Source organism: Bos grunniens, chromosome 26 (genome assembly GCF_055505025.1).
Source record: "Bos grunniens cultivar Pamir isolate PY7600 chromosome 26, Bosgru_T2T1.0, whole genome shotgun sequence".
In the NCBI taxonomy this organism is placed as follows: Eukaryota; Metazoa; Chordata; class Mammalia; order Artiodactyla; family Bovidae; genus Bos; species Bos grunniens.
In genome coordinates this window covers 19,613,511-19,683,070 of record NC_141190.1, presented here as the reverse complement: position 1 = coordinate 19,683,070, position 69,560 = coordinate 19,613,511, and the positions used below count along the sequence as shown (strand labels likewise).

The 69,560-nt window shown below is 50.3% G+C and overlaps 2 protein-coding genes across 21 annotated transcripts; both read left to right on the top strand.

The window, feature by feature from the left end:
* The first annotated feature begins 11,593 nt into the window (after positions 1-11,593).
* HPS1 (HPS1 biogenesis of lysosomal organelles complex 3 subunit 1) lies at positions 11,594-37,719 on the top strand. 16 transcript variants are annotated; one of them, XR_015155345.1, is made up of 20 exons: positions 11,594-11,629; positions 13,305-13,411; positions 17,231-17,347; positions 20,877-21,014; positions 21,222-21,364; positions 23,702-23,810; positions 24,832-24,992; positions 25,473-25,575; positions 26,227-26,322; positions 26,463-26,532; positions 28,017-28,072; positions 29,367-29,534; positions 29,629-29,808; positions 30,877-30,938; positions 31,396-31,548; positions 31,630-31,695; positions 32,717-34,216; positions 35,067-35,180; positions 36,427-36,509; positions 36,978-37,719. XR_015155345.1 is itself a non-coding variant. In XM_086377694.1 (20 exons), exons 3-20 carry the CDS (start codon positions 17,231-17,233, stop codon positions 37,138-37,140), a joined length of 2,109 nt encoding a protein of 702 aa, XP_086233820.1. In that variant the 5' UTR covers positions 11,594-11,629; positions 13,305-13,411; the 3' UTR covers positions 37,141-37,719. The 16 variants fall into 16 exon arrangements, 15 of the variants coding, with proteins under 15 accessions (XP_086233820.1, XP_086233815.1, XP_086233821.1 ...); XM_086377694.1 differs by having other exon boundaries at positions 31,414-31,548; positions 32,717-32,861; XM_086377689.1 differs by having other exon boundaries at positions 32,717-32,861.
* Positions 37,720-39,610: 1,891 nt separating this feature from the next.
* On the top strand, positions 39,611-64,506 carry PYROXD2 (pyridine nucleotide-disulphide oxidoreductase domain 2). Of its 5 annotated transcripts, none has more exons than XR_015155346.1 (16): positions 39,611-39,756; positions 43,992-44,011; positions 46,710-46,803; positions 46,884-46,957; positions 51,614-51,769; positions 53,889-54,042; positions 56,249-56,310; positions 56,402-56,499; positions 57,871-58,012; positions 58,358-58,492; positions 60,001-60,073; positions 60,228-60,484; positions 60,856-61,010; positions 61,734-61,840; positions 63,367-63,487; positions 64,250-64,506. XR_015155346.1 is itself a non-coding variant. In XM_086377705.1 (16 exons), exons 1-16 carry the CDS (start codon positions 39,630-39,632, stop codon positions 64,318-64,320), a joined length of 1,746 nt encoding a protein of 581 aa, XP_086233831.1. In that variant the 5' UTR covers positions 39,611-39,629; the 3' UTR covers positions 64,321-64,506. The 5 variants fall into 5 exon arrangements, 3 of the variants coding, with proteins under 3 accessions (XP_086233831.1, XP_086233833.1, XP_086233834.1); XM_086377705.1 differs by having other exon boundaries at positions 60,328-60,484; XM_086377707.1 differs by having other exon boundaries at positions 43,992-44,051; positions 60,328-60,484.
* The last annotated feature ends 5,054 nt before the right edge of the window (positions 64,507-69,560 follow it).

Genomic DNA, 69,560 nt, shown 5'->3' with positions numbered 1-69,560 from the left:
CCAGTATTTACTAGACACATCAAAAATACCATTTAAAGCCTCAAGTAGCAAAGTGGTTAATGGTTCACTGGCAAGTCATAGAGGCCTCAGCTGTAGCCAAGATGGGTACCCATACCTGGAGATCCCACTGATTGAATCCATCTGAGGCAAGCAGGAACTCGAAGAAGGCTGCTCTGACAGAGACCTTGATTCTAGTCCCAGCTCTCTAGCAACTGACTGTGAGATGTCAGACAAGTGACTCAGCCTCTCTGAACTCAAGTGTCCTTCTCTGTAAAATTAGGACTTTGGATTAAGTGAACCCTAGGGTCACCTGAAACTCTCCGTTTCCAAGCCTAAGTCAGATGGTCCCTGTTCCAGCTGCTATTGTCTTCCTGTATAATTTCATACATATTGCATATGAGAAGAAAACAGTAAAATATGCATATATATATATATATACACACTCAATTCATATATTAACTATGTCTTTCTGAGAGTTTTCAAAACTAGCCTTAAAACTTTTGACAGTATTTCTACATATATGCAAAGTGCATGTGAAGTTCAACACAACACATTTTGATGGTGGTTTCTTTTTTTCTGGAGATATTGTCATGATTTTTCTTTGAGTTAATTATGTGACTTCTTCCAACCAGTTTCTTCCAAGCAGTGATTTACTGCAAATTTAATGTAGATGAAGCATGCCCCAAGGTACACTCACTTTGTTACTAGTTTTTAAAAGAAAAAGATTGACCTCACTTTTAGAAATTAGTTAAACTTTAAGACACATGCATGGAATGACTACAGCAGCACCTAACGTAGTATAGTAGACTTTTATCATGGTGTGAGCCTCATGTTCTGAAATTCAGCTAATTACAGCTGGTGCAGGCAGGAGGTGGGAAATTGGAGGGACAATGAAAGGAAAGATTCCGGGGAAGCAAAAGAATGAATAATCACAAAAATGCTAAGGGAGATGCAGGAAAGAATGAAGAGCAACATAAAGGGCAAATATGTGGGGAAATCTAAATATAAAACAGTAGCAATGTCTCATGAGACTTAATATAGAGAATTAAAAATGCATTACAGTAGTAGCATACATATTGAAAGCAGGTAAATGGAAAGTATTCTAATATTTTTTCCATTTTTGAGGAAGAGGTAAAAGTACCAATTTATATTAAACTTTGATAAGTCAAGGATGCATATTTTAATCTCCAGGGTAACCACTAAAAGAATATTAAAATAGGAATTACTTCTAAGTGAATGGTTGGGGAAGTGGAATCATAATTAAAAATACTTGATCTAAAATCAAGAAAGAAGAAAAAGACAACAAAGAACTGGTGGAACTAATAGAAAGCAAACTGTAAAATGATGAATTTAAACACAAAATTATTTGTAATGTTATTGTCAATAGGACAAATGCTTCAATTAAAAGACAAAAATTTTCAGATAAGAAGAAATGAAGTTCAACTAAATGCTGTTTGAAGAAAAATCTAAAATATAAAAAGGTAAAAGAATTAAGGAAAAGCTATATCATGCAACGAAAGGTATCGGCTACATTGATATGAAACAACAAATGCTTTTGGAAAACAAAAAGCAGTGCTAATAATAGAAAGGGACATTTTATAAAGAATGAAATTTGATTTAACAGTAAAAATTCTAAATTTGCATGCACCTAATCCCCTGGAGAAGGAAATAGCAACCCACTCCAGTATTCTTGCCTGGAAAATCCCATGGACAGAGGAGGCTGATGGGCTACAGCCCATTAGAGTTGCAAAGAGTCAGACACAAGCAAGCAACTAAGCACAGTGAAGTACTCAATGTAAAGTAAAACCTCACAGAAATAATAGGAGAAATAGACAAATCCACAATTATGATAGATTCTTCTACATATTATACCTCTCAGAAAATACAATGAACAAATTTCACCTAAGTAATATATATAGAACAGTAGAGCTAACAAATGAATACAAAATATTTTTTTCAAGAGTACATGGAAACATTTACAAAACGTTACATGCTGTGACACAAAGTTTCAAAAAAATTCAGAGAATGGTAACATATAAAGTATTTCTCTGATAACAGTGAGTTACAGGTGGAAAACTTTTTAAAAGATAACTGGAATACCTACCTGTGCTCGTGATTTAAGAAACAAATCTATAAATAATCCATGAATCAAAAAAAAATCAGAAATCACAATAAAAAAGAAAATATTTCAAACTCAATGGAAAATACTACATATCGAACTTTGCGAGAAGTTCCAACTTCTGGTATTAACATTAACATTTTATCAGACTGATCCTTTTGCCAACAGCAATTCTAAACTCTTGACAAGATACAAAAAAAAAAAAAAGCCAGAAAACCACACACACACACACACACAGCTCTTTGAAGGCAATGGGGAACAGCTGAACGTCTAAAAGCAGGCATAAACTGCAGGAGCCAAGACCCTTGAATGACAGAAATCACACAGAGTAAGAACCAGATTCATCTGGCTTTTCCTCTAAAGGAATTCCCCCACTTCACAACAAAAAGGGAATTGAGGTTAAGCAGAAAGCAGCTGTGTATTAGACTGTGAAGTAAGAAACTGGTTTTCAGGAATGACTGAGCAGCTGAAAATGGAAGGGAGTAGAAAAAGGAAAAACAATGAAAATGAAAGTCGCTCAGTCATGTCTGACTCTTTGCGACCCCATGGACTGTAGGAATTCTCCAGTCCAGAATACTGGAGTGGGTAGCCTTTCCCTTCTCCAGGGGATCTTCCCAACCCAGGGATCAAACCCAGGTCTGACACTGCAGGCAGATTCTTTACCAGCTGAGCCACCAGGGAAGCCCAAGAATACCGGAGTGGGTAGCCTAGCCCTTCTTCAGTGGATCTTCCCAAACCAGGAGTCGAACCAGGATCTCCTACATTGCAGGTGGATTATTTACCAGCTGAGCTACCAGGGAAGTCCTGGAGAAGCAATGGGAGAAGCCCACAAAAGCTGGTGCCAACTGCCCTCAAATATTTGACTGACTTCTGAACTGTGTATGTGCAGAGTGAGACTCCAAAACTCTAGCAAGAAAAAGAGCCAGAAGACTGAGAGAGCGGCAGAGACAGAAATTGCTGCTCAGTGCTGGGGAGAGGGCTTGAGTTCAAGTCCTACCAAGTTAGAGGAGCTTGGTAAACACTTCAGACTTCCCACTGAAACCCCCAAAAGGCCACACCTTAAGAGTAAGGATCACACCCTCTTAGGATTAAGGAAGAAAATGAAATACGCCATTCTAACAAAGCCTAAGATCAAGCCTGTACAATCAAAATGAACTGCCATTGATTCAACTGCCTTGTAGAACAAAACTCAACACTTCAGTGGAAGATAGAATTCAGAGTCTTTTCAATGCATCCCTTACAATGTCTGGTATAAAAGATAAAATTAATAGACACACAAGGAGCAGGAATATGTGACTCACAGTCAGTAATAGTGTTGTGTTGAGCTATATTGGAGACTGAGGCAACAGGAAAAACCATAAATAATGATCATGTTTATGTTTGAAATTTTGATATTTTATTCATCATGTATTTTCTATTAATTTTGACTTTTAAAAACATTAATTCATATGTATCTTGATTACCAACTTTTTGACATCCCTTTAAATTTTGCATTCATGATGAGTATCACATTCTCACCTCAGTCCTAGTCCTGAAGCCAACAAAGGAGAGAATACAGAACCATAAAAATACCAATAGATTTCTTGAAAAAGGCATAAAAAGATGAAAGAAGGAACAAAGAACAGACAGGACAAGTAGAAAACAAATAACAAGATAACAGACTCATAGACTTAAACCATGTTAGTAATGAAAGTAGACTGGCTTAACATATAATCTGACAATTTAGTCTGGCAGAGATTGTCAGTCTGGATAAAAAATTAGATCTAACTATATGCTGGCTACCAAAATACACACTTAAGATATGAAAACAGAAGTATGTTAAATGTGAAGGGATGGAAAATTACATATGTAGGAGAGGTAAAGGGGCTTCTCTGGTGACTCAGCAGTAAAAAATATGCCTGCAAAGCAGGAGACCTGATTTTGATCCCTGAGTCGGGAAGATCCCCTGGAGGAGGGCATGGCAACTCACTCCAGTATTCTTGCCTGGAGAATCCCACAGACAGAGCCTGATGTGCTACAGTCCACAGGGTCACCCAGAGTCGCAACTGAAGCAACTGAGCAGAGCACAGGGGAGGTGAAATTTCTCCTCAACCCTCTGAAGATTTCTGGCTGGGACTGACACAAGCAGATTAACAGGAGAAAGGCATACTGCTTTTATTTAGTAATTTTTTCACATGCAGGTGGAAACTCCCACAAGGAAAACGAAGACCCAGAGGAGTGGCAGGGTTGACGTGCTTATATACTGGGTTCAACAAAGTGTGGCAATTGTGGAAAAGTAACTAAACTATTTGGGGAGACTAAAAAAGCTAAGAATTTTTTTTAACAAAGTCTGTTTGTACAGATTTCTCTCCGCCTGGACTCCTCATTCCTGGAGACAAGGATGTCTCTTTTCTCCTGATATGAGGAGGGTGTCTTTCACACAGGAATTTAGTTTCGTGCCCTGCTTTCAGGAAGAAAAGTGAAGTACATCTGCTGTTTTTTTTTTCGAGTGCCTTTAGCTCAAAATAATCAATATACTAAAGTGACATGTCCTGAACTTCTTCACGGGCCATGTTAACACTAATCAAAAGAAGGCTGTGATAGCTATACTATTCTCAGACAAAGTAGATTTAGTGCAACAAAGATTGCCAGAGATTAAGAGATAATTTCATAATAGTATAGGAGTTAGTACATTGATAATAATATACTACCATAGTTATTATAATTATTATAACATAATAATTATAAAGTGAAAGTTGCTCAGTCATGTCTGACTCTTTGTGACCCCAGGGCCTGTACAGTCCGTGGAATTCTCTAGACCAAAATACTGGAGTGGGTAGCCTCTCCCTTTCAGGCAGATTCTTTACCAGCTGAGCCACAAGGGAAGCCCAAGAATACTGGAGTGGATAGCCTATCCCTTCTCCGGTGGATCTTCCTGACCCAGGAATTGAACCAGGGTCTCCTGCATTGCAGGCGGTTTCTTTACCAACTAAGCCATCATAATGCTCTCATAAATATAATAATAATAATCATAAATGCTTATGCATCAAATAACAGAGTTTCAAAATAATATGAAACAAAAATGACATGACTACAGGGAGAAATAGACAAATCCACAATTACGATTAGAGTTCAAAACTCACTCAATATTTGATAGAGTAAGATCACAGAACACCATCAAGGATATAGAAACGTTGAATACTGCTATCAGTCAACTTAACCTATTTAACATTTATAGATCCCTCAACCCAGCAAAACAAGAAACCATACGCTTTTCAAGTATACATGGAACATTCACCAAGACAGACCATACGCTAGACCATCAATAAACGTCTTGATCAGATCAGATCAGATCAATCGCTCAGTCGTGTCCAACTCTTTGCGACCCCATGAATCGCAGCACGCCAGGCCTCCCTGTCCATCACCAACTCCCGGAGTTCACCCAGACTCATGTCCATCGAGTCAGTGATGCCATCCAGCCATCTCATCCTCTGTCATCCCCTTCTCCTCCTGCCCCCAATCCATCCCAGCATCAGAGTCTTTTCTAATGAGTCAACTCTTCACATGAGGTGGCCAAAGTACTGGAGTTTCAGCTTTAGCATCATTCCTTCCAAAGAAATCCCAGGGCTGATCTCCTTCACAATGGACTGGTTGGATCTCCTTGCAGTCCAAGGGACTCTCAAGAGTCTTCTCCAACACCAAAGTTCAAAAGCATCAATTCTTCGGCGCTCAGCCTTCTTCACAGTCCAACTCTCACATCCATAAATGACCACAGGAAAAACCATAGCCTTGACTAGACGAACCTTTGTTGGCAAAGTAATGTTTCTGCTTTTGAATATGCTATCTAGGTTGGTCATAACTTTCCTTCCAAGGAGTAAGCATCTTTTAATTTCATGGCTGCAGTCACCATCTGCAGTGATTTTGGAGCCCAAAAAAATAAAGTCTGACACTGTTTCCCCATCTATTTCCCATGAAGTGGTGGGATCGGATGCCATGATCTTCGTTTTCTGAATGTTGAGTTTTAAGCCAACTTTTTCACTCTCCACTTTCACTTTCATCAAGAGGCTTTTGAGTTCCTCTTCACTTTCTGCCATAAGGGTGGTGTCATCTGCATATCTGAGGTTATTGATATTTCTCCCGGCAATCTTGATTCCAGCTTGTGTTTCTTCCAGTCCAGCGTTTCTCATGATGTACTCTGCATATAAGTTAAATAAACAGGGTGACAATAAACATCTTGATAAAAGTATTCAAATCACACAGAGCATATTATCTGACAAAAGGGAATTGAAATAGAAACCAGTAACAGAAAGATACATGGAAAACCTCCCAATATTTGGAAATTAATAACACTTTCAAATAACTCATGGGTGAAAAAATCAAAACAAAAATTAGAAAGCATTTTGAACTAATGAGAAATGAAAAGACAACATATCAAAATTTGTGGATGCTGAGAAAGCAGTAGATCGGGGAAAATTTATAGCAGTAAAATCTTTACTTATAAAAAATAAAACTTCTCAGATCATTGGGTCAGTTTCTACCTTAATAAACTATTTTTTAAAATAGTAAATTAAATCCAAAGTAAACAGAAGAAAGAGTAAATATCAGCACAGAAATTGGTGAAATAAAAACCAGACAACCAATGAAAGCTGATGAAACCAATAGCTGTTTTCTTCGAGAAAAATCAGTCAAATCCTTAGTGTGACCTGAATCCTTCTAAATTTATTGAACAGAATACAGTCCACAAATATATCCACACATGTATAGTCATCTGATTTGAGACAAATGTGTCAAAGTTAATTCAGTGATGAAAAGATATTTTTTCAGCAAACGATGCTAGAAAAACTGCCTATTTGCAAAAACAAAAAACCCAAACCCTTCCTTTACACCACCTACAAAAATCAATTCAAAATGGATCACTGACCTAAATGCAAATCCTAAAACTAAAATACTTCTGGAAGAAAACAAAGGATAAAATCTCTGTGACCCTAGCTTCAGTTCAGTTGCTCAATCATGTTCGACTCTTTGCAACCCCATGGACTGCAGCATGCCAGGCCTCCCTGTCCATCACCAACTCCCAGAGTCTACTCAAACTCGTGTCCATTGAGTCAGTGATGCCATCCAACCATCTCATCCTCGTCGTCCCCTTCTCCTCCTGCCTTCAATCTTTCCCAGCATCAGGGTCTTTTCAAATGAGTCAGTTCTTTGCATCAGGTGGCCAAAGGATTGGAGTTTCAGCAAAGAAAACTCAGGACTGATTTCCTTTAGGATGGACTGGTTGGATCTCCTTGCTGTCCATGGGACTGTCAAGAGTCTTCTCCAACACCACAGTTCAAAAGCATCAATTCTTCAGTGCTCAGCTTTATTTATAGTCCAACTCTCAAATCCATACATGACTACTGGAAAAACCATAGCTTTGACCAGATGGACCTTTGTTGGCAAAGTAATGTCTCTGCTTTTTAATAAGCTGTCTAGCTTGGTCATAACTTTTCTTCAAAGGATCTAGCGTCTTTTAATTTTATGGCTGAAGTTCATCACCTGCAGTGATTTTCAGTTCAGTTCAGTTGCTCAGTTGTGTCCGACTCTTTGCGACCCCATGAATCGCAGCACGCCAGGCCTCCCTGTCCATCACCAACTCCTGGAGTTCACCCAGACTCACGTCCATCAAGTCAGTGATGCCATCCAGCCATCTCATCTTCTGTCATCCCCTTCTCCTCCTGCCCCCAATCCATCCCAGCATCAGAGTCTTTTCCAATGAGTCAACTCTTCACATGAGGTGGCCAAAGTACTGGAGTTTCAGCTTTAGCATCAGTCCTTCCAAAGAAATCCCAGGGCTGATCTCCTTCACAATGGACTGGTTGGATCTCCTTGCAGTCCAAGGGACTCTCAAGAGTCTTCTCCAACACCACAGTTCAAAAGCATCAATTCTTTGGCGCTCAGCCTTCACAGTCCAACTCTCACATCCATAAATGACCACAGGAAAAACCATAGCCTTGACTAGACAAACCTTTGTTGGCAAAGTAATGTTTCTGCTTTTGAATATGCTATCTAGGTTGGTCATAACTTTCCTTCCAAGGAGTAAGCATCTTTTAATTTCATGGCTGCAGTCACCATCTACAGTGATTTTGGAGCCCAGAAAAATAAAGTCTGACACTGTTTCCACTGTTTCCCCATCTATTTCCCATGAAGTGATGGGACCGGATGCCATGATCTTCGTTTTCTGAATGTTGAGTTTTAAGCCAACTTTTTCACTCTCCACTTTCACTTTCATCAAGAGGCTTTTTAGTTCCTCTTCACTTTCTGCCATAAGGGTGGTGTCATCTGCATATCTGAGGTTATTGATATTTCTCCCGGCAATCTTGATTCCAGTTTGTGTTTCTTCCAGTCCAGCGTTTCTCATGATGTACTCTGCATATAAGTTAAATAAGCAGGGCGACACTATACAGCCTTGATGTACTCCTTTTCCGATTTGGAACCAGTCTGTTGTTCCTTGTCCAGTCCTAACTGTTGCTTCCTGACCTGCATACAAATTTCTCAAGAGGCAGATCAGGTGGTCTGGTATTCCCATCTCTTTCAGAATTTTCCACAGTTTATTGTGATCCACACAGTCAAAGGCTTTGGCATAGTCAATAAAGCTGAAATAGATTTGGAGCCCCCCAGAATAAAATCTGTCACTGTTTCCACTGTTTCCCCATCTATTTGCCATGAAGTGATGGGACCAGATGCCATGATCTTAGTTTTCTGAATGCTGAGTTTTAAGCCAACTTTTTCCACTCTCCTCTTTCACTTTCATCAAGAGGCTCTTAAGTTCTTCTTCGCTTTCTGCCGTAAGGGTGGTGTCATCTGCATATCTGAGGTTATTGATATTTCTCCCGGCAATCTTGATTCCAGCTTGTGCTTCATCCAGTCCAGCATCTCTCATGATGTATTCTGCATGTAAGTTGAATAAGTAGGGTGACAATATACAGCCTTGACGTACTCCTTTCCCGATTTGGAAACAGTCTGTTGTTCCATGTCCAGTTCTTTTTTTTTTTTTCCATGTCCAGTTCTAACTATTGCTTCTTAACCTAAATACAGATTTCTCAGGAGGCAGATCAGGTGGTCTGGTATGCCCATCTCTTTAAGAATTTCCCCCAGTTTGTTGTGATCCACACAGTCAAAGGCTTTGGCGTAGTCAATAAAGCAGTAGATGCTTTTCTGGACCCTAGCTTAGGTGAAGACTTTTTAAATAGGACACAAAAAAGCACAAAAATTTCTGTTCCTCAAAAGTCACCATAAAGAGAACAAAAAGACAAAGTCACAGATTGGCTAAAATAAGTAATTAAATAATGATAATAATGCAAAACAGATACCTGATAGTTTGTATCTAAAAAAAGAGATCATAGAAATAATAACAAAAACAATCCAATTTAAAAATGAGCAAATGATTTGAACGCTTCACCAGAGAAGATATACAGATGGCATATAAGCACATGAAAAGGTCAATGTTATTAGTCTATTTTCGAGGAAAATGGAAATCAAAACCACTATGAGATACCACTGTATACCTATTTGAATGACTAAAGTTAGAAAAGGGCAATATCAAGTGCTAAGGAGGCTACAGAACAACTAAACTCTAAGTCTTGCTAGAGGGAATGTAAAACGGTGCACGCACTTTTGGAAACAGTTCAGCAGGATAATATACACTTACTATACAGCCCAGCCACCCCACTCCTAGGTATTTACCCATGTAAAATAGAAATTTATGTTGACACCAAAACCTGGACAAAATACAAATATTAGTAGATAAACTGAGTTACAACAAAATTGAAAATTTTTGTGCCACAAGTGATAACATTAGACATACCACATAACGAGAGGACATTTTTGCAAATCTTATATCTAAAAAAAGGTATTTGAGTGCAGAATATATAAAGGACAATTAAGACTAGATAATAAATGAACAATATCAAAACAGGCAAAGAATTTGCATAAACATTTCCCCAAGAAAATAGCCAAAAATTGAATGAAAATATGCTAAACATCATTAGTCTCAGCATCAAATCTCAATCACAATGAACTATAACTTCACACCCACTGAGAAGTTAAAGCGAAAGTCACTCAGTCCTGTGTCTGACTCTTTGGGACACCATGGACTGTAGCCTGCCAGACTGCATGGAATTCTCCAGGCCAGAATACAGGAGCAGGTAGCTGCTCCCTTCTCCAGGGGATCAAACCCAGGAATCAAACAGGGATCTCCTGCATTGCAGGTGGATTCTTAACCAGCTGAGCTACCAGAGACGGCTAAATTAAAATAGACAATAACAGGTGTTGGTGAAGATGTGGACAAACTAGGTTGCTGATATGTGGCTGGCGGGAATGAAAACTACCCGTAGCAGAAGTAAGTAAACAGCAGCACATTCATTTGATGGAATTTATTCAGCCATTGAAATTCATGCTCAGGAAACGTCTGACAGAGAGAAACATGAGTGAAATGAGCAGGATATAGAGGGTGCAGCCAGAATGACCCCAACTGTGGGCTGCAGAGAGCGATGCCTGAGCGGGGCTACGTGCTGTAAATGGAGAGCTGCAAGGTCTGGGGCTTACGGTGGGCTGGGAGGGGCGGGCGCCGTGGAGTGGAGAGCGATACTCCCTTTGCGTGCAGGTGGTGGAGGCATTAATTCTTGGCCCCGGCTTTGTCCCAAGTGGTGCTCAAGCTGCTGTACCCCAGCCAGTCCTCACAACTCATTGCTGGGCTGTGCTTAAAGCTCCCAGGGGGCACCGGGGCATTAACAGGTGATTTGGGTGGGACTTTCTACCCTGCCGTGATCTTCATCACTCTTCCCAACCTTCAACCATTAAAAACATACGCAATTGTAAGAGACTCTAGCAAACACAGGTTCAAAACAAAGACCCTAATGTGCACCCCACCCCCAAAATGAACTGAGAACCCTTATAAAGAAAGTCTAGTGTTGGAACTCTGGGGATAACTGGGTCCTTCTGCAGATTGTGTCTTTTCCAAGGAACCCAGGAAAGCAATCACAGAGGAGCAGCTCTCACCCTAGAACTGTGGTTCAGCAAAAAAAAAAAAAAAAAAGAGGGTGAGGAAAAGACGGGGAGCCAGGAGACCTGCATTCTGATGCTAACTCTGTCCTCAACAAGTGATTTCTTCTCTCTGGGCCTCAGTTTTCGCTTCTGTAAAATAGGGACGTTCCCAGAACCTAGGTGGGGAGTGGCCTGCGCTTAGGCAGGTGGCGGGGCCCAGCGCAGTGGCCGATGCAGCAGGGGCCTCTGACGGCTGCCGGGGAAGCCCGCACACTGTGGGCCTCGGCGCCCTCCTCGTTGACCGGAGGGCGGTAGCCACTGTCCCGCAGGAAGTGAGGGTCGCAGCCAGGGCTCGACGGTCCCTGTTACCTAGCCGGAGCAAAGTGCACGGCGGCGGGCAGAAGCCTAAGCCAGCTAGAGGCGGAGCGAGCTTCCAATCCGGCCCCAGGCGGTCACGTGGGCGGTCACGTGACCACACCCGGAAGCGCGGCGCGGACTCCTGGCAGGCTGGTAGGTGTTTGGCTACGACTAGGTACGCACAGCCCGAGGGCCTCGGTAGGCGGCGGGGCCCCCTCCGGGACCCCGGCACGGCCCTCCCGGAAGTAGAGGGGTCCCCACCGCCAGCTTCACCCACCCGGCGTGGGAACGTGGCGGGTCACTTCACTTCTGGTAATCAAAGTTTCTGCTGCCACGAAATGGGGCGGTTGCCACTCTGAGGTTCGGGGAATTGGGGGGTGAAACTGCTGCATAAACTGTGAAGTGCCAGGCAAACAAGCAGGCTGCCAGTGGACAGGTCCTACTCCTGCGTCCTCCGGCCCTTCAGGGGCGGCGGTCACAGGGGCAGTTTACAGGGAGAATGGTGAAAATGAGTCGGGGGGCGGGCGGAGAGAAGGGGCAGAGAGGTTCCCCAAGTTGCCCCTGCTCCATCTAAAGCTTCACTGAGTCCTGTGTTCCCTCCTTAGAGCAGAGAGCAGGGAAGCCACAAAATAACACCAGTGAGGTTCTCTTTCCAACAGACCTTTTGAAATAAAAGTAGAACTTAATGTCCACTAAAGAGGATTTCCATGTTAATGGGAAGACGGCGTTAAGGTCAGTCATGCCAGTGACGTAGTAGTGAAGTCTCATGTTGCACAAGATGCTGAGCCCTTAACAGCCCTTTCTTGCCTTCTGTTTGCTTGCAATGTTTGGCTTCCTGATTAAGCTAAAGCTTTATATTGTTCCTGCTTTTTATCATCGAAATATGAGTGGTTCTGGAACTAGTTTAGTTCACCCTGTTTTTGAGGAGGGGAGCTGGGACATAAGAATAGTGACACCCCCACCTCACCTCTCTGTGTAAGAAGAGCTTTCCAGGTGGCCCAGTGGTTAAGACTCTGCCTGCCAGTGCAGGAGACACAGGAGATGTGGGTTCAATCCCTGGGTGGGAAAGATCCCTCGGAGAAGGAAATGGCAATCCATTCCAGTATTCCTGCATGGGAAATAGCATGGACAGAGGAGCCTGGTGGGCTACAGTCCATAGGGTTGCAAAGTGTAGGACATGATTGAGCACACACCTTGTAAGAAAGTGGTTTGCTAAGGATGTGACTGCCTGGTTGCTCCCTGACTCACTAGAACCCTGGAGGGAGATGGAGCCAGAGGTTGAGCCCAGAGAGGTGTAAGTGCCTTGGCAAAGCCAAGGAGAACCAGGTCTCCTGTGCCTGTTGTGTTGGTTTACTGCCATTCACTGCATCATCTTGGGATATCTCCTGTCTTCCAGGACTGCATCTCTGTCTCCCTGGGATGTGCTGTGCTATTGCCTAATATTAGTCACTCATAGCAGGCTCCCTGGGGGTGCTCAGGGTAGGCTTGCTGACCACACCATGGTTCAGAGTGACCCACAGGGAAGTGAGAGTGCTCAGGAGGAAACAGTAGGTGAGAATTACCATTTGTGGCCACCGGCTATGTCCAAAGGACTGTGCCTGCTGGGTCCATGTTCTCCATTGTGGGAAGGCAGGGGTGAGCAGTATGTGGAGCACAGGGACGCCTGGCAGTGGGGAGTGTGTTCTGAGCAGGCTGCCCAAGAGCCAGAGAGAGGCCTTTGACCACTCAGCCCTCCACCATCTTGTCCACTCCCCGGAACGGGCAACAGTTGAAATGAGAGCCTCTGCTTACTCTTAGCCCCCCTCCCCCTCCCCCCCGTTTTAACCAGGTCGTGGAATGCTGTGCTGTTCTCCATGAGCTGGTCACCGAGGCTGTCTCCTGCAGCCCTTTCTGAGCCTTCAGCTGTCAGGAAGCTCTGCTGTGCTCCTTGCCACGGTAGGTGATCCTGCCTGAGATGCAGGTAGGCGGCACCCGCCCTGGGGCTCCTCGGACTATGGGAGGTGGACAGGGTGAGGCAGGCAGAGGACTGAGCTCTCTCAGGCTCTGCAGAGCTGTCAGCCCCGCCCCCTGCCTGCCCCAGCCCCGCCCCCTGCCTGCCCCAGCCTGCATCCTCATGTCACCTTTGCCTGTTCTGCTCTCCCTCCCTGACATCTAGGTGATCATCACAGCCCGTTGCTGTTGTTTAGTTGCTAAGTCATGTCCGACTCTTTTGCGACCTCATGGACTGTAGCTCACCAGGCTCCTCTGTCCATGGGATTTCCCAGGCAAGAATACTGGCGTGGGTTGCCTTTTCTATCTCTAGGGGATCTTCCTGACCCAGGGATCAAACCCACCTCTCCTCCATTGGCAGGTGGATTCTTTACCACTATTCCACCTGGGAAACCCCATCACTGCCTACCAAACCTCTAAGCTACACCTCCTGAATCAGCCCCTTCCTCCTCTCAGTTCAGTTCAGTTCAGTCGCTCAGTCGTGTCCGACTCTTTGCGACCCCATGAATTGCAGCACACCAGGCCTCCCTGTCCATCACGAACTCCCGGAGTTCACTTAGACTCATGTCCATCAAGTCGGTGATGCCATCCAGCCATCTCATCCTCTGTTGTCCCCTTCTCCTCCTGCCCCCAATCCCTCCCAGCTTCCTGCTTTGGCCTTCAGCAAAGAGTGGACCCACATTAGCCCACACCAGGACAACTGGCCTCCATAACCTTGGCCCCACCCATCCACGACACATACCCTTACCAGCCTACAAGGACTCTCTGTTGTTCATAGACTTCATTCTACAGCCCACTGTTCTCCAGTGCACGCACTCCCTTCCCACCAGGCCAGCCCCTCAAGTCCTGAACCTTGCCAGGCTCACCTGGGAGTCCCAGGGCAGCCTCTTCCGGGCCCACCTGCCCTCATGCAGCAACCTTCCCTTTCACGCTCCATTGCTGTCCTGGTCTCTGCTTTGTGTGTAGCAATTCCATGGGAGTAGGCTACATTCTCTTTTTTTCACTGTGCTAGAAACACTATGAAGCTAGGTGCTCTGAGTTAAAGTTGATAATCCAACTGGTGATTAGGGAGGTACTCAGTAGGAACCTGGAGAAGGCATTGGCAACCCACTCCAATACTCTTGCCTGGAAAATCCCATGGGTGGAGGAGCCTGGTAGGCTGCAGTCCATGTGGTCACTAAGAGTCGGACACGACTGAGCGACTTCACTTTTCACTTTTCACTTTCATGCATCGGAGAAGGAAATGGCAACCCACTCCAGTGTTCTTGCCTGGAGAGTCCCAGGGACGGGGAGCCTGGTGGGCTGCCGTCTATGGAGTCACACAGAGTCGGACATGACTGAAGTGACTTAGCAGCAGCAGCAGCAAGTACCACCAAGCTGGTCACCTAGGGGATCCTGAAGAGCGTAACTGAGTCTGAGACCTCGAGATATAATGGTCCTTCTGAGGAAACTGGATGTCCATCCGTGGAAGAGTTAAGAGTGGGGCTTCCTCATCACTGTCATGTCTTACCACGCGTGTAATGTGCTCGTGTCCGTGTGACATGCTGAGGTACAGGAGAAGGTCTGAAGCCCCTGCCTGGGGCAAGCAGCTGGCCCGAGAGCTCCGGCTTCACCAGACGTGGTCAGGCTGCCCCAGGAGTTGAGAAGGTCAATGTCTTGCTGTACTTCAGGGGGCCAAGGCCCAGAGTAGGAAGCTGTGGATTAAAAATCTACCATGGTGAATAAGAAAACACATTTTACATAATCAAGCATTGTGTGTTGCAGAGAGGGAACATGTGTGGGTGATGGGGAACGAGGTCTGAAAGGGCAGAGGATACTGGTGGAGGTGGCTGAGGAAGCAGCAGCTAAGCAGGGGTGAGAAGAACTGTGGCCAAGGTCACGCAGCCTCTGTGTCCCCCAGGGCAGGAGGAACTTGTGACTGAGACTCCCGTAATGCTGAGCCCACTGCCTGTGGGCTTTGGAGCTGGTACTCTGGAGCTGTTTTTGACTTGAGTGGAAGTACTGGGCTGCCCAGAGCGAGGTGCACTAGCTGCCCAGTGTTCCAGACCAGGCCTTGACTGCCTGCCTCCCTCGTGCAGTCGACCCCATGTCCAGATCACAAGCTGGGTCCTTCTTTACGCTTGATCCCAGTGGGCTGGTAGTGTGTCTGATGCTGTGTTTAGAGAGCCAGGATAACACAGGAAAGAGCTCAGCCTTGGTTTTCAGTTCAGTTCAGTTACTCAGTCGTGTCTGACTCTTTGCGACCCCATGAACCTCAGCACGCCAGGCCTCCCTGTCCATCACCAACTCCGGGAGTCTACTCAAACTCATGTCCATTGAGTCAGTGGTGCCATCCAACCATCTCATCCTCTGTCATCCCCTTCTCCTCCTGCCTTCAATCTTTCCCAGCACCAGGGTCTTTTCAAATGAGTCAGCTCTTCGCATCAGGTGGCCAAAGTATTGGAGTTTCAGCTTCAACATCAGTCCTTCCAATGAACACCCAGGACTGATCTCCTTTAGGATGGACCGGTTGGATCTCCTTGCAGTCCAAGGGATCTCAAGAGTCTTCTCCAAGACCACAGTTCAAAAGCATCAGTTCTTTGGTGCTCAGCTTTCTTTATAGTCCAGTTCTCACATCCATACATGACTACTGGAAAAACCATAGCCTTGACTAGACTGAGATTTGCTGACAAAGTAATGTCTTTGCTTTTTAATATGCTGTCTAGGTTGGTCATAACTTTGCTTCCAAGGAGTAAGCGTCTTTTAATTTCATGGCTGCATTCACCATCTGCAGTGAATTTGGAGCCCCAAAAAATAAAGTCAGCCACTGTTTCCACTGTTTCCCCGTCTATTTGCCATGAAGTGATGCGACCAGATGCCATGATCTTAGTTTCTGATTGAATGTTGAGCTTTAAGCCAAGTTTTTCACTCTCCACTTTCACTTTCATCAAGAGGCTCCTTAGTTCTTCACTTTCTGCCATAAGGGTGGTGTCATCTGCATATCTGAGGTTACTGGTATTTCTCCTGGCAATCTTGATTCCAGCTTGTGCTTCTTCCAGCCCAGCGTTTCTCATGACGTACTCTGCATATAAGTTAAATAAACAGGGTAACAATATACAGCCTTGACGTACTCCTTTTCCTATTTGGAGCCAGTCTGTTGTTCCATGTCCATTTCTAACCATTGCTTCCTGACCTGCATACAGGTTTCTCAAGAGGCAGGTCAGGTGGTCTGGTGTTCCCATCTCTTTCAGAATTTCCCACAGTTTATTGTGATCCACACAGTCAAAGGCTTTGGCATAGTCAATAAAGCAGAAATAGATGTTTTTCTGGAACTCTCTTGCTTTTTAGATGATCCAGCGGATGTTGGCAATTTGATCTCTGGTTCCTCTGCCTTTTCTAAAACTAGCTTGAACATCTGGAAGTTCACAGTTCATGTATTGCTAAAGCCTGGCTTGGAGAATTTTGAGCATTACTTTCCTAGCGTGTGAGATGAGTGCAATTATGCGGTAGTTTGAGCATTCTTTGGCATTGCCTTTCTTTGGGATTGGAATGAAAACTGAGCTTTTCCAGTCCTGTGGCCACTGCTGAGTTAAAAATAGGAGTAACTGAAGACTCCTGCTTTGTTGTGAGGGTGCTGCGAGGTAACACCAGGAAGGCCCTCGTGGTAGTGCCCGCACACAGTAAAATCCAGTAGGCATTTGCTGGGATTATAATTTTTTTCATTCCTCAGGCTGAGTCTGTGGGTGTGGGGCTGGAGGTGACCTTGACCTCACTTCTCCTTGGCAGATGAAGTGCGTCTTGGTGGCCACAGAGAGTGCGGAGGTCCTCTTCTACTGGACAGATGAGGAGTTTGAAGAGAGTCTGCACCTGAAGTTTGGACAGACAGAGAATGAGGGCGAGAAGGTGAGTGCAGGGCAGGAGGGTCGGACGGGGGGCTAGCGCAGCACTGTCAGGAGTCAGGGAGCCTGACCACTGGCCCTGGCGGCCGGAACGGCGAACAAGGCCGCATGTGTCTGCACCTCTCGCACCCACATGTCCTCAGAGGTTAGCCCTTGGTGCTCTGGAGGGCTGTGCCCCACCCTCACCCCATGAGATTTTGAGCACCTTGTCATGTGCTTATTTTCCATCTTTATATCTTCATTAATGAAGTGTCTCTTCGGGTCCTTGGCCTATTTTTTATTGCATTGATTGTTTCTTATTATTCTTACCAAGTTTTGAAAGTTAGTGGATACGTGTTGTGCAGATATTTTCTTCCAGTCTGTGTCTTGTCTTCATATCTACTGCACAATATCTTTCAAAACAGATATTTTTAATATGATAACTCCATGTTATCCACTTGTTGCTTTTATGGATCATACTCTTGGTGTCATATCTAAGAAGCCTTTGCCCAATCCAAGATCACAAAGAATTTTCCCCATATTTTCTCCTGGAAGTTTTCTAGTTTTAGGTTGTTTGTTTTTTTTTTCAGTTTTAGGTTTTATATTAGGTCTGACGATGCACTTTGAATTTTTGTATGTAGTGTATAGATTGAAGTTTATTTCTTTGCATATAGATATCTAGTTTAACACTTTAATGTGACGACTCGAAGATAGTTGTCCTTTTCACTTAGATAAGTTCTACTGTACATTCTAAAGGAATAATTCATTTTGAAATTTTTTTCCAGATTAATTTTGGATTGAACACTTTTTTACTGAGGATCCAGCAGAGAGTCCTTGCATTTCTGCGGCCACACAGGCTGGTTGCCTCTCAGTGTCCTTCCTGGTCCAGTGGGCCTGGTCATCAGCTCAACTAGTGCCGTGTCAGCAAGTTAACTGACCTCAGCATCGCTGATGCTCTTTAGGAGTAATACAGCGTATCAGAGATCATAGACATTTAAGTGATTTTATTTAAGCTAAAAACAGGTCTATCTGTTAGGCGCCTTTATTTTTTAGTAGTCAATATACATAATTTTTAAATTAAGAATTTCTAAGTATATTAGTTCTTAAACCATTGCATCAATATGGTCTAAAAATGGCATCACCGACTCGATGGACGTGAGCTTGAGTGAACTCCGGGAGTTGGTGATGGACAGGGGGAGGCCTGGCGTGCTGCAGTTCATGGGGTCGCAAAGAGTCGGACACAACTGAGCGACTGAACTGAACTGAACTGAACTGAAAAATTTAAGAGGCAAACGATTTGATAGTGTTTCTCTGCCTCTTTATTAAAAACCTCAGAAAGGGACAAATTCCGATTTTTCAGTTCCTAAATGACTGGCATAAAGAAAAAAGGTCTTCAAAGTTTTATTTCTCTTGGATACAACACTTTTTCCCCTGGTCCTGTAAATAACATGACTTAATTGTAGGAAATTTGGGAAGTAACAGAGAAATAGTTTTTAAATGACCCATAATTCTTCTACCTCGAGCTATTAGCTCTTCAATATATTTTCTTTGGGTCTGTATCTTTTACAAATAGTTGAGCTCATACCACAGTTACAGTTTTAATTCCTGGGTTTTTTTTCAGTTGCCATTATAGCAAAAGCATTATTCCATTTTGTTAAATATTGTCAAAAGCATAAATCTTAATGGAAACATTATATTCAGTGTATGAATAAATATAGCATCATTTATTTAGCCATTTCTCCAGTACTTGACATGTATATTGCTTCTAGTTTGCTATAGCTATTACTGTTGGGAACATTTGTGCTTGAATTTTATCCCACATCTCATTATTTCCTTAGGATAAATTCCTAAAAAAGAATCATTGATTCAAAAGCCATTCAAAGATATTGTACCACTTTATAACCACACCACATATCAATAATACAGGAGAATTCTCTTTACACCCTAGCTACACCAAAGATTATCATTCCCCCCGCCACCCCACCAAAACAATTCTTGTCACACCTGTACACCTAGTGAAAGCTACTGCTTTTAAAATGAGTTTCTGTACACCATCTAGGTTTTTAAGTCACATTTCTATTAATGTAATTGATTCATGACAGTTCCAGAAAATTATGGTACATGAATAATTCAACCAGCATTTGCCCATGTGAAGGGATATTTATTCAACAAATACTAATCAAGAATCCACTATTTGCCAGCCTCTTGGGGCCAAAGCAGTGAATGTAGCAACATGACCCTGCACTCACAGAATTTAGAGGATAAAGATGAACCAGATGGCAAAAAAACACCGTGGGTTTTTTTTTAACCAGAGTGTGGGACGGGGCAGGCTGGGGTGGGGTGGGTCTAGGGATGGTCAGGAGAGGAGCCACCTGAGCTGGGACCTACTGAAGGTGACTGGCAGCCCCTACAATGGTGGACACAGGCCTGGGTTCCTGAATGTCAAGTCTGTGGGAGGAAATTACGCCCCACGTGCCGTAGTCCCCTCATATTTCAAGTGCCGCACAGTACCCCTGGCTGCTTGCCTGTTTTTCTTTTCAAGGCCAGGTCTTACTCAGCGCCTTGTATCCAAGTGAAAACTAGGACTCTGCTTCCTCCCTGTTTCGGTCAAGGCTCCTGAGATCAGCATGGGGAAAGTCAGCTGTGCCCTTGTACCTGTTCATTCTTGTGTCAAGAACTTGACTTATTACCATTCGCCCTGACCTTATCCCATTTTCACTCACAGATCTTCAGCACATCCGTCCAGTTTCTTTTTGGTTTTGTCTGTTTGTTCTGTTCTTTATTTGGAAGGCAGGGAGAATGGATGAGGGAAGAGATTATAAAAGAAAAGGCATGCTTGCCACCAAACTAGGAAAGTACAGAAAGATATAAAAACTAGGGGGCGAAATCATTCCTGATCCTCCTGTTCAGAAGCAATCACTTTAATGATGTTGAATTTTTAAATGTTTTTCAATAATTAGTTTTTCCTGTGTACTTGAATGTACAGAGCGTTCACACCCTTCTTTTAAAAACATTACTCTGTATCGTAGGAATTCTCCACCTCACTGAAGTGCTCTGATGTCTTAAGTGCTTTGTATCTTCCCTTCGTTCAGATGTACTGCTGTATATTTAACTCTTCCCTGGTACTGGACATTGACATTCTCTCCAGTTTCTTCTGCTATAAATGATGCGGCGGGGAGCATTTTGCTCCTGTATCGCTGCCCCGTTTCTGATTGTTTTCCTTAGGATACTTTCCCTAAAGGAGACTTACTGTGACAGGGGGCCCGGACTTTGGTGCACATGTCAAACTTTCTTAGAGTCGGCTTCCTCTGTGGAGGCGTGGCCTAATTCCTTACCTTTCCTTCCAGAATTCAGGCCTGAACAATGCAATTAGGTGCCTGACCTTTCCCAGTCTTCCTGACCCAAGATTTGGGGTCTCCCTGTCAGGACAGTGACAGCCTCCTGGGTGTGCCTAGAACTGCGGAGCCCTTGACGCCAAGTTCTGGGTCTTGTCCATTCCTTCGGCCCCTGTGTCTGGCCCCCTGAGCAGTGTTGTTCTCTGCCCCCGCTTGCAGCCTCCCGCCCTGGAGGACCAGCTTAGCACCCTCCTGGCCCCGGTCATCATCTCCTCTATGACCATGCTGGAGAAGCTCTCGGACACATACACCTGCTTCTCGACGGAAAATGGCAACTACCTGTATGTCCTTCACCTGGTGAGTGTGCCTCCCTGGGGCCCACGTTCCTCTGCCCCTTGGTTCCTTGGACGGTCCACACGCCTCTTCCTCATCTTGAACCTCAGACTCCTTTAGAAGGCAGATGCTGCATCTTAGCAAAATCCCCTGGGATCTGACCGCCCCCCGCCCCCTCTCCCATCTCTGTCCCGGGGGCTGGCTGACATCAGCTGATTTCTGTGCCTGCAGTTTGGAGAATGCCTATTCATCGCCATCAACGGAGACCGCACAGAGGGCGAAGGGGACCTGCGGCAGAAGCTGTGCGTGCTCAAGTACCTGTTCGAGGTGCACTTTGGGCTGGTGACTGTGGATGGACAGCTCATCCGAAAGGAGTGAGTCCTGGGGTACTGTGCTGAGCCCCTCTCGAGGCCTTGGTGAAGCTGCTGGTCCCACTCTGCCCCTGCTGCTTCCTGGCACCTCCCTGGGTCTCTCTCGCTGGCATTTGTCATGTATGTGTGAGCGAGAGGCTGAGAAGTGAGGTGAGTTGCTCAGGCACCCGCCTCCCGGTTCCACCCCCGTCCCACTCTGCTCCATGGCAAGAGCACAGCCAGATGCACCCCAACTGTGTGTGGGTCCCCCAGTTGTGGTGTGGCTCCCCCACGTGTGTTGTGTGGGTCCCCCAGGTATATTATGTGACTTCCCCCCAAGGTGTGCTGTGTGGCCCCCCAGGTGTGCTGTGTGGCCCCCCAGGTATATTGTGTGACTTGCCCCCCGGAGGTGTGCTGTGTGGCCCCCCAGGTGTACTGTGACTCCCCCAGGTGTGCTGTGTGGCCCCCCCAGGTGTACTGTGTGGCCCCCCAGGTGTGCTGTGTGGCCCCCCAGGTGTACTGTGACTCCCCCAGGTGTGCTGTGTGGCCCCCCAGGTGTACTGTGACTCCCCCCAGGTGTGCTGTGTGGCCCCCCAGGTGTACTGTGACTCCCCCAGGTGTGCTGTGTGGCCCCCCAGGTGTACTGTGACTCCCCCAGGTGTGCTGTGTGGCTCCCCCAGGTGTGCTGTGTGGCCCCCCCAGGTGTATTGTGTGACTTGCCCCCCCCCCAGGTGTGCTGTGTGACTCCCCCAGGTGTGCTGTGTGGCTCCCCCCAGGGTGCTGTGTGACTCCCCCCGGGTGTGCTGTGTGACTACCCCCGGGTGTGCTGTGTGACTCCCCCCGGGTGTGCTGTTTGGCTCCCCCAGGTGCGCTGTGTGACTCCCCCAGGTGTGCTGTGTGGCTCCCCCAGGTGTGCTGTGTGACTCCCCCAGGTGTGCAGTGTGACTCCCCCAGGTGTACTGTGTGACTCCCCCAGGTGTGCTGTGTGGCTCCCCCAGGTGTGCTGTGTGGCTCCCCCAGGTGTGCTGTGTGGCCCCCCCAGGTATATTGTGACTTGCCCCCCCCAGGTGTGCTGTGTGGCCCCCCAGGTGTACTTTGCGACTCCCCCAGGTGTACTGTGTGACTCCCCCAGGTGTGCAGTGTGACTCCCCCAGGTGTGCAGTGTGACTCCCCCAGGTGTGCAGTGTGGCCCCCCAGGTGTGCTGTGTGACTCCCCCAGGTGTGCAGTGTGGCCCCCCAGGTGTGCTGTGTGACTCCCCCAGGTGTGCAGTGTGACTCCCCCAGGTGTGCAGTGTGGCCCCCCAGGTGTGCTGTGTGACTCCCCCAGGTGTGCAGTGTGACTCCCCCAGGTGTGCTGTGTGGCCCCCCAGGTGTGCTGTGTGGCCCCCAGGTGTACTGTGTGACTCCCCCAGGTGTGCAGTGTGACTCCCCCAGGTGTGCAGTGTGGCCCCCCAGGTGTGCAGTGTGACTCCCCCAGGTGTGCTGTGTGGCCCCCCAGGTGTGCTGTGTGACTCCCCCAGGTGTGCAGTGTGGCCCCCCAGGTGTGCTGTGTGACTCCCCCAGGTGTGCAGTGTGACTCCCCCAGGTGTGCAGTGTGGCCCCCCAGGTGTGCTGTGTGACTCCCCCAGGTGTGCAGTGTGGCCCCCCAGGTGTGCTGTGTGACTCCCCCAGGTGTGCAGTGTGACTCCCCCAGGTGTGCAGTGTGGCCCCCCAGGTGTGCTGTGTGACTCCCCCAGGTGTGCAGTGTGACTCCCCCAGGTGTGCTGTGTGGCCCCCCAGGTGTGCTGTGTGGCCCCCAGGTGTACTGTGTGACTCCCCCAGGTGTGCAGTGTGACTCCCCCAGGTGTGCAGTGTGGCCCCCCAGGTGTGCAGTGTGACTCCCCCAGGTGTGCTGTGTGGCCCCCCAGGTGTGCTGTGTGACTCCCCCAGGTGTGCAGTGTGGCCCCCCAGGTGTGCTGTGTGACTCCCCCAGGTGTGCAGTGTGACTCCCCCAGGTGTGCAGTGTGGCCCCCCAGGTGTGCAGTGTGACTCCCCCAGGTGTGCAGTGTGACTCCCCCAGGTGTGCAATGTGGCCCCCCAGGTGTGCTGTGTGACTCCCCCAGGTATGCTGTGTGGCCCCCCAGGTGTGCAGTGTGGCCCCCCAGGTGTGCAGTGTGACTCCCCCAGGTGTGCAGTGTGACTCCCCCAGGTGTGCTGTGTGGCCCTCCCAGGTGTGCTGTGTGGCTCCCCCAGGTGTGGTATGGGGCTTCCCCCAGGTGTTTGTCACAGGAGCTTGCCCAGCTCTAACAGTGAGCTCAGACTGCTCCTTTGGTTGAAGCTGGGGATGCCACTTTTCTGTGGGTCTCCCTTGCTCTGTCCCAGGCTGCGGCCCCCGGACTTGGAGCAGCGTGTGGAGGTGTGGGAGCGCTTCCAGAGCCTGCTGTGGACCTACAGCCGCCTGCGGGACCAAGAGCAGTGCTTTGCCGTAGAGGTGACGCTGGGTGCGGGAGTCCTGGGGCCACGGAAGTGTCAGGCCGCGGGGGCTGGGCAGCACTGAGACCATGCTTTGACGTCTGTCCCCCAGCCCAGTGAGTGAGGGCACCAGCAGTCCCCAGGCTCATGCATTTCAGAGGGTTGCTCTTTCTGGCTTTGTGGTGCGTTAGGCACTCTGATGGGCCTCCCTATAATAACATGGCTAGACTTTGGGTAAAACAGATTTCTTAGTGCAGTTTTTGGGCTCTCAGTAAATTATGGAAATTTCTGAAGTTAGCTCCCTCGCCTCTGATCCCTTCCCCAAAATTATACTGAGCTGAAACTAGAGTAGAAAATAGTAAAAAGTAAGCAGCACTAAAGATTGCCTGAGTGCAAATGATGGTACCAACCTACAACCAGCAAACTACATCTCGGGCCAGCAGTGACAGGTGCGCTGAGCCTCGGCTCCTACTTAAGCACAGATCTGAGGAGTAGGCTGGTCGTCAGTACCACCCCCCTTGCTCCCTGTTGTAGACAGATGCTCTGTAGGTCAGTGGTTCTCCTCTTTGTATGCATCAGAATCATCTAGAGGACTTATTAGGTTCCTGGGCTTCACTTTTCTCAGTCACTGTAGGCATTGAGGGTGGGAGGCTCTATAATTTGCATTTTGAACAAGTTCCCAGGTGACGCTGGTTATGCTGGTTTGGGAACTACAAGTTGAAAGTCACTGAGTTAGAGGACAAATGAAGAGCAAACAAGTATGAGCTCACCATTAACAGCCAGGTGCACAGGAGAGTGAGCCATGAGTGTGTGTCAGGGGCATCCGCCCCCGGCAGATGTAGACCCCGCAGGAGCCTGTTACACCGGTACAGACTGAGCCCCTCAAGAGCACAGCCTATGTTGGTCTGAGCCTCCCTGCTCCCAAGCGTCTGGCACATGGTGTGCGCTCACTGTGGCCCAAGTGAATGTATCACTAGACTTTGGCTGGGACGGGAGGAATTGGGGTGACATGGCTTCCATCCCCCTGTCTGCGTGCCCAGGCTGTGGAGCGGCTGATCCACCCTCAGCTCTGTGAGCTGTGCATTGAGGCACTGGAGCGGCACGTCGTCCAGGCCATCAACTCCAGCCCCGGGCGGGCTGGCGAGGAGGCCCTGCATGCCTTCCTGCTCGTGCACTCCAAGTTGCTGGCTTTCTACTCCAGGTGAGCCCCAGGACCCCTCACATTCACCCTTTCTTGCGACCCCTTCCTGAAAAGCACCACCTCCTGGACCAGGGAAACCTTCCAGACCCATCACTTCTAGGAAGTGTTGATTCTTAGATTCTCAGTTCTTCATCCCCCTCGGCTCACTCCCCTCTCTGAATTACTCCTTCCTGGAATACTGTCTCAGGGTCTGAACTTAGGGTTTCCTGATATGCCGTTCCTGGTCCCTGGTGGTTTTCCACTGGTCATGGGTTTTTTTTTTTTTCAGCACAACCAAGTTTTATTTTTAAAAATGAATGAGTTCGTTAATTTTGTATATTCCATGTCTTTCTCAGAAGAGGATAAAGTCAGCTGGCACCTTTATAAACTATGGAGGGCAGGGACCCTCTCCAGACCCCCTTACTTGCCTGCTCCCATCCACTGTTACCTGCGGGCAGGGGCAGTGGAGACGTGCTGACCGGCTTCCTGTCCTCTCCACAGCCACAACGCCAGCTCCCTGCGCCCAGCCGACCTCCTGGCCCTCATCCTCCTGGTGCAGGATCTCTACCCCAGCGAGAGCACGGCAGAGGACAGTGACCCCCAGGTCTCTCTCGGGGCAGCTCTCTGGGCAGTGGGAGGCCACCAGAAAGGCAACTCAGATGGCCAGTCTGGAGAGCGCTGGGCAGGCAGCTGGGGAGACTGGTTTCTGAGTCTCAGTCCTGAATGTGTGGTTAGGCATGACTTTTCTACCTGCTTTCAGGTGTAAGGGGAATTCTAGAAGGCAGGTGGATTAGAGGGTTAAAAGTATAGGTTTCTGGAGTCACGTAGTCCCCGCTCCGCCACTTAGCTGTTTGCTGTGCAAGTACTCACCCATGGGAGCCTCAATTCCCTCATCTGTGCAATGGGACAACCATGGCATCTACTTCTCAGGGTTACTTGGAGCCCAGCAGTGCCTAGGGCATAGTGAAACACTTAGAAAGTGCTGGCCAGCCTGGTTGCCACACCACCCTCCTCATCAGTGGCAGAGTGGCAGTGATTGGGATGCCAGTTTGTTGGACTTTGTAGAATTTCTGTGGTTCTGGAGAAAGACTAGACCTGAAACATCCCTGGGAAGCAATGGCGCACACTCGGGGCTGTGCAGTGGAGTGGGCGCAGGGGCCGGCAAGCCCCCCCGAGGGCTGTGCCATGAAGCGCTGGCAGGAAGAGAAGCCAGTCAGCAGCTTTAACCAGCATCCGCGGGCCTGTCCTGTCACAGCCTTCCCCACGGAGGCTCCGCCGCAGCCAGAGCATCCCCGTGCAGCAGGCCTGGAGCTCCTGTTCTGCAGACCCGACCAGGGATTCTGCGGGGACCGTATGTGCTTTGTACCACGGGGGGGACCAGGAGGGAAGAGGAGGGGAAGGTCTGCCTCTCCTGGGAGAGCAGGGTCCAGGGCTGAGCCCCCGGGAGAACCTCCCTGAGCCCTCAGCCCAGGTGCCCCTTCTCCCTCCCAGGAGACAGACAGCTTCTCCCCGACTGAGGAGTACTTCACACCAGCTCCTTCCCCTGGGGAGCAGAGTTCAGGTGAGACCTAGAGTGGAGGAGGGACCCTGGATGGTGAGGGGGAGGAGCTGGGTGCCAACTGGTAGCCCTGGGAGTCTATCTTAGGGGTCAGTGGATCCCAATGCCCTGTAAGAGGCCAGGCACAGACACCCACATTCCTAGAGCCCAGGACGCTGTCTGCTGCAGCCCCTCTGTCTGTCTTGCCAGCTCCAGCTTGAATTCAAGGACTACTGAGGCCACTTCACTGATCCATAAAACTTTTTATGAAAGTTGATTTCATTTAAAAATTCAGCTCGCATGTGTGTACTCTCCTGCCTTCTGTTTCTTTTTTGTAGTTAATAAGTAATCAGCTAATTAAGTAAGTTTCTTTCCAGCACAGTGGTTTAAAATATCAATATTCAATCTGTATAGTTTATATTTTACTTCCAAAGTAAGTGGATAAACAATAAAAAAAAAAACACCAAAATGTTTGAAATATTATTAACAAAACAAAAAAGGAGCCTGGGACCTCTGAGACCACGTGGCAGCTCATCTCTGCTTGTCCACTTCTCCAGGGCCAAGGTCGCAGCTCTCCTGGGCTCTGTAAGCTTGCCACGAGCCCAGGCACATCAGAAAGCGCTACTTTGGGGTGACAGCTGAAGTGGTTTTCTTCCCACTGCTTCCTCCCCTTGTTCCTCGTCCCGACCCCTTTCTCTCAGTGGTTAGTTTTTTCATGCCTCAAAGCTGTAAGCAATTCCTGTTCCACAGCGCACAGAACTCAGCTTACAAACAGCTTGAGTTGCTTTCATCCATTTTAAGACGGGTGTTTGAAACACGGATACAGGCTTTCCCCAAGAAACGTGATTATAAATGGTGGTTATTTGCAGTGAAATATACAAGAGAACACTGTTAGTACAAAGCTATAATATTTCAAATACGTACTTGGTTCAGTAGTTTTTCAGTAGTTTTTGTGAGCTGTCCTAGGAAAAGAAGTCTAGTTCAGTTCCCAGCACACAGTAGGTGCTTCAGTAAAAGTTTGCTGATTGACTAAATGAATGGGGAACTATAGACGGTTTCTGCTGCCTCCGAGCAAAGAGTGAAAAGGCACTGTTACAGCCAGGGAGGGGCTCGAAGGGGTAGAAAAGACAGAAGCAAGGAGGGGATTGGGGGGCTGAGGAGGGGTCTGAGGGACCTGCCCCCCCACTGCGAGGTACAGGGAGAGGAACTCGTGCCTGGCAGCCAGCTTGGGCAGGGGGGAGCGGGCAGGGGTGCCTCTCTTCCCCAGCCCAGGCTGCCCTAGCTGTGGTACCACAGAGGGAGCTTGCCCTGCACTCACCAGCTTGGGGTAGAATGAGAAGGGGAAGGCTCTCCTGTTCACACTGAGGTGCTGTGCCCAGCGAGGTGCTTTGAGCTGCCAGTGGGGAAGGGCCTCTTTTCCATCGTCCCCTGCTGGCAGGCTGTTGGGCCAGTGTTCACATTTTCCCACTGTTTCTGTCGTTCTGTTATTACCTACGGTCTGTCTGCAGGTAGCACCATCTGGCTGGATGGGGGCACCCCACCTACTGACTCTCCCCACATTCAGGTGAGTTTTTCCTGGGGGCCCAGGGCGCTTGGCCAGGGTACCAGCTGATCAGAGATGCTGCAGTGGGCCCTGGTGGCTCTGGGGGCTTCCCCTGGGGTGACGCTCCAGCCATGCCGGTCTTCCTGGTGCTGTCTCACGGCTGTCCGGCCAGCGCAGGGAACGGAGCTCAGCCCAGAGGTGGAGGCCGGGGTAGGGTGAGGCGTGGTGAGTGAGGGTGGCCTTCTCCCTCCCACCTCCCCCTCCCCCAGACACACAGCCTCCACTCCTGAGAAATCCCCACTCTCACTGTTCTTGGGAGTGAAAGTCTAACTTAATTTTTAATTTTTTTTTTAATAAGAGAGTAAATATGTTCACTGTAGAAAAATTGGGGAAAACAGAATTAAAATATGGAAAAGGAATAAAAACCACTCAGTCCCAACCCCAGATGTTAGCTACTGTTAAACACTTTTGGAGTGTTTCCTTCTAGGCTTTCCTATGACTTTATAAGTGTATTTATACACACACACAACATATATATTTTTTCTTTTACCTGATTTGAATCCTAATGCTCTGCATTATTTTTTGTTTTGAGCATTTCCCATTGATGAGGCAGTCCTTGGCAATGTGGTTTTTAACGAGACTGTTCAGAGTGCATCGCCTGCATTATGTTATTATTTATTTAGCAAATTCTTGGAGCAACCAGTGTGTTGCGTCCAGTCCTTTGCTGTCGTCATAAGACTACCATGACTTCCTTACAAAGAAGCTTTTGTGGCATCCCTAATGATTCCCTTAATTTTCCACTTTTGCCCACTGAAGACTCTTACCCAGAGCCCTCATGAGGCTAGAGTTTTCTCATTTAGTCCAGGAAGCCCTCACTTGCACCCTTAGAATGACTTTCGGAGGTCCGGAAGGTGGTCAAATGATCAGTTGTTAACAGGCTTTAAACCCTTTGTGTACATGAAGTTGGGGAGGAGCCTCCCCCCCAGCTCATGCCACCCCGTCTGCCTTTCCCACTTTCCTTTCTTCCTCTTCCCCTTTTTTACTACCCACCACCCCTGTGTGGCATCCAGTCCTGATGCTGTGCAGAAGGGCTCTGAGGATCCTGAGAGAGAGAGACAGACAGCAGGACGGGAGCTGCCAGGGGAGCCTCAGCAGAGGGCCAGCATTTAGGAACTGGGATTTTGGGGGCTAGAATAGTTTGTCCCTCGAGGTTCTGAGGGAGACAGCAAGTGGGCAGCTGCGGGGGGACCCAGCCTGGGGAGGACCCCCAACGACTGCCCCTCCCCTCCCCTTGACAGCTCCTCTTCCTCTTCAGATGGCTGAAGACACCCTCCAGACGCTGATCGCTCACTCCCCAGGACCCTCTGGCCCCAGAAGGATTTTCCTGGACGCCAGTGTGAAAGACAGCTACTGCCCCCTGGTGCCCCACACCATGTACTGCCTGCCCCTGTGGCCGGGCATCAGCATGGTGCTCCTGACCAAGGTATCAGCGCCCCCGCCTGCCCTGGGGCCATCCCGGCCTGCACACCTGCCCCCTGGCCACCCCTGTCCACCCCGCCCTGCTCTTCTCCCCTCAGTGCCCCAGCACGGCCCTGGCCCTGGCCCTGTACCAGCTCCTGGATGGGTTTTCTCAATTGGAGAAGAAGCTGAAGGAGGGGCAAGAGGCTGGGAGTGCCTTGCGGTCCCACCCCATCATGGCGGACCTCCGCCAGAGGATGGACAAGTTTGTCAAGAATCGAGGTGGGCAAGAACTTCAGGTGAGACGCAGGCCCCGGACGTCCCACCTTGGGGAGGGGAGGCCTGTTCTCATCACACCTGAGGGGCCAAGGCTCAAGGGGAGGGGGCTGGCCTCTGCCCCACCCCACCAGAGGACTGTGCTCTGATCCCCCGCAACTCAGCAGTGCACTTTATATTTCCTAAACGTTCTTGTGTAACTTCGGCAGAACACAGGTTCCAGCTCCCATGTTTCAGGTGAGGAAACCAGGGAGGGACTCAGATAGATGGTGATTTGGCCAAAGTTACTGGACGGGTGAGCAGTGGAGGCAGAGCCCAACTCGAGGGCTCAGGAATGGCCAGTGGCCTGCCCACTGTGCCCCTCACCACGTGGCTGGTCTCACAGGCTGCAGGACACAGGGAGGCCGTCCCACCCACGGGGGGCTTAGAGCCCAGATAGGGTCGTGAGGCCCAGACACAGGGACAGTACATGGACAGAGGAGGAGACCAGGTGCAATCCAGGCAGGAGCCTAGGAGGGAACTCGCCAGACGAGAACCCTAGGCTGAGATCTGAGGCCGTTCAGGAAGCTGGCAGGGCTTGGGTCTGTTTGAGGAACTGAGATTCATTGTGGCTGAAGTTTGCACTGGTTTGAAACTAAGCAGGGGATTAGACGAGGCAGAGCAGGTGACTGAAGCCCAGTCAGTCCACAGCGCCCCATGTCTCTTGGTGCCCGGCAGCCCCAGTGAGGTGTCAGGAGGCAAAGACCCCTGAAGGGGATCAGCACCCCCGCCCTCGGCTGCATCCAGCCCGCCCTCGAGGCACTGACCTGCCGCTGGACAGCACTGGCTTACGTGTCTGCCAGTGAGGCCGAGAGCCTGGGGCTCAAACCCAGAAGTTGCTTTTTAAGGAAAAGCCTGCTGAGTGACTAGACCGCGGTGTACAGTGGGCTGCAGCGTGCTGGGGGCCCTGCCAGAGACCCAGCCTGGCTGTGGACAGCAGCTATGTGCTGTGCATGGAGATGGGGAGCCTTCTAGAGCCCAATGTCAGAGCCCCCCTGGACCTCACTGTGGGAACATTGTCAGGAAGCCGCCTGTCACTTGTCTGCTTACAGAAAACCTGGCTGGAGTTCAAGACCAAGGCCTTCTCCAAAAGTGAGCCCGGCTCATCCTTGGAGTGAGTGGTGGGCCCTGAGGTCAAGGAGGGCATCGTTTGGACGAGACGGCAGGTTTCCTCCAAGCCCAGGAGGGAGGCGCTTCTGAGGACAGAGGGGGTCCTGGGAGGGCGGGTCCAACCCCCACGATGCTGAGGGGAGGCTGGGGGCAGAGAAAACAGAGGTTGAGGAGCAGGGCCTGAGGACCGGACACCACTAGCAGAGACCCAGCTTCCACACAGACCCAGCGTGACCTTGGGCAAGTCACTGCGCCTTGTTTTTCCATAAAATAAACCAGGAGGTTGGAGGAGATTTGAGTTTCTCGGAGCCCCATGTCAGGGGAACGTGGAAGCTGACTCCCAGCTCAGTGAGGGCCAGGGTGTAGTTCATCAGCCGTGTCCATCAGTCCAGGAGGAGGGTGACCACAGGGACGGGGTGCCGTCCTGGCTGTGCCCTCCAGGATCCTTCCCTCTGTGACAGTTCATCTCTGGCCCCCAGGCTGCTCCAGGCGTGCAGGAAGGTGAAGCGGCAGCTATGCGCCATCTATCGGTTCAGCTTCCTAACCGTGGCCCCAGGCCAGGGGGGCCCCCACCTGCCCCAACACCTGCAAGACCAAGTCCAGACACTCATGCAGTAAGTGGCGGTGTGACCCCTTGGCAGCCAGGGCGGGAGCCGGGCACGCCTCACCCTCCTGCTCCCCTGCTCCCTCGACAGAGAAAAGCTGGCGGACTGGAAGGACTTCCTGCTAGTGAAGAGCAGGAGGAACGTCACCATGGTGTCATATCCTGATGCCCGGCCCTGGGCTGGCCGTGAAGGCCCCTTGGGCTGCTGCCTCCTCTGCCCCTCACTTGAATGACAGCAGCTTTAGGGAAAGAGCACATAGTTCGCACCTCAGCTTCCTTTTGCTGAAGAAAGTGAGGAGACTTTAGTGTCCTGTTGGTGTCCTATCAGTAGGAATGCTCCGAGGCTGGAATTTCAGAAATCCCTGGTGTCCCAGGATTACTTCATAGAGATCATCTGTGTAGATGTCCAGCCAGCAAAGTGGCAGTGGGTCTCCAGGAGGGGCAGGGGCCTGGGCTCAGGTAGGTTTGAGGGGCCGTGTCCCCCTCCTTAGATGCTACAGTACAGAGGAATATGAAGGCTCGGAGAAGGCCTGCGGTAAGGGTGTTAATTGGTCCCTGTTTAAAAAACCATCTCTAAGACGTATCCTTTTATTAGAGAACTAGTTTTATCAATTACTGATCTTCCCTGAAACTTTATATGAAGCAGTTTTTTCAGTATTGAAATTTCCTGAGACTTGAGTCCTCAGCGTGCAGGTGGAAGCGGTGACAGAGGGCCTTGCCAGCCACCTGCTGCTGCCTGTCCTCTCAAATGGAGCCTTCCAGCCCAAGATGAGGCGTAGAGATGAAGAGGACTATGGCGAGGCATGTGGGTGGCGGCCAGTGAGGCTCACTCCTCAGCTCCGTAGCTCTGCTCCCACCCTGGCCTCACCACGTGTGTCATTTAAACTCATCCTGCATGAAGATGGTAAAACATAAACATGCTGTGTTCCTTGGGAGCAGAACTCCCGGCGTTAAATGTGCCAGAACCAGAGATCCATTGTACTTGCACCTTAGACCTTCTTGGGATTGGGAGTTCAAAGGGAAAGCGAGACCTGGGAAAGAGAGTGTCCTGGGAGGGTAGGGTGGCTGAAAAGGAAACCTATGGGGCAGGGGAGGGGGACGCTTGAAGGAAGCCTCGGTGGATGGAGGAGCTCCTTCCCTGGTTCTGGCTTCAAAAGCACCTTAACTCAGCCCCTCACCTTCCTGGAAGACTTCCCAGGCCTGGTGCATTTCATCTACGTGGACCGCACCACTGGTCAGATGGTGGCCCCTTCCCTCAGTAGCAGTGAGAGGACTTCATCGGAGCTGGGCCGGGGGCCCCTGGCCACCTTCGTCAAAACCAAGGTAACCTGGCCCAGCCCAGGCACCCTCCCCGCATGTCAGACGAGGCGTGCCTGACCCTGCCTGGGAGGGCTAGTCCCCGCGCTTGGGCCCCCGCCCAGGAAACTCCGAGCACCCCCATGGGAACTCTTCCTGCATTCTTCCCAGCCCAGGCACGCTCCCTGCGCATCAGACGAGGCGTGCCTGACCCTGCCTGGGAGGGCTAGTCCCCGCGCTTGGGCCCCCGGGAAACTCCAAGCACCCCCATGGGAACTCTTCCTGCATTCTTCCTACCTCCACACCCAGCTTTGTAGGCTCCTAAGAGAACGGTCCTGTCTCTGTCACCCTAGGGCCCCAGCCAGCATGTGGGGCCACCTCCCCAGATGTGTTAAAGTTCCTGGAGCAACACTGGGTAGTGAGGCCAGGGAGGGAATGGCCGGGGCCCAGGAAGGGTTTGTTGAGTTCACTAAGACAGAAAGGGGACACACAGGTTAATGGGTTTGAGTATCAGAATGTAAAAGTAGGAGGTTTCTACAGAGGAAACAGTCTCCAGGGCTCCTTTTATTTTCTTTGATTCATCTTCATGGCAAACTAGTATTTTTGGTGGGGAGGCCTCTGCCAGTTTATAAAAAGCTGTATTTTATACGTATATTATACATATTATGTTACTATATATTATACGTGTTACATATATTTTACATTATTATATATGTGTATTTTATATATCTAAGTAAAATGTATCATAATGGTGCAAACAAGGTCGCTGACAGCCCACTGGAGACCCAGCTCTGCCCCTCGCTAGCTGTGTGGCCCGGGGCGGTAGGGAGTCTTAAGTTTCAGTTGCCTCTTCTATAAAGGAGAACGGGAACACCAGTAACGTCGTGGAGTTACCGCGTAGGTTACAGATGCACACACACGGTGATGCACAGCAGTGGCCCCGGAGGTAGCTGGGCTTGGTCGAGCATTTCCTGGGACCGTCCACACCAGCGTCTCGTCTCCGTCCGGGGTAGTTGGGCTCGTCTTGGTGCCTTTCTCTCCGCCGTTTTCCTGTGCGGTTTGTTGTGGTTGAGGTCATCCTGCATATGCATGTGTTTCCCGCATTTTTACTTCACTGTGTATCTGGTGCATTTCCTCATGTCATTAATTCTTTATCAACATGATTCTCACCGGCTCCACGGCAGTCCATCATGGGAACGCAGCACCATGTACTTAGCCGTTTCCCCAGCGTTGAACACTGAGACTGTTCGCAGACTCTGTCATAAATAATGCTGGTGCACACACCTCTACGTATTTATCCTTGTCCTCATCTCAGATCATTTTCTCAATATGGATTCCCAGAAATGGAATTATGAAGTCAAGTGGGAGGAATTGTTTTTAAGGTTACTGATATACGTTGTCTAATTGCTTTCCTGAAAAACAGAGCAAGTCCATGTTATTTGTTTGCATTTAATTAGATGCTGTGTGTGATCAGCTTGGGAGGGGCTCATGTACACCTGTCACTAAGCGTCTTGGTTGGAGTGCAGAAGGCCTTTGCCAGCCCTGGGAGGTGGGGGGTGGGGGCAGAGGTGCCCTCTGCTGCCAGCTCCCTTCGGGCAGCTCACAGGCAGCAGCGGAAGTCCTTGAATCAGGGAGGAGAGCCTCGCAGAGAGGACCTGAGGCACGTTGACCCTCAGTCACTGTTCCCATCAGTGCCCTTGGTGAGCCCTCGTTCAGACTTCACCTCAGAGCAGAGGGTGTGCCAGGGCCAGGGCACTGTGCATTCAAACACTTTTCTAGCACCTTCTTGGCATAGAGCCGTGCCAGAGATCCTCAGCCCTGAGGGGTCCATGTGAGCCCTCAACATCAGGAGAGTTCCAGGGGGCTACCCTCTCATCTCTGCTTGTGTCCCTGGCTCTGTTCTGGCCTGAAAGATGAATTTGCTACTTTATAGCTTGTGTATATAGTAAAGATTCATAAAGTGTTGATACATATATTTTGTCCTTGCAGTAATGAGAGGGATAGGTAGTCCATCCATCCATCCATCATCTGTTTATTACTAAGCTCCTGCTCTGAGCCAAAGCTGGGCCCAGGCACCAAAGAGGAAGAGGAACAGGAGAGGCCCCTGGCCCTCCAGGAGCTCCTCCTCTGAGTGCTTTTCTTCACTGGGATTTGAGAGCCCGAGCCCAGCCCCCGACGTGGGGTAAGGGCCACCCTCGGGCTGCAGAGACAAGCACTGTCCCCTCTCCCCAGGTCTGGTCTCTCATCCAGCTGGCGCGCAGATACCTGCAGAAGGGCTACACCACGCTGCTGTTCCGCGAGGGGGACTTCTGCTGCTCCTACTTCCTGTGGTTCGAGAACGACATGGTGGGTGTGGCTGGCCTGGGCAGGGCAGTCCTGAAATTCTCCCTTTCTCCTGGATTCTGTTCAATCTGTCTCTCCAACTCTTCTTGACACCAGTGGGACTGACAGCGAAGCCCAGCTGGCTGGGACCCAGAGCTCAGGTCCGCCTTTGCGCTCAGGCTCTGTGACCCCTGCCCCCAGTTCTCTGAAAAACTCACACTGTTGTTCAAGAGGCATCCTGGTGACACATGAACAGACCTCCATGCCCCACGCAAGCAAGGATGCTCAGCCCACACTTTGTGTGATACAAGGCCTCGCTTCCTGCTCCCATTGCTGAGACAGATAAATGGAGGCTGAGAGCAGTTAACCAACCTGCCCTGAGCAAAGCTGCTCACACCTTGCATGCCCTGTCTCTGCTCCTGGCAGCATGCCCTCCTTCCCCTCAGCCTGAGGTCGTGGCGAACCTTTCCATGGTGCAGTGTGGCTATTGGGATCTTGCTGCTCTCACAGCCTCACACACCTGCACAGCCCATGTGTTGGTTGGGACAAGTGTCACTGATCCCATTTTGCAGGTGGAGGAACTGATGCCCTGAGATCAAACACCACGGCCAGGGCACCGAGGTCCTAAGTGATGACGTCAGAACCCAGGCTTGGCTTCCTGGCCTGCAGGCTCCCATCTTTGCCCTGTGCCCTCCTCAGAGGTGCCCAGGACGTGGAGCTGAGCGTCACCTCAGCCTCTAGGGAGAGACAGGCTCTCTGTGTGTGTGTTTGGCTCCATGGGGTAATGGGCGGGCCTCACCATCCCAGTGGGCACAGGACTGCAGGAACCCCATGACGATGCCTGGCACGTGGTGGGAGCCCAGCCGAGCCTGAGTCGCTTCCCTGGCATGTCCTTCCCTGGGATTCCCAGTCCTTTCAGAGAGAGACTTGGCCTTTGGTCACACTTTGCTTTTACTGACACCTCCCCAATCACCATCCTTCACACTGAGCCAGGTCCACTGGTTGGTGGGAATGAGAGCTACCAGCATGGTGCCCGGCATGACCCCAGGAACTTTATGTTCATCACATCTAATATTCTTGGGAGTTTATTCTTATCCCCAGTTCACAGGTGAGAAGACAGGGTAGAAAGAGGTCAGTGCATTTTGCCAGCGCTAAGCACTTGCTAAACAGGGCTGAGCTGGGCCTCGGACCCGCTGTGTCTGACTCAGGCCCATGGTCTTCCCGCCGTGCCCACCGCCTCCCCACTCAAGAAGCTCTCCTCCTCCCCCAGGGTCACAAACTCCAGATCATGGAGGTGCCTGTGCTGTCTGATGACTCAGCACCCGTCGGCATGCTGGGAGGGGACTACTACAGGTGAGGCCGAGCCGGAGGGCCGCTGGGGACAGGGGGACAGGTGACAGGTGATACGCGCCCGTCTCAGCAGAGGCAGCAGCCCTCCTTCAGGAGTGTTTCCTTGGCCCCCCGCCCCGAGCCCAGCCCCCCTTGTTAGAAGCTCCTCACGGCCGGGCAGTCAGAGGAAGAGAGAGGGGTGCTCTTGGGGTTCCTCCCCTCCTGTTGCACCCTGAGACAGCATTTGCAGCTGTCTCTGCTGGGCTCCTGGGACCTTCCCTAGCTGGCTCTGTGGCCCCATAGCTGGGGCCCTGCCATCCAGGGTTGGGATTCCAGAGGGTGGGCCCTGACGGCCTGGGGCTGAGCCTCAAAAATGGGGAGTCAGCAAGGAGCAAGGAAGTCCTTTCCAGCCTGGTGCTAGAGTCCAGTGAGGGGACCTCATGGCCATGTCTCCCTCGTGAATCCTGTCCTCCTTCCCCCTCTCTCCCCCAGGAAGCTCCTGCGGTATTACAGCAAGGGCCACCCAGCCGAGGCTGTCAGGTGCCACGAGCTGCTGGCCCTCCACCTGTCGGTTGTGCCCACGGATGTGCTGGTGCAGCAGGCCGGCGAGCTGGCCCAGCGCCTGGGCGAGGCCTCCCGTGTCCACCTGCTGTAGGACCAGGAGGGCTGCCCCGTGCATCCGCCTGTGCCCCTGGTTCTCCAGGCCTACCTGGCTCACAGACATCACCACGGCAAGAGCCTCCTCTTGTCCACAGTGGCCCTGGGGATGGTACTGTCTCCAGGGCAGCCCCAGGATTTCTTAAAGAAACTCATTTAGAGCCACCTCCATTGCGGGTAACAAGCAAACCCCCAAACCCTTCCTTCTGGAGAAAGAAGAAGGCCAGTCTCCTTAGCTAGAGCAGCTGTGGATGTGACCTTAGACCCAGGGCCACCCCACTTTGGGAACTGCCTCTCCGTTTACCCCAGGAGACCGACAGGAAGTGCCCAGCTCTTCTTGGAGTGGGGAGAGCACCTCAGGAAGCCGTCTCCTCCTCGCGTGAAAGGTGCTCCCCTGGCTGGGTTGAGCTCTGGCTCTGCCGTGTGCTCGCTGTGGCTCTGGACGCTGTGGCTCTCTCCCCCACCTCTGAGCCTGTCTCCCCACAGTCAGTGTGACTGCGCCCCCGTCAGGACAGTCGTGGGGCTGCAGGATGGCGGCAGGCACGAATAAATTCTGGTCACGGTTATTGTGGTTCCAGCCCCGGCCTTTCTCGGTGGCCTCTTTGTTCCCTTCTTGGTTCTCCGCTCCTGCCCCAGCCCTGCCCCAGAGGTTCGTGTCACTCAGTCCCACAGATCCCAGGCTGTGAGGTTTCTCAGAGCCTCCTGGGGAGGGGGCGGGCGGGGCGGGGGGTGGTCCTGGCGTGCCCTGGATTGAGAGCACTGCCCCGGGTACAGCCCCTGCTCTAAAGTCCCCCCGGCCCCCACCAGAAAACAGGCCCAAGGACAAGGGGCAGGCAGAGCCTGGGACCTGGGCGCGCCCGCTGCCAGGGCTGAGAGGCCACGGCTGGGACGGAGGGAAGCAAGCCAAAAGCGAGCATGACGCAGTAGAGCCGAGGGCTCACGTATGACGCCAGAGCTGAAATGGCGTGAGAGCTGAAACTCATGCAAGGACTGTTCTTTCCCTGTAAGTGAGCAGCGTGTGGGGTCGTGGGTACTGGAAAAACTGGAACCGCACCTTGGGCTAAAGGCCTCAGAAGGTGGCCGTGAGGGACAGTCAGGAGGCAATGGGGACTGCCTTCCTCCTCAATGTCCTGATTTCACCGATGGGGATTACCACATGATTGTGGACAATACAAGAGCAAAAGGGGAAGGACTAAAGCCTCGATCCCACCACTGTTTAGGATCCTCCGTCTTGTCACCTGCTGTTTTCCCTTACCTTTTAACCACTGTGTGATGTGGCATGTCCAGTTTAACCAGTCTTTTTAGTTTTTCGGTATTATAAATAACACTGAGGAGGAGGTCCTGACTTGTGTTTTAGCAGAGACACACGGAGTGTAAATTTTCCCTGGCGTGTGGAGGGGTGTCTGAGTTGAGAGTAGAAATGTCCCCAGAAGTCCCTCTTACCCAGAGGCAATTTTCCATATTTTCTCCTAATTGTGAAATGCACTTCCAATAGCAGGTTTCTGGAAGGCTGACAGATGTCAGAGGTGTACAGAGACTCCCAGCCCCTAAGGTGTTTTTATCCTGCATGGGGAATGGTCTAACCAGTGGGCAGGGAGCAGAGGGGCCCCTAATTCAGGACAGGCCACAGGAGAGTGAGCATTTAGCTGAACCTTTTTACAGATGTGCTCTTTAAATCCTTGAGGATTCTTGGGAAATGAGAAAGGTACCAAAACACACAAGAGAAACGTTCAGACCTTCAAAAGAAAAAGGCAAACTCCAGAATCACAGAGAACTGAACTAGCCCCCCAAACCTTGCCAGCTTTGTGAAAGCCTGTGAAGCGGATGGCGCTAAAGCATTTGGGCAAGGACGCGGGGCTCTCTGGGTGTCCCAGGGCAGATGGCCCCCCTCCCCCTGCAGTGTTGCCGAGGCCCTGGTCCTGCAGGCAGCGGATCCCTGAGCCTGCCGCAGGCATAGAGCATCTACCCTCTTACAAGCCGCAAGGACAGGAAGTTGGACCTGAGTCCCTCTCTTTACTTGGATTCCCACCCCCAGCTCATCCTGGACATTGAATTCCTTAATGAGAAGCAGGACAGCACAGGGTAGGGGACAGCCCTTTGGAACACACATGCACAGACGCGCACACACACACACACTTGTCTGAGCCTCAGTGCTCCCCGTCTGGGGCCCACGTGAGGGGTTGCATGACTGGTCGGCACAGCGCCTGGCACAGTGGAGCCCTAGAGAATGAGCAGCACAGTGATCACTCTGGAGGTCTGCAGGCGCAGGACCTCTGCCGGGTTAACAGGTGACTGCCCATGACTCTGCCCCGGGTGGAAGGCCGGGCCGCGGGCAACTCAAGTGTCCCCATTTAGTCGTGGCCCAGGGCCAAGTACGGTAGCTGGGCTGCAGCTCCTCCTCTTCCTCCTTCTCCCTGCTCCTCCCCCTGCCTGGAGAGGCACAAAAGGCTGCTTGCAAGCAAGTTCCCAGCCTGGTCCTGGGCAGAAATGACCACATGTGGCCGAGGGCTCAGGAGGGCCATAGGCGCCTCTCCCCGCCCCACATGGAGACGAGCTCTCTCGGACACCAGGGGACGCCTGAAGCCTGAGTACGATGCAGTGGTGGTAGGCGCAGGTAAAGTGGGCTGGGCTGGAGTTGAGGGGCCAGAGGGCAGCCTGCCCAGAATCCTGGGGTGGTGGTGGGGGGGGTGCCCATCCATGCCCCTGCCCTCTCACTGCTTTGGCACAGGCTGGCCAGGATTTGGGGTGAGAGCAAGTTGCTAGGGTGAAAACTCCACCCGTCTGCGAGCAGATGCCAGGATTCTGGAGCTGGCTCTGCCATCGACTTGCTGTGTGGCCTGGAGCAGATTTTTGCCCTCTCTGGGCTTGAGTCTACCCATCTAAAATGACCAGGGAGGATTAAGTGAGTTCAGGAGTTTCCATGAATCTCCTGTGAAATTAGCTAGTTGCTGCCACATCCTTGGAAAGCATATGGTAGATAAGGGTTGCAAGGAAGGAGCCCTGGTACAACAGACCTGTGAAATCCTGCCGCCCCAAGTGTTCTAGGGCTTCCCTGGTGGCTCATATGGTAAAGAACCTGCCTGCAGTGCAGACCTGGATTTAATCCCTGGGTTGGGAAGATCCCCTGGAGAAGGAAATGGCAACCCAGTCCAGTGTTCTTGCCTAGAGAATCCCATGGATAGAGGAACCTGGCAGGCTACAGTCCACGGGGTCACAAAGAGTCAGACACGACTGACTAGTGTGAGCAATTAACACAAGTGACTTGAGTTCTGGTCACCAGTACCTGACCACTGAGACCATCCTGAGGACACTACAGTCATTCCGTCAAGGGGAGTTAGGGGAAAATAGACACGAGTCCCAGAGGTCCTCTCGCCTGTCTGCAGAAGTGACAGCCCTCACTGCCTTGCCCACCTGGGCTGTACAGGACCTGCTGCGGTGACCCCACTGCGCTTTGCTGAGCCCCAGGGTGCAGGGCACTGGTTCCACCTTGAGCCTGTGAGGCACCAGGCCAGGACCAGGCTCCTTTTCTCGGGGCCTTCCACTCACAGCCTCAAATTCTACTTCTGACATTATTTCCAGCTGGGTTTATACAGAAAGAGGATGACAGGCCTGGAAAGACCTGCTCATCACATGGCTTTAAAGCTGCATCCCTATTTGGGCCTTTCTTCATTTTCATCCCTACGGAGAGCTGTCCTGTGCTGCTAAGTGCTTACCAGTAACCTCTCCAGGGGAGAATGTGTGCATATATATTCATACATAAGTTTATTGTAAATACTGAAGTCAAAGAAGTGTAGCACAGTTTTGCAGGTGAGATATACAATACTCTAAATTCCAGGTGGCCAGTCCACTCAGCAAGTGCTCGTGACTTTTGCTGAACTCAGTGACCAACCTACGGCTGCAATTTGACAAATGAAAATAGTTTTGAAGGAAACATTGTATGATATTTTTATTTTCTTTAAAGAGCAGAAGGATAGTGAAACAAAGATTTATGTCAGAACTTCTCTCCTCCTTCAACAATTGGAATGATCTTGCTCAGTCAAATAATATTTTGCGAACAGGAGAAGAACAGTTCCTCAATTGTTTGCTCTGTTTCACAAGGTAACTGCTGTGGGCACAACTGCCAGTTAAGTTTAATTTGCATTATTAGCATTTTCTCCATCACTTTCTTAAGTCTGCTGCTGCTGCTAAGTCACTTCAGTCATGTCCAACTCTGTGTGACCCCATAGACGGCAGCCCACCAGGCTCCCGTCCCTGGGATTCTCCAGGCAAGAATACTGGAGTGGGTTGCCATTTCCTCCTTCAGTACATGAAAGTGAAAAGTGAAAATGAAGTTGCTCAGTTGTGTTCGACTCTTTGCGACCCCATGGACTGCAGCCCACCAGGCTCCTCCGTCCATGGGATTTCCCAGGCAAGAGTACTAACAACCAACAAAATAACAACCCAGGCCCTGGTGTGTAGTGTTCGTGGATTTCCATGATGTGACTACTCCCACTGCAGCCTTTTTCTAAGTTACCAACGTGGTCTCTGTGAATTTGGGGGAGAGATGCAGCCAGGCATCATCAGGCAGCATGGCCCCTGTATGTGTCCATGGATGTAAGTAACCATGAAGACATAGACAACAGGAAAATATAGTAAAACAGTTAGGAAATGACAAGCTTTGAGTATTTATTACCTTTGTCTTTAATATCATTATTTCATTGTAAGTTTATATAATTTTTATCAGGGGCTGTTTGACAACTGTCTCACCAACTTCCAGGGCTGGGGGACTCCAGCTCCAGTGCCCACTGACTGGGCTCAGTAAACGGAAGTTCCTCCCACCTTTTCTGCCCTTGGAGACAACCCACCCCTGCTGTCTCTTGGCAGAGAGAGTTGATCCTAGGTCCCCAGGTACCTGGGTGAATGGCTCACAAGTGTGTTTCTCAGGTGTGAATTTTTCTTCAACGTTGCTTCTCTGATTGCCAAGCAAGGCAGGAAACCCGGTTTGAAGACTTATCCAACCTGAGTGAGGAGCACAGCGGTATCTTCTGAGATACAGATCATCTCTGCTCCCTGAAGTCACACCAGTAACCTGGCCATCATCCTGATTCAGTTATTTGACCAAATTTGCCTAAAGGATGACCCAAGGAGCTTGTTAAAATGCAGTTCAAGGGCTCCCTACCTGGTGATTAGAGTTCTGAGGGGATCATCACACCTAACCAGCTCTTGGAGTGGATCTCATGTGGCACCTGCAGCCCACACATTCGGGAACCCACGTTCAGCACACCCCTCCCCCCGAATCCCTCTGTGCCTGCTGCCTAAGGAACTCTGCAGTCAGGCCTGGAGATTAGCTGAGCCTGCAGCTTAAGACTCCTTGCAGGGGAAGGGAGAGGTCACCAGAAGCCGCAGGACAAAGTTTCAGCCACAGCTAGAGTGGGGGAGTGGTGGAGGGAGGAGGAACTTGGGCTCTTGGATCCCTGCCCTTTGCCATTTGAGGTCTGTTTGTGCATTTGTGGGCTTACACGTGATGACTGAACTGGACCCTGTTGCCTGGAAGCCTTTATTAGTTTTCCAGGATTTATGATCAGCACTAATTATGGGTCTGCTAAGGCACAAGTGCTTTAGGTATATTACTGGTCATCCTCCCTGCGACACTGCAAGCCCAGCAGGCCCTCTGTTTACATGTGAAAAAGACGCCAGACAGCAGGGCGAGCCCAGGACAGTCTGCCTTTAATCTGTTGTATGTGTTTGAGAGCACGGCTTTTCAGACTTCAGGTTGCAATTCATTCATAATTCCCATCCATCACACTTTTTTAACTTTTTTAAGAAAATTATCAAAAGCAGGTTAAAAACAGTAGTCTATCAACTAGCATTTTTAAATGAAATATAATCAAATAGATCATGACGTGCTTATCACATGATGATTCGATATTAGTTCATGAAACACGTGGGTCTGAGACCACCTGCATCTGAATGACCAGGGAGCTTCTATGAAGTCCGTCCTAGTCCCTGCCCCCAGCCTGCCCAGTAGATTCTGGGGAGGGCTCCGGGAATCGGTGATGACGCACGTTCTTAAGTGACCCTGAAGCTTCTCAGAGCTGGAGAAGCACTTGCTAACCATGGACGTGGTGTGGGATGTGGGACCCCAAACCAAGTTCAGGGCTTGCACCCCAGGGGCTGCCTGCCTAAAATTTTTGGAAAGAAACTTTATACCAGACAAATCTGCCCAATCGTCTAGCACCCTGAAGCACACTCAGCAATTCTAGCGAACGTTGACGCTGTATGTGTTGAGTTCATTTTGAGCTGTTCTATCTCAGGAACACTGGAAACTGACAAAGATTCCCCTTCTGGAGCCCTGTTGTGCGGCATGCTTGGGCAAAGCAAGCCCTGCTTGGCGGCAACTGTCCACATGACCAGCACTTACCTGGATGACCAGGGACACCAGCATCAGAGCACGATCAGGCCTCCCTCTCTTCCTCTAAGTCAACTCTGACGCTTCCTCCGACAGTCATCTGCTCAACCTCCCTTGCTGGAAGCCCAGCAAGGCTTTGTGGGGTCACTTTCATCTGATGCCTGTGGGTTTCCCTTGTCCCCACTCCAGCATGAGCCATTGGCCAAGCCAAGGTGACAGGATTTTTTTCAATTTGGGGCAAGAACCAGGGTTTTGTGATTCCCCAAAGACCAGGTGTCTTACAGTATCAAGCTAGATGCTGTTCCAACATCCAGGTTCAGGGGAGGGGGTCCCCCAGGTTCTGCTACCTTGCCAGGATCTTCATGGGCATGGGGACAGGGGTGGGGGGCCACACTCCTCAAGGAATGTATCTGCCCACTGACCACGGTCACTTTCCTCCCCTCTCCTCTGTCTCGTTGCAGGACACAACGGGCTGGTGGCTGTGAGTCCCTCCCCCTCCGCCCCACTTCACTGGCCCCTGGGTGTGTGACTCCCAGCAGGAGTGTAAGGAAGCCAGCAGGATGAGGGTCGCTGGGGGGAAGCAAAGGCCGGCTGGTCCCCTCACCCCGGTGCTGACCAGTGACAGGCTCAAGAGGACATCCACAGCCCTTAAAGACGATATGGGATTGCTGGCCTCTCCTTAATGCTCATAGGTTTCCCCCTTGACCTTTCAAAAGCAAGGTGATAAACGGCTGGGAAAGTGTGTAATGGACATAACACAGGAGGCAGGTTGGAACTTTAGGGAGCAAGTAACTGGGGCCGGGGGCCCTTTGACTCCAGATGGTGGGCTGTCCTTGTATACAGAGCCAGTGTTCCCCAGCAGGTCTAGGCCAGGCACCACCTTGGGGAACATGCAGCTGCACATGGTCCAAGGTCCACCCTGGAGGCAGTAAGGGAGCCAATCCAGCAGAGAAGGCAGGGCCCTGCCCCGGCACAGCTGGCGTCTGGGTCCCAGGCTGACCGCAGGCCAGGGTGACCCTGAGGCTGTGCTTCTCAAACCAGAGTCCATGTACCCCTAGGAGGCCATAGTGCGTGATCAAGGTTCAGGCCTCAAGATTCACACAGAGCATTCTGAGCAGCGTCTGCTCCAGAATATCAGTGCAGGGGATTCAGCAATGTGGGGAGCCAGGAGACCTGTGTTACGTCTTAATACTTTCCCCAGTATAGCAGTTTTATTCGAACATGTTACAGCAGACATTATTTAACTCAAGTGAAAGTGAAAGTCGCCCAGTTGTGTCCAACTCTTTGCGACCCCATGGACTGTATAGTCCATGGAATTCTCCAGGCCAGAATACTGGAGTGGGTAGCCTTTCCCTTCTCCAGGGGATTGTCCCAACCCCAGGATCAAACCCAGGTCTCCCACATTGCAGGTGGATTCTTTACCAGCTGAGCTGCAAGGGAAGCCTAAGGATACTGGAATAGGTAGCCTATCCCTTCACCAGCTTATCTTCCTGACCCAGGAATCAAACCAGGGAGTCCTGCATTGCAGGCAGATTCTTTACTAACTGGGCTATCAGGGAAGCCCCCTATTTAACTCAACTGATCAGTAATTTAAAACACTGATTTTTGTATTAATATGAACATGGGTTTGTCTCCCAGCTCAGCCACTTTCCACCTGTGAAGGTTAAGGCCAGTCAGCTAATCTCTCTGACCCATGATAAAATGAGAATTAAAATGCCCACCCTCACTGAATTGAGGGGAAGGGAAATAGATGGTGTGCCCTGAGGCCTCAGCTCAAGAAGCCTTGCTCAAAAGGTAACCTTGGGGCATCCCAGGATGAGAGGATATAGGAAGAACTTAACTCTAGGTCGTGCACTTTGCTGGATGATTTGAGGCCAGCTTGAGAAAGTAGGCAGTTGGCCCTAGATTGATTACTGTTGGAGAGTTGGGGGCATCTCTGAACCGTGTCTGCAGGGAGGGGAGGCTAGCATGCAGAGTGGTCGCCACACACACACAGCATCACACATCTTGGCCACGAGAGCCAGTGATTGGGATCTTGAGGTGACCCACAGACCTCGTCTCGTCTTTGCTAAGACACAGCTGTGAAGTGGCCCTGCCCTGTCACCTGTATCGTGGTCTCAGACCACCTCTGTCTGCCGTCATCACTGTGGGACTGTTGACGTCTAACGGGAGAAACACGGCTCACCTCTGAGGCCAGTTTCCAGATGTTGACACCGAGACTCCTCTTTCTCCTTTCTCGTTAGGATATGTCAGGAGCATAGATTCTGTGTACAGACCGGGTGCAGTTTCCACACCTCTACTCATCAGTTCTGGGAACTTGAGCTGTTAGCCTCACTGAGCCTCACTTCCTCCTCTGCAAAATGGGGAGAATCATGGTGCCTACCTCTAAGATGGATCATATGAGACGATGCTCGCACAGCATCTGGCATAGTAGTCACCAGAAGTCTACCTTCTGAGCTACACCATCCGTGTGGTCACCTTGGTTGTGGTGATGGTGGGAGGGCCAGCATTTTAGGTCAGTAGATGGAGGGCTAGTTTGGTTCAACAAATATTTATTGATTTTCCACCAAGTACTAGAGAAAGATGAATACTCTCCCCTGAAACATTTGTTCCCCAAAATGACACCATATTATAATCATAGCTTCATTGACCAAACACATCCCCATGTGCCAGGGACCCATGTCTAAGTTCCTTCTAGGGACCAACTCAGAGAATTCTCACAGCAGCTCTGTGAGGCAGGAAAAGTGGGTGTTGCTATCATCAGCCCCATTTTTGCACAGGAGGAAATTGAGGCCAGATGGATCAGGTACTGAGGTCGCCCCAGCAGGAGAAGAGGGGAGTGGAAAGGTGTGCTCTGTGTTCACACGACACGCCCCCCATGCTGCCTGCTGCAGGCTAGGGAGGAGGGCGAGGCTTGCCGCCACCCTGCCCGGGAGATGGGCACGAGCTCACAGAGGCTCCAGACCTTGCAGGAGGGAAGGTCACCTGGGGCTGGGAAGCGGAGGGGCACAAGCAGTCATGTCAGGCCTCAGAGGACATCTGAGGAGGTGGGCATTTATGAAAGGGTGGGGGAAGGGCATCTCAGAGGCAGGGACAGCTCGAGCCAGCCCTGTGGTGAGGTCCCTGAGACTGCGGGTGGACCCCAGGAATAAAGGGAAGGTCTGTGTGCCTCGTCCCAGGCGGCATACCTGCAGAGATTTGGAGTGAACACGGCGGTCTTCGAGAGACGCCACGTGATCGGGGGTGCGGCTGTCACAGAGGAGATAGTCCCAGGTGAGCCAAAAAGGTGGGTGAGGGGCATGGGGGTGACCACTGCTGATCCCTGTGACTGTCTTCATCCAATTCATCTTCAGGGTTTAAGTTCTCCCGAGCATCCTACCTCCTCAGCCTGCTACGACCGCAGATTTACTCCGAATTGGAGCTGAAGGTAGAGTGTGTGTGTACATGTGTGTGTCCATCCACCTGCTCCATGGTCTGGGGGCTGGGGAAGTGGGCAGCTGCTACTCTTCCCTCTGAGGGTACGTCTATCTCCCATGCTCTCCTTGATGCCTGCCCACAGATGGGCTTTGTCTGGCCCACCTGGTGTCTTAAAGATCGAGAAATTTCATACATAAATCAAATGTCTCAAAGCCCATGTTCCTAGATGCCGCACCAGCTGACCCCTTACATGAATGCCATCTTGGCAGTGCTTTGTCCATCACTCCCTGGGGCCCTGTCCAGCCCCCATAGGAACCCTTGGGCACCTGGGCACCTGAGTTTGCAAAGCTGCCTTAGGTCCTGGGCCCACCTGCTGCCCTCCTTACACTTGAGAGCCAGTCACCATCCTCAGCAACTTGAGCAATCAGACTTTCAGCTCTTCAGGCTCCTGAGCCGTTGTAGGGCATCCTGGGAACTCCCAGTCTGCCCCTGTAGACTCCTTTTAGCCTTGCCTTAGTCCACAGTCTTGGCCCCGCCCTTTCAGATTCCTTTTACCCCTAGCTGCCTTTTTGACAAACACAGTCATGCATTCCTGGAGCCACTTAGCTGCTTGGTGCCTCTGTCACCCACCACTCAGAGAGGGTCCTGGGTGCCATCTGCATATGATGCTGACAGCACTTCAGCACCAACTCTGTGCTGAGTTCGAAATTAATAAGACATTAAGCCATGGTCACCATGAGAGAAATTACTCTTTGAGTCCCTGAGACCGCTAGCACACCTGTCGCCAGCCAGGATCAGGTGGAATCCTGCCAAGGCCTGGGGACGGGTCTCTGTCCCCAGACAAACCAGCCTATCACTGAAGGCAATTTTCAGACACACTAGCTATGCACCGTGGCAAGTGCATGAGTAGGAGTCCCCATTTTATGAGGGAACTCAGGGGATTAAGCTCACACACAAGGAAATGACTGAGGAGCCAAGTCTAACCAACCCCTCCCCCTTGTTCTGAGCTCTGATGTGCCACCGCCAAGGGCGTCTTGATGGCCACCCTGCTCAGCCTCGTGCACTCTGCCGGTGGCCATGGGCCAGGTCTCAAATGTGAGCTCTCAGGACGGACCTCTGTCGTGGGTAGAGCACAAGGCTGCGATTTCAGCCTCTGGACCCTACCTGCTGAGTTTTGAATCTCTGCTCTGCCGTTAGCAGCTGTGTGACTTAGCCTTGCGGTGCCTTGTCTTCCTTATCTGTAAGATGGGGATGTAATCTTACCAGCCTCAGAAGGCTCTTGTAGTAGTTGGTGTTCGCGCATCATTAGCACGGTGCCTGGGGCAGCCGGCTGGGGCTCCAGTACTTTGGCCACCTGATGTGAAAAGCCGACTCTTTGGAAAAGACTCTAATGCTGGGAAAGAGTGAGGGCAGGAGGAGAAGAGGGCGGCAGAGGATGAGATGGTTGGATGGTATCATCGACTCAATGGACATGAGTTTGAGCAGGAGATAGTGAAGGACAGGGAAGCCTGGCATGCTGCAGTCCATGGGGTCACAAGGAGTCAGACAGGACAGTCACTCTCTTTATGGGAAAAAGTCCTGGAATCAGACAAATAAATGAATCGTGTTCAATTACTTAGACCTGAAGCAAACTCTGGGTTCTTCTTGGATACCTTTTTGGGGGGTTATTGATTCATTCATTCAGCAAATGTTGCTGAGTACCTGTCCTGTGCCGGGCCCGGGGAGAAACATGTGTACTGAAGGTGGTGAGGGAGGGTGGCAAGGCTGAGCGCTTAGTGAGAGAACCTCAGGTGGAGGTAAGCACACCTACAGAAAGGAAGCTAAGGCAGCATGACAGTGAGGGCCTGGACGCCCGGCCTGGACTGGTGACCAGGAAACCCTCCCTTGGAGGCGGGGGGAACATCTGAGCTGACATTCAAATGCCAAGCAGTCACCAGCACTGTGGACATCTGAGGGGAGGATATTCCAGGCAGAAGGAAGTGGAAGTGGACAGGCCTCAGGGAAAGGAAGGTCAAGCGGCCAGAGCAGAAGTGCCAGGCAGAGGGGCAGCAGGCAGTAGGGGAGGTGGGCAGGGCCAGAGGAGACTGGGCCTTGTGGGCTGGGAGGAAGGGCCTGCGTTTTATCTGAGCACAGCAGGGAGACAGTAGAGGTGCTGAATCGGGAAGTGAGGTGATGGGATTTATGACTTTATGAAAGATCAGTCCTCTTGGTGGATGGCGTGGATTGTGGTGGAAGCGGTTGCAGGGCAGCTCAGAAGGTGGCAGCTGGGCTGAGGCAGGGCAGGGAGTTGGGGAGATATGGATGAGGTCTGGAGGCTGAGATCTGAGACTTGGTGATGGATGGGAGGCCAAGGGTGAGAGGCTCAGAGGAACTGAGGGTGCCTCCTGCGTGTTAGAGGGTTCACTGTATCAAGAGGAACCAAGCTGGAAATTCCTCCAGTTTGTAATCAAAGAAATTTCCCATCTCAGCATTAGGAAGGATCCTGTGGGTCTCCCAGCCCCACCCCTTCCAACACTTGGATGCACCTCCACAATGCTCAGTCATGGAGATCCTGCCATCTGGAATGCCCATGGTTGGGGGGAGACTTCTGCTGTAATATTGGAAAGGTCTCTTTGGGTTTCTGTGTGTTTTCCTAAAACTTCTGCTCACAGATCTCGTTTCTGTCCTCTGGGGTGGTGCCCTGTCTGCAGCAGTACATTTAGTTAGTCAATAGACTACGTATTGATCACATGGTGTCTAGATGCTGCAGATACAGCACTGAGAAAAAGAGACTCAGCCCCTGAGTTCAGAGAGCTCACATTCTACCTGTGTAGACAGAGGAAAACTAAGTGTGTCATTGACCAGGTGGTGATCAGAGCCAAAGAGTCAGGGGGAGCTGAGCATGCTACTCAGGTAACATCTGAGCAAAGACCTCAAAGAGGTGGGAGCAGACCAAAGTGTATCTGGGGGAAGAAGTCTCTAGAGGCCAAATCTTTCAAGCTGCGTACTTTAAATACATACAGCTCCTTGTATGTCAATCACTCATCCAAAAAGTGGTTTAGGAAAAAAGTCTCTAGAAGGAACAGGATGTCTTTTATTTGTAGGGGTTGCACAGGCCCCTTTTGTTTTATCTCCACCTTCTTTGAAGAAGTAAATGTGCTCTTGGAAAGTTCTGTGTACTAATCAAATATTTGTAAATCAACTATTTTAAATGCATCAAGGGAACTTCCATTTAAAGTGACCATGGAGTAAATGAGTCTGCAAAGTAAATAAAAGGGTTTTTTTATGTGAATAATTTATCTATCTAGTAAGTATGGATTTTCACATAACTGTGGCTTTATTGTGTCTTTCTCAGTCTTAATTATTACTGAAATGGGGGCATTTAAAGACTACTGCTGAGAGCCAGGGCTTTGGAGTCACAGGGATGTGGTTTGAAACCTAGATCCACCTCCCAGTGTGACCTTGAACACGTTTTTCACTTCTCTGAGCCTCTGCTATTGCATTTTACAATGAGGATGATATACTTACAGAACCACTGTGATGGTTCTGTAACCATTGTAACCACTGTAAGCCCCAGTACAGTCCCCGGCACTGGGTAGTGTGGCATGGTGCGATGTGGCATAGCATGGCATGTACGTGTGGCGTCGCATGGTGTGGTATGGTCTGCCACAGTGTGCCTGGGCAAGAAGGATTTTTATACACTTATATCTAAGATAGGAACCAGGACCACATGCCTTGGGAAACTACATGTATATGTTCATGCTAAGTCGCTTCAGTCATGTCCAACTCTCTGTTACCCCATGGACTGTGTAGCCTGCCAGGCTCCCTGGTACATGGGATTCTCCAGGCAAGAATAATGGAATAGGTTGCCATTCCCTTCTCCAGGGGATCTTCCTGACCCAAGGATTGAACCCGCATCTCATGTCTCCTGCATTGGCAGGCGGGTTCTTTACTACTAGCGCCACCTGGGAATCCCCTGGGAACCTGCATACAGGTACCTAAATACATACAGGTCAGTTCAGTTCAGTTCAGTCGCTCAGTCGAGTCCGACTCTTCGTGACCCCATGGACCACAGCATGCCAGGCCTCCCTGTCCATCACCAACTCCCAGAGTCTACTCAAACTCATCTCCATTGAGTTGGTGATACCATCCAACCATCTCATCCTCTGTCATCACCTTCTCCTCCTGCCTTCAGTCTTTCCCAGCATCAGGGTCTTTTCAAATGAGTCAGCTCTTCGCATCAGGTGGCCAAAGTACTGGAGTTTCAGCTTTAGCATCATTCCTTCCAAAGAACACCCAGGGCTAATCTCCTTTAGAATGGACTGGTTAGATCTCCTTGCAGTCCAAGGGACTCTCAAGAGTCTTCTCCAACACCACAGTTCAAAAGCATCAATTCTTCAGCATTCAGCTTTCTTTATAGTCCAACTCTCACATCCATACATGACTACTGGAAAAACCATAGCTTTGATGAGACTTTTGTTGGCAAAGTAAAGTCTCTGCTTTTCAATATGCTGTCTAGTTTGGTTATAACTTTCCTTCCAAGGAGTAAGCGTCTTTTAATTTCATGGCTACAGTCACCATCTGCAGTGATTTTGGAGCAAAAATAATACAGGTCACCTAAGCACAATCAGAGAAGGGTCATGGGCAGAGCCCTTCAAATGTTACCTGTGCTGTCTGTGTTCTGCAGAAACATGGGCTGAGGCTTCATCTTCGAAACCCCTACTCCTTCACCCCCATGCTGGAAGAGGGCACAGGGGGCAAGGTGCCCCGGTCTCTTCTGCTGGGCACAGATATGGTGGAAAATCAGAAGCAGATCGCCCAGTTCTCAAAGAAGGATGCCCAGGTAGGGAAAGTGACCAGCGATGGATCTTCTCCTCCATCTCAGCCTGGAGGCTGCTCTTTTTTCTTTTTAAACATTATTTTCTGAGAGATGGGCTGTCTTAAAAAAAAAAATTATTTGACTGCCCTAGGTCGTATAGTTGCGGTATGTGGGATATTTAGTTGCAACATGTGAAAACTAGATCCCTGACCAGGGATTGAACCTGGGGCCCCTGCATTGGAAGTACAGAAACTTAGCCACTGAAAGGGGAGTCCTTTGGAGGCCACTGTTGAAAGGAAATGGGCCTGGTTGGAATTCTCCCAGAGCAAGTTGTCCAAGGCCACAGGGGTGTGGACAGGCCACCCCATCTGCCCTACAAGGGCTCCAGTCTGTGCCAGCCTTTGATCTTGGGCACTGCAAAGAGAAGGGGTGGAGAACAGTGGCTAAGACCAGTGGACACGGGAGACCCTCAAACCAGTGTGTGTTCAGCATGAAGCCACTGTTCAAGTTTCAAAAGGGAGTCCACTGATATGTCCTTATATTGTATGTGCTTTCTACCTCTCCTTTCAGACAGAATTCCAGGTGGTTTTCCATATTAAAGCACATGAAGATCAAAAAGAAAAAGGGGGGATCAGAGACAGTTAAAGATAGAACAAACTGGATCAGGAATTTAGGACAAGAGAGTTATAATAAATATTCATCTATTTTGGCATCATTCCCTGGCAGCCCAAGGCAAGAATGTGCCCAGGATGATGAGCAGGTCTGATGGAGAAGGCACAGTTTTCCCTTGGGACTGAACTGCGAGGAGTTTCTTGGGTAGCTTTGTCTAGATGAGTCATTGAATGTAATGGGCCTGGTGTGATTGGTTTTACAGACAGAAAAAGATTCTCTGGCCATTTGTTGTACCAACCTAGATACAAGCTGACGGCATAGCATTAACTCATATCTTGGTGGAGACATTTTTCTAAGAAGAACCTGGGTTAAGCAATCCATGGGGGATGATTTTTGTTCTGTTAATCTACTATTGGGTAAAACCAAGAAAACCACATATCCAGCCTCTCTCTTTAACCAGTGGTTTCCTAACCTGGTGGACAATCAGGTCACTAGGGGAGCTTTGCTTTTTTTTTTTAAGTGCTTTGCACATGATTCTTTTGTACAGTTGCACTCTGTAGGTTGCACTCCCTACACTCTCCTCCGAGTCCTACCCATCTCAGATACACTGGAGAGGATTCAGGACAAGACTGGGTCCCTGAGCTAGAAGACAGTGGCCGTGGCCATGGCTGGTGACCACAGGAACAGGAGGCAGAGGCCACATCTCAGTGTGGAAAGTCAGGAGCAGAATTCTGGTTTTGTCTTTGCATGTTGTCACATTGAAGACCTGTTGCAGAGGAAGCTATTTACCTTCATTTTAATCAAGAGTCTCCAGTGCAATTCAACACAGAGCTTTTCTTAATGTAACAGGTGTTAAAATTCCATGGATATATCCAAGAGTTCTAGAACGAAAAATTAAAAGCTCTGAGCTAAAAAGTAAGATAGGGCCTCGGGTGGCATAGATGTCCATCCCTGCTCCTGTCACCCATCCGGGAAGGGGGATCATAACCAGGCTGTCATATGCATTCTGTTGTAGGAGATTGCGGGGTAAAGGGAGGCAGGGTTCTGTTCCTGCTGATGATGAAAGGATGTGGGGGGTGGGGTTTGCAGACCAGGAAGGAACAGTCAACATGCTGGGGTACAGAGCAAGAGATCTTACTTCTACCAGTGAGATATAGAAAGACAGGAGAGAGAGAAGAAACTTGTAAGTGGTCTTTGGTTTATCACAGAGACCATGTCCTAGGGTACTTGAGTTTTCCATGGCCAACAGCTGGCCAGCCTTAGGCTCTTGTGCCTGCCACCTCTGGTGACCTCCTACTATTACTATGCAGACCCTCTGTCACCTGCCCTAGTGCTGACACCAGTGCACAGACCTAGAACTGGGAGTAACCCTGCACAGTCAAGCAGAATCATGCTTGGCAGGGCGTGGGGCCTGACGAATCATCAAGGCTTGGCTGGGAGGCACAGGCCAGGTGGTCTGGAGGGCAGATCATGGGGACAGGGTCCTGTGGAATTCTAGGCAGTGGGACCTTGACTCAGAGCTCTGTTCCAGGCCTTTCCCAAATATGAGGCATTCATGGATCGCTTGGCATTAGCCATTGACCCTCTGCTGGACTCAGCCCCCGTGGACCTGGAGGCCTTCCAGCGGGGTTCCCTGCTACAAAGGCTCAAGTCGCTGTCCACCCTCAAGCCCCTGTGGCAGGCAGGTAAGTCCAAGGGCAGGTATCAGGGCATGATGAATGCCTTCATGTGGCTGAGCCCAGTTTCTCCATGATTGGACATAAGCCTGAACCTCCGAGGCAGCCTGCCAACTTCTGTCAATTAATAGGGGCCGCCTGGAGCACTGTGAGTGAGATGACCTTATCTTAGGCTGGCATGCTCTAAAAATGGAGCCTGAACCAAGGGCTTATGTTCAAGTAGTTCATTTTGAAGGAGGATCCTAGGGAAAGGAGGAGGAACGGGAAAGAGGGAGAGTCAGCACCAGGGTGTGTTACTGAACTGGCCACCACTGTGCGTGATAATGTCCTGCCTGGACCTTCTGAGGAGCCTTAGGGAATCCACGTGACAACGTGCTCAGGGGAAGAGAGGGGAAGCATTTGCCCACTGGGTTCTCTTCCCCAGCGTTCAGAGGTTGCCCCCATGGGTATTAACTCCCACATGAGGCATTAACTTCTGGGTTGTGCATCCATGGGTGCCAAGTGAGTCCCATGGGTACCCTGTCCTGGTGTCAGAGAGGCCCCAGGGAAGACATGAAGAAGAAGCGCATCTTACAGGCCTGAGGTGAGATGCGGTCAGGTTGCACTGCGTGCAGCTGGCTGGAGCCTGCATGGAGCTCGGCACCATAGCCATGGCTGGGGGAGGCTGAGAGAGATGGGGCCGAGAGAGTTTGAAGAGATGCCCCCATACAAGAAGGATGCTGGATGACTGGACTCAGCAAGAAAAATATCTGTGGCCAATTAGTGATGTCTGCCGTGGGTATGAGAAGGGAAGTCTCACCAAGCCTGCTATTATTTTCCACCACTCGTCTAGGGTACAAAGTGTACCCAAACTGTGGTGCTGGAGAAGACTCTTGAGAGTCCCTTGGACAACAAGGAAATCAAAGCAGTCCATCCTAAAGGAAATCAACCCTGAATATTCATTGGAAGGTCTGATGCTGAAGCTAAAGCTCCAGTACTTTGGCCACCTGATGTGAAGAGCCGACTCACTGGAAAAGACCCTGATGCTGGGAAAGATCGAAGGTGGGAGGAGAAGGGGATGACAGAGGATGAGATGGTTGGATGGCATCACCGACTCAATGGACATGAGTTTGAGCAGACTCTGGGAGATAGTGAAGGACAGGGAGGCCTGGTGTGCTGCAGTTCATGGGGTCACAAAGGGTTGGCTACGACTGAGGAACTGAACAACAAACAAGGATACAAAGACCAGTTAAGCGTCTACATTCTACAAAAATACTGAACCAGTTAGCTGTGGTCACAAAGTTGCCACATAACAAACTACAACATTCCAGTGGCATGTAAAAATGAACATTTATTTCTCATGTGTCTGCATGGTTCAGCTGGTCCCAACTGGGCTGAGCTGGTCTGAGCTGGTCTCATGCGTGCATCCGTGGCTGGAGCAGCCCTGCTCCAGGTGCCTCTCATCCTCTTCTTGGAAAATGCTGGCTCGTCCAGGCATGACCTTCTTATATCCATGACAAAAGTGCAGAGGGCAAGCCCCGATGTGCAGGCCAGTTCCAAGCCTCTGGTTGCATCATGTTGGCAAACACTCCAATGGCCAAGCAAATCGTGTGAGCCCAGAAGCAAGAAGTAAGGCAGGTCCACTCAGCTAGGGCGGGAGGCAGTGCAGTTACAGGGCAAAGTGTGTGGACCCGGGGAGGGTGACGGAGCCAAGCTGGTAGAATCTATCACAAATGTCAAGAGCAGACATTGCCTCCCACATCACCAGTCCAAGGAACCTCATGCAATAAACATGCATTAAGCATTCATGTAGTCAACATTTATTGAGCAACTGCTCTGTGCCAGACGGCAAGCTCAGCACTGGGGCAAAATGCCTAGAGTTCATGACCTCTACCTTCAAGGTTCTAGTGCCCAGTTACTCTCTGAGCTAGTTTAAATCAGTGTCAGAGAAATGGGTTAGCCAAACCACTGCCTCCCAGGGTACAGCCTTAGAGAATTCAAAGAGAGTAAGATACAAATTAAAAATGGCCCCCAAATAATTCTAACAGTTAAAATGTACTAAGTGCCTATAGATTTAGAAATGCTTTACCTACCTCATTTAATCCTCACAATAGCTTTTAAGGGTAGAAAATATGACTCCCGTTTTATAGATAAAGAAGCAGGTGCAGAGCCATTAGGATCAAAGTGTTCCCTTCTTGCCTGTCTCGGTTTGCATTTTATGAATCTCGTCTTTCAGGTTGCATCCTGGGAGCCCAGCTGCCCCAGTATTACCAGGTCCTCACAGCTCCAGCCGCCAAGGTGAGTGCTGACCCAGCCTCAGGCTGGACCTCGCCGGGACAGGGCCTCTGCTCCCAGGTAAGCCCTTCTCCATGCCGCTCTGCTTTCCCAGGTGCTGGATCAGTGGTTTGAGTCTGAGCCTCTAAAAGCCACTCTAGCAACGGATGCAGTGATTGGAGCTATGACAAATCCCTACATTCCGGGAAGTGGGTGAGTGTGGCAGGTGAGGGGGGGCAGCGGGAGGGGCGCAGTCACCCCCACAAGAGCGAAAACTATCACTCACTGAACTCACCCGATGAACCAGGCAGGTGCCAGCTACTTCACACAGGATTCATTTAACCCTCAAGGCAACACTGGGGAGCTGTGGTTCAGAGAAGGGAGATAACCTTCCCAAAGTCACCCAGCTAGTAAGGGCAGAGCTGGTTCCCAGCCCGACTTGTCCGAACCCCGCATCCCTGCCAAGTCTTCCTTCTTAGCCACTGCTCCCCACTGCTGCAGTAGAAGAGCCTTGGTCCTGCCTCCCGCTGTGATGTCTCAACATGAGTATCTTCTCTATCTATCTATGCATCATCTATCCATCTACGTATCTATCTAGGCTCTCTTCCCTTCCCACGAAGCCCCGTTGCCTGCCGCTCTCCCGCAGGCCCTTTCCCTGGGTTCCAGGATGCGCACACACACAGACACCTCCACATGGATGGGAAGCTGCCTCTCCTTGTGAGTGGGAGGTGTGCTGACAGCCTCATCCGAGAGGGGGCAGTCAGACACAATGAAGTGTGCAGTTGTGGTATGCCTTAATGAGCCCTGAAGGAGCAGGAATGGAGGGTGTGTGTGTGTGTGTGTAGGGGTAGAGGATGCTGCCAAGTCTTGGGCCGTTTCCAGGGCACCAGAAGATGCAACTAGAAGCTGTCAGTGTGGCTTATCTCTCAAGGGATAAGAGCACCCCTCAGAGGTGGTTTTTCAACACACACTAAGCCAGCCCCAAATTTCCCAGGGCCATGGAAAAGGGGGGTGTGCGTTGGCAAGTGCTTGCAACACCTTGACCAAGATCAACCAGCCAATTAGGAATTTCCAGCTGGGGCCTGCAAGTCCTTTTCTCTGTGGGTGTCCAGGAGGCTTCGCCACTGCCCAGTTTATGAAATGGGCCTTTAAGACATTTTTTTTCCCATTAATTCTTTCAATAAATATGAATGGAGCAGTTGCCTGCACTAGGTGCTGAGGACACCATAGTGAATGGAGCTCAAATCCCCATGGGAGAGGCAGATACAGAATGTGGAGTGGAGGACTATTTACTGTGGGCGTTGTGATGGGAAAACGAGGCAGCGGGCAATGTGATCCAGGCTCAGAGGAGCCCCCATGCGGAAAAGATATTTCATCTGAAACTCTAGGGACAGGAGGAATTAGCCAAACAAAAGAAGAGGGAGGAAGGGGGTTCTAGATTCCAGAACAGCGTGTGCAGATGTAGAACTGCAAGTGGATTATGTGGTCCATTCAAGGCACTGAGAGAGAAAGAATATTTGCACCTAGAATTCTGGGGAGATTATACCCCATCTCCAGCCGCTGATTCTGATTATCTGTCCTCAGGTATGTGCTACTCCATCATGTGATGGGGAGTCTGGAGGGGGTTCGGGGGGCCTGGGGCTATGTCCAGGGTGGCATGGGTGCCCTCTCTGACGCCATCGCAAGCTCCGCCACCGCTCACGGAGTCAGCATCTTCACCGAAAAGGTGAACACCCCTTGATTTTTGGCAAGTATCTTAGAATGGAACACAGTCGCAGATTCAGAGGGTCCTCAGTTTACTGATGGACAAGGCTGGGTTTGGGCTCTGCAGACTGTCGCTGGCTGAGCAGCTGTGACCCAGGCCTGTCCCCTTTGAATTTGCACTACCATCGCATATTTGGGGTGAGCCTTTGCATTGGGGAGTGGGCTGACGCCTCACCAGGATCTGCAGGAAATCGGCAAGGGATGAGAAAGCTGTAGGTCCTAGGAGCAGCACAAACAGCAGAAATCCCCTAAAGCCAACCCTTGTTTCTCCTCCCGGGGGTCCTGGGACTCCTACTGGCGGCCATAGACAGTGGCTAAAGTACAGGTGAGCAGTGGAGGGCGCGTTCAAGGAGTCGTGCTGCAAGATGGCTCGGAGGTGAGGAGCAAAGTGGTGCTGTCCAACGCGTCGCCACAGATCACCTTCCTGAAGTTAACGCCACAGGTGAGGCTGGGGAGGTGAGGCGTCTCCCAGCACGGGACGGCAGTTTGGAACCTGGGGGCTTCAGGGGGCTGCATCAGGGTGGGAGATGTGAATGCCAAGTCTCCCCACATTTGGGGAAGCCCGTCCTTCTCTGCTTACCTGACAGGCAGGTAGCAGCAAGCCTCACAGGTGAGGGAAAGGTCCAGGGAGGTAAGGTGACCGAGCCCAGGCATTTGGTGATTGGCAGAGCCACAGCTAGAACCCAAGTCTGACTTTCAACCCAGAGTTGTTTCTACAGCTTTCTGCTATCCTGATTTTTCCCCTCTAGCCAGCTCTGATTCCACTGTTTATGTCAATAACCCATCATCACATGAACGTTGCATAACAACCCCACAACTGCCGGGCGTATCACAAGAGTTACGGATTAGTACACGGAGCAGGAGCAATCAGTTGATATTGACTGAGTTCAGCTGATCTGGGCTCACCCACACATATTCCAGCAGCTGAGGGGCACTCGTGGGCCCTGCTGACGGCTGTGGCTAGTCCAGGGGTCTCAGTCAGAATGTCCGGGATGACTCAGCCCTGCTCCATGTGTTTCTTATCCCCCAGCGCAATAGTCCAGACATGTCCTCAGGGTCTGGCACAAGGCAAAATGGAGCAAACTCAATCACGCAAGTGCTTCTGTTTGCTCCCTATTTAACATTAGCCTTGTCTCAGAACCAAGCTCAGAGTCATGCTGCTGCTGCTGCTAAGTCGCTTCAGTCATGTCCAACTCTGTGTGACCCCAGAGACAGCAGCCCACGAGGCTCCCCCGTCCTTGGGTCTCTCCAGGCAAGAACACTGGAGTGGGTTGCCATTTCCTTCTCCAATTCATGAAAGTGAAAAGTGGAAGTGAAGTCGCTCAGCCGTGTCCGACTCTTAGCGACCCCATGGACTGCAACCTACCAGGCTCCTCTGTCCATGGGCTTTTCCAGGCAACAGTACTGGAGTCATAGTGGAGGGCAATAGAAAGGGGTGTCCGTATAGGGAGGGGTGGGGACTTGGAATAGCTTTTGCAATTGACCACATGTGCCCTGTCCCCCAAAGATGTGCTAATATGTGTATGAACATGGAGCTCCCAATGACGTGGGGTTTATTCTTGGGGACAAGGCATCATTTTTCTGAGTGATTCCACTAATAAAATTCAACAAACACCAGTTTCAAAAGCATCTTAAGACAATTTTGAGAGCATCAAGACTTCCAAGAGCTTAGAGGCCAGAGGAGAAAGAGGCTGCAGCTCTTGGGCCACATCCATACCAGGAGCTGGTCTGGGCCACTTACCACCAGGACGCTGGCAAAGTACACAGGAAAAAGTGGTTAACACTGAGTGGGAGGAGCCCAGGAGGGCTTCACAGAGGAGGTGTTTTGGCTCACTCTGAGGCGGGGAGAGGATCTCCTGCAGTAGAGATTGAGGGACCAGTCTGAGTAAAGGAGGAAGGCAGCTCCTCTGGGGCCTCAGCCCCCACTAGGGTGGAACCTTCTCTTTTCAGGAGTGGCTTCCTGAGGAGTTCGTGGCGAGAATCGCCCAGCTGGACACCAAGTCGCCTGTTACCAAGATCAATGGTAAGAGGCACAGTGGACAGCAGAACTGTCTTTTCTGAGGTTTTCTGAGCGGGAAATCTCCATGTCTGGGAAAGACTGACCTGTCTCTATTCCCTGCCCCCCAGCCTACCCCCTGTTTGAAGATGAAACACTTTTTCATGCTTCTTGTTTCCAGCCCACCATGTCGGGGAGCAGGCGATGGGTAGAGAAGGAGGGCCCTGGAGGGGCTGAGGACCCAGGCCCCTGGGCCCTGACCCTCCCCTTTGGTCTCTCAGTGGCTGTCAACAGGCTGCCTGACTTCCTGGCAGCCCCCAACACTCCCGGGGGCCAGCCATTGCCCCATCACCAGTGCTCCATCCACCTGAACTGTGAGGACACCCTCCTTGTCCACCAGGCCTTTGAAGACGCCCTGGATGGCCTGCCTTCCAAGAGGTGGGGGACCTGGAGACGCTTGAGCCCCTGGTTAGAGCACAGGGTGTGTGTGGGCGGTGGGGTGCAGAGCCCACTGCACATTTACCTCCCTGGGCCGGCTGGGACCCGAGAGCCTGGAGCCTGGAGATCTGATTGAGTCAGGGACCTGGGGATGAGAGAGCTCCCCGTGGGTGGTCTGGACTGTCCTACTGGTCACCAAGCCTGCGCAGACAAACACCACCATAACCTTACGGAGATGATCCATCCGGCCCCAGCATCCCCAGCTCAGGTCTTCATTTTGTCCCATCATCTCAGAATGGCTCCACGGCCCCTTCTCTCAGGCAGGCGTTGCTCTTCAGGCCCTGCCCTCTCTCCTCCCCTGTCGTACACAGACCTCTGATCGAACTCTGCATCCCTTCCTCGCTGGACCCCACCCTGGCTCCCCCCGGCTGCCACGTCGTCTCCCTCTTCACTCAGTACACGCCCTACACGCTGGCTGGAGGCAAGGCCTGGGATGAGCAGCAGAGAAACGCCTACGCAGACAGAGGTAAGGCGAGCTAGACCGTCGGGTCTCCACAGTGACAGCTGGCTGAGTGGCCTGAATGGGCCCCTCTCCTCCTGATGGCCCCACTCCGGATTAATACCTGCAAGGCCTGTGCCAAGGAGAGAGGAATACCCAGGGAAACCAAAATCAACACAGTGAGTGCCTGCTGGGGTCAGGCTGTGGGCTAAGAAAGGCAAAAAGACATGGTTCTTGCCCTCAGGTTGCTCGCAGTCCAGTGGGGGAGAGTAATAAACCAACCTTACAGTCAACAGACTGTGTGAACCAAAGGAGGAGCCACGAGCCAGAGTGGCAGGAAAGCCTTCCAGAGAAAGGGACATTTGAGCTGGGTTTTAAAGGGTGAATAGGAGTTGACCAGACAGCACAGGGCATTCCAAGCAAAAGAAATAACTTGAGTGGAGCCATGAGGTGAGGAAATCTTTGCATATTCAAGGGGAGACAGAGTTTAGGGCTGGAGTGTAAAGATGGGAAGAAGTGGGAGGCTGGGGTGATCTGAGACCCACAGGCCTTCGTAAAAAATTGTTTATTTGCTGGTGGACTCTGTCGTTTTGTTGTTGTTGTTGTTTTGCTTATTGAGGTATAATTTGCATATGAAAATATTCATTTTAAGTGTAGCGTTTAACGAATTTAGTAAGTTTGCCAAATTGTATAATCATAAGCCTCTTCTCTTCCGTAACGCTGTCTCATTCCCCTGTGTTTGGCACCTAGTGTTTGATTGCATCGAGGCCTACGCACCCGGCTTCAAGGGCTCCGTGGTGGGCAGAGACATCCTCACACCCCCTGACTTGGAGAGAGTCTTTGGGCTTCCTGGGGGGGTGAGTTCGTATAGGACGGGAGGCTCTCGTCACACTCTGCCTTCACTCTCTTTGCACCTCCACTCCCTGACATGCCCACTTGGCTTTATCTTGGCCCTCCACACCCAGCCTTAGGCAGGAAGGGAGGACAGGGGCAGAGACCACAGCGGAGAGAGGACAGAGACAGGGTCAGTTGCAGGCAGTGGGGGAGGAGAGAAGAGATGTAGACGGGAGAGGCAGCGCCCACTGGAGAGATCACCTTACTGTGGGATTTCCGCCCAGACGTCCACATCAGCATCTCCCATCTGCCTTTCTTCAGAGGGGCCTCCCCTCCCCTGAGCAGCTTGATCTCACACTTCTCTTCAATTTATCAACAACTCACTGAGCCTGGAGGCAGGGAGTGGGTAGGCCACCAGAGCCAGTATGGCAGCGACTAGCTCCGATTGGCCATTGCATACGTAGACGTGGCCAGGCCAACGTGAGATGTGTTTCAATATAAAATGCACCCCAGATAGCAAAGACAAAAAAAATGCAGCAAGTCTCATCAATAATTTTAATATCGACCACATGTTGAAATGATATTTTGGATCTGTGGGGTTAAATTAAACATATTATTTAATTGGGTTAAATTAAATGTATTATTAACACTAATTTCACCAGTTTCTTTTTAAGTGTTCATGTGGCTAATGGAAAATCTAAAAGTACATGTGTAGCTCCAATTATATTTTTATCAGACAGCATAGGCTGGCTAGAGAGTGAAGGAGGCCAGGCAGTGGAGAGGGAAGGGAAAGGGTTGAGGTGGAAGGCTTGGGGCAGGTGGATTGAGACATCTTGATAAACGCACGTGTAGAGAAGGGGCTGGAGGGGATGTAAAGGGTCCACCTGGAGGCCGAGGAGGGGGCGGTGGTGCTGTCCGTCCATCCGTCGAGGAGGAAACTCCAGGGAAGAAAACGAGCTCAGCTGGGGACACACTGAAGGGGCAGGTGACGGTCACCCTCACCATGACGTCCAACAGATGTTGGTCTTGTCAGACCTACCCCTCGGGTGTGACCTTCCCCTGCCCCCACACCCCCCTCCTCGTCTGGTCTGACCCAGGCCACTGGAGTAGAACCATACTCGGCCCCAGCACCCTTGTCTGCCACTCACTGTGACCTTGGCCCCCGGGGCCCAGGCTCAGATGGGTGTCTTGGCCAAAGAAACACACATCAGCAGTCAAAATAAATCAAATTCCTCTACTTTTCAAACAGAGTGGGGGGGGGTTCATAGTCCACAACACAATCTTTCAAGTCTCCCTTTTCTCTCCCATTCAGTTTCCTCACCCTCTGAAGATACACCCAACCCTTCCTCCTTCTTGAAAAATGCCTCTAGGAAAATTGCCCCCCAGCCCTGGGACATGTGCCTGTTCCCTCTCTTCCTCTTCTCATTCTGCATCATGAGAGCCCAAAAACACCCTGGAAGGAGAAGAACCTTCCTTGGAGAACAGGGGTGGGGAAGGGGGTGGAGACTGTAAGACTCCTATGTTAATGACTACAGCCCTGCCTCTGCAGAACGTATTCCACTGTGCCATGAGCCTGGACCAGCTGTACTTCGCGCGTCCTGTGCCCCTCCACTCCAGCTACTGCAGCCCGCTCCGGGGCCTGTATCTCTGTGGAAGCGGGGCCCATCCTGGTGAGTGAGCCTCGGTCCCACTACCCCTGGTGGCTGGCGAGGGCTGGCCAGATATCAGAAGCTTGCAGACTGTGGGACAGGATGAATAAGGCGGGAGATGAGAGGGAGGGGAGCGGGGAACTCCCCGGAGAACAAGCCCTCCCCTGCATTGAGAATTCTCCAGCCAGACCCCTCGGGTTCGCTCAGCCCTCTTCGTGAGGCCTGGGGACACGTCCTAGTGGAGGTATCTCTCCAGTTCCCGCTGGGGGTTGTGAGGGACCCATGTCTCTAAATTCAGCGTCCATATTTGAGACCAGTAAGGATCAGCACAGTGCAGTTTCTCAATTTTAAAATTCTTCCCTGCTCACATCGCAGGCCTAATTGACCCCGTGGAGGCTCATCTCATACGGGTGCTTCCTCTGAGCTATTGGGCCTCGGCCTCCCAGACAGGCCCATACCGCCAGGTCTTCCCCTCAACCCCTAGTCCCACATTCTACTTCATGTGCTGGGAGTCTTGCCCCTCAGCTCTCAGGCTGGGAAGGCAAGGGGGACACTTGCTTGGACCAGACACTGGCCCTTCCTGCATGGATTCAGGAAGCCTGGAGGGGAGTCCAGGATCTGTTTTGATCATCGTCCCAGGTGGTTCTGTTACCCATACCCCAGTACCACCCTTCAGTCCTCCCTGTTCTGCTTTGTGGCTGGTGCCTTGGCAATCCCACAGAGGGGATAGAGGGGTGGGAGGGGGGTGAGCACAGCTTTGGCTCATGGGAGGCTCCCTTCCAGGAGGAGGTGTCATGGGAGCCGCTGGACGCAATGCAGCCCACGTGGTCTTCAGGGACCTCAGGAGCATGTGACCTCGAACTAACTCTGACCCAGGAAGATGAATTCACCCTTGAGACGTCAGTTTCCCAGGATATGGCCTGAGGCAAGCAAGTCCTCAAGGCCCAGGCCACTGTTCTGGAAGAAGCGTACAAGTCACATGGGGTCCTGGTTAACCTCTCATCCACAGCTTCATGAATAAACTGGTTTTGCTTTATATAGATAGCTTGCATTTTTTCTGTGTATTAGTGGAATAGGTAATATGTAATAACCACATGGGGTAGACTTGTCTGGGAGACTCAGTAATCTCACAGCATCAGCTCCAAACAATCCATTTGACCAACAAGCATCCTCTTCTCACTGCCAGGCCCCCACTACCAGCTGATCAGAGGCCTGCCCTGGGGAGGCCCAGTCTACTGCTGTCGCACTTCTGGCAAACTGTATAAGAAAGGACCCAATTCCCCAAGTGCCCCACAAAGTTACCCACAGGAGCCACTGCCTGGAGCCATGCGTGGCCTCTCCGGCCATCAAAACCTCCAGAATCAGGCAAACAGCAGGTGGGGTGAGTGCAAAGTGGGTGCAACTGAGGGTCGTCTGGGGGCCCACGCTCCCAGTCTAGAGACGCAGCCTCTCACTTTCCATGAGCAAACCGCGCCTGTCACATTACCGAAATCTTTCCTTACAAACTTGCATTATTCTAAAGTGAGTTGGCTTGTCACTCTCGGTCTGAAAGAGTCCCGCAGATGTCCCCATAGAAACGCACCTCTCCTAGCCAGCCCCTTCCATCCTAACAGCCAAGGCCGTGATGCAGAGGCCCCAGAGCAGAGCAGGTGGGAGATTCCCCGGGGCATCTCCTCCCACCATGAAATTTATACAGAGTAACATAGACCTGCCTTACTACCAGGAGAAATATCAACAACCTCAGATGTGCAGATGATACCACTCAAATGGCAGAAAGGGAAGAGGAACTAAAGAGCCTCTTGATGAGAATGAAAGAAGAGAGTGAAAAAGCTGACTTGAAACTCAACATTCAAAAAAAATAAGATCATGGTATCTGGTCCCATCCCTTCATGGCAAATATAAGGGGAAAAGTGGAAGCAGGGGCAGACTTTATTTTCTTGGGCTCCAAAATTACTGCAGATGGTGATTGCAGCCATGAAATTTTAAAAATGCCTGATCCATTGAAGGAAAGCTATGACAAACCTAGACAGTGTATTAAAAAACAGAGACATCACTTTGCTGGCAAAAGTTCGTATAAGCAAAGCTATGATTTTTCCAGTAGCCGTGTGTACATACACAAGAGTTGGACCATAAAGAAGGCTGAACGCCAAAGAATTGGTGCTTTTGAATCATGGTGGTGGAGAAGACTCTTGAGAGTCCCCTGGACTGCAAGGAGATCAAACCAGTCAATCCTAAAGGAAATCAACCCTGAATATTCATTGAAAGGACTGATCCTGAAGCTGAAGCTCCAGTATTTTGACCGTGTGATGTGAAGAGCCAACTCATTGGAAAAGACCATGATGCTGGGAAAGATTGAAGGCAAAAGAAGAGCATGGCAGAGGATGAGATGGTTAGATAGCATCACCAACTCAGTGAACATGAAGTTAAGCAAACTCCAGGAGACAGTGGAGGACAAGGAAGCCTGTCATGCTGCAGTCCATGGGGTGGCAAAGTGTCAGACACAACTTAGCAACTGAACAACAACAAGCCTTATTACATAACTTCAATAAACCCAGATTTCTCACCTGTAAAGAGTTATTTTAAAGATCAAATAAAACAATAGATCACTATCTGTCATAGGATAAGTATTTGGTTCACGGTGGCGCTCTTGCTGCTAATATTGTGGCTGGAGATATTATTGTCATTTCTAGATTCTGCAGAAAGCAGTCTTTTCGACATCCTTTTTAAACCTGGCACCAGATTGAAGCCAGCCAGCTAGAAGCACTGTGACCAGAGAAGAGCAGAGCAATCTTTGGGTCCACTGAGATTTTCCCACAAGAAGGGCTGTCAACCTTGTCCTGTCCCCTTGCTCCATGCAGTATTGGAATAGCTAAAATTTTGAGCTTGTTAAAAATTTGGTTTTAGCCTGGGTTCCAAGATTTGCTTTCCTCAAAAGACTTGCCAGGGCACAAGGGGGAGGGAGAAGGAAGAAAGAAAGAAGGAAGGGAGGGAGGGAGGCCTCGGGGGGAGGGTAAGCACTTCCTCTTAACACTTAGGTAAAGAGAGCAGAACTGAATAACAAATAGGAACTTGTCAGATCCCAGGGGCCTGGGGCAGATCACATCAGACTTGATCTTTCAAAATACTATTTTCTTGTAAATAAAAGTTACAGATGCTTATTGTAGGAAAATTTTTAAATATAATAAGAAAGAACATAAAACTCAAACCTAATCTTACCTGCAGAAATCATCACAGTCACCATTTTACAATGGTAATTTCCAGCAATTTTACATAACTGGGATCATATTTTATATTCTATAGGTGGGTTTTGCACCTTTCTTTCCTTCATTTTACTTCATGTCATGAGCATTTTTCAGTCTCATAAAAATTTTTGGAAAACATTATTTTTAATGGCTGCTTGATATTATCTTGTAAGGATTATGCAGGACTTATTTTAGGACATTGAGGGTAGCCTTGGCCTTGACTGCTAATTAACCTCCCTTTTATCATGTCCACTCTGACTTATATGACTCGCTCTCACCCCTAAGAGGGTGCTGCTGCTGTCCTGGCATACATTTCATCTGAAGGAGGAAGAACTTGGAGGAGGGGCCGGGGTAAGCCAAAGAGCAGCGTTAGCAGAGAGAGGAAGAATTTCCCACTGTTCGGTGACTTCCTGTCTCTGTCTCACATCTCTGGAAGATAACATTTGGTTTCCACTGAGATATGTGATCAGGGCCCGGCCCTGTGGGGTGCCTGGATTTCTGCAGGCCCCAGCATGCCGCCAGCTGAGCAAAGGGGATTGCGCTTTCCCAAGATAATGACTGCAAATTGGCCGTGGATCGGCCAGTGGGTCCCTTGCTGACTTCAGAATATAAAACTCTTATAAGGATAAATAAGTCAGTGCCACGCTGTTCCCTGATTTACAGTTGCCTATTTCCCCCGAGCAGTAGGAAACACTTCCTCTGAGGCACAGCGGAGCACATGTGAACCTCACCTGGTTAAGTCATCAGGTGCCGTGGCCGGCCCCTCCTGCTCTGAAGGTCCCTGGGTGATGATCCAGAGTCTGAGTGAGATGGAAGGTTTGCAGCTCTGGGAGGGATTTGGGCATCCTAGCTGGAGGAATGACAGATGTGGCTGGCCAAGCCACCTGCGGCCCTTGTGAGTGTGCATTTTTCTGACACACGTTCTGTTTGCACAGTGCTTGACTGTGCTGAGTTCTGTGGGACACTGAGAAGACTCCTGTGGTCAAGGCAGGAGCACAGCAGGGAAGAGGCTGGCCCGAGCACACGGCATTCTGAGAGAGTGGGGGACACGTGGCAGAGCACAAAATGCAAAAGAGGGAGAAACGTGAATGGACAGCAAGTCTGACAAAATGTATAACCTCACCAGGAATCAAAGTCAAGCAACTGTGTTTTACTATAAAATTGAGAAAGATCATTTATAATAGAAAATTACCAGGGTGTTCAGAAAAGACACTCTTTTATGCACTGGCAGCAGCATAAATTTGATTTTGATAATGAGATTCAAAAGCCAACATTCAAAAGCCAACCCATTTGGTAGGTTATTCAGCATCTTGTCATTTAGCCTGAGGAAAATATCAGAGATGTCCCCCAGGAGTTAGGTACAATCATATTCATGCAGTGTTATTGACAAATGGCAAAATATTGGAAAGAGTTTAACTATCCTGAAATACAGAATTAATTAAATTAATCATGGTGACTGCATTGATGGAATATCAAAGTGCAATATTTTCATTTATTTGTTTATTTTTGGCTGCACTGTTTCTCCACTGCTGCTCATGGACTACTCTCTGGTTGCTTTACACAGGCTTCTCATTGCAGTGGCTTCTCTTGTTCCAGAACATGGGCTCTTGGGCACATGGGCCTCAGTAGCTGTGGCTCACAGGTTTTGAACCTCGTGGCACATGGGATCTTCCTGGACCAGGGATCAAACCCATGTTCCCTGCATTAGCAGGCAGATTCTTAACCACTTGACCACCAGGGAATCCCAAACAGCAATATTTTAAAAATCATGCTTTTGAAGTAACTTTTTCAGTCACATTGAAAAAATGCTACTTCCCTGGTGCTCTAATGGCTAAGGCTCTGTGCCCCCAGTGCAGGGGCCTAGGTTAAATCCCTGGTCAGGTAACTAGATCCCACATGCTGCAACTAATACCCAGCACAGCCAAATAAATGAAAATGATTTTTTTTAAAGTAAGATACAGTGGAATCCCAATTTTTTCATATTATAAAGATATAAAGATAGACATCTTTCTGTCACTCTCTAATATATAGGAAAGTGAAAGTGTTGGTTGCTGAGTTGTATCCAACTCTTTGTGCACCATAGCCCACCAGGCTACTCTGTCCATGGAATTCTCCAGGCAAGAATACTGGAGTGAGTAGCCAATCCCTTCTCCAAGGGGTCTTCCCCACCCAGGGATCAAACCAGAGTCTCCTGCATTGCAGGCAGGTTCTTTACCATCTAAGCCACCATATATTTATCTATGAGATATATGTATATGGGAGATGTATGAATGGTATGTATATCATACATACACATATAGTTAGAGAGATAGAGAAAGAGAGACAGAGATGGAGAAAAATAGAAGCAGACAAAGGGGAAAGACCTGAGACACTCATATGTCAGCAATAGCCTGAAGTCTTTCTGGCCACATGGTGGCAGCTTAGAAAGTTCCTTTCTACTTACATGTGACCTATCTTCAGTTCGATTCAGTTCAGTTGCTCAGTCATGTCCGACTCTTTGTGACCCCATGGACTGCAGCACACCAGGCCTCCCTGTCCATCACCAACTCCCAGAGTCTACCCAAACTCATGTCCATTGAGTTGGTGATGCCATCCAACCATCTCATCCTCTGTCATCCCCTTCTCCTCCCGCCTTCAATCTTTCCCAGCATCAGGGTCTTTTCAAATGAGTCAGTTCTTTGCATCAGATGGCCAAAGTATTGGAGTTTCAGCTTCAACATCAGTCCTTCCAGTGAACACCCAGGACTGATCTCCTTTAGGATGGACTGGTTGGATCTCCTTGCAGTCCAAGGGACTCTCAAGAGTCTTCTCCAACACCACAGTTCAAAAGCATCAGTTCTTCGGCACTCAGC

What these genes read in the sequence shown, in the direction of transcription:
- PYROXD2 (XM_086377705.1), top strand. Translation starts at nt 39,630, where the DNA reads ATGACCACATGTGGCCGAGGGCTCAGGAGGGCCATAGGCGCCTCTCCC. An exon ending in TGCAGTGGTGGTAGGCGCAG is followed by an intron (nt 39,757 to 43,991) that starts GTAAAGTGGGCT and finishes GTCTCGTTGCAG; the next exon opens with GACACAACGGGCTGGTGGCT. An exon ending in CCCTACATTCCGGGAAGTGG is followed by an intron (nt 56,500 to 57,870) that starts GTGAGTGTGGCA and finishes ATCTGTCCTCAG; the next exon opens with GTATGTGCTACTCCATCATG.
- HPS1 (XM_086377693.1), top strand. Translation starts at nt 17,231, where the DNA reads ATGAAGTGCGTCTTGGTGGCCACAGAGAGTGCGGAGGTCCTCTTCTAC. An exon ending in CCAGGGATTCTGCGGGGACC is followed by an intron (nt 26,323 to 26,462) that starts GTATGTGCTTTG and finishes TCTCCCTCCCAG; the next exon opens with GAGACAGACAGCTTCTCCCC. An exon ending in AGGAACGTCACCATGGTGTC is followed by an intron (nt 31,696 to 32,716) that starts ATATCCTGATGC and finishes TCAGCCCCTCAC; the next exon opens with CTTCCTGGAAGACTTCCCAG.